General features: G+C 41.2%; 4 protein-coding genes and 1 non-coding gene across 5 annotated transcripts; 3 read left to right on the top strand and 2 right to left on the bottom strand.

Moving 5' to 3' along the window:
* Positions 1-19,001: 19,001 nt before the first annotated feature.
* On the bottom strand, positions 19,002-20,646 carry LOC119513365 (C-C motif chemokine 3-like). The gene is made up of 3 exons (XM_037808516.1): positions 20,518-20,646; positions 19,725-19,836; positions 19,002-19,269 (listed from the first exon to the last, which is right to left on the bottom strand). The coding sequence occupies exons 1-3, from the start codon at positions 20,594-20,596 to the stop codon at positions 19,179-19,181; spliced, it is 282 nt and encodes a 93-aa protein (XP_037664444.1). The 5' UTR covers positions 20,597-20,646; the 3' UTR covers positions 19,002-19,178.
* Positions 20,647-27,296: 6,650 nt separating this feature from the next.
* Positions 27,297-29,159, top strand: LOC119513364 (C-C motif chemokine 3-like). The gene is made up of 3 exons (XM_037808515.1): positions 27,297-27,515; positions 28,152-28,266; positions 28,666-29,159. Exons 1-3 carry the CDS (start codon positions 27,428-27,430, stop codon positions 28,754-28,756), a joined length of 294 nt encoding a protein of 97 aa, XP_037664443.1. The 5' UTR covers positions 27,297-27,427; the 3' UTR covers positions 28,757-29,159.
* A 19,226-nt stretch (positions 29,160-48,385) lies between these two features.
* Positions 48,386-50,608, bottom strand: LOC119513362 (C-C motif chemokine 3-like 1). Its single transcript, XM_037808514.1, has 3 exons — positions 50,341-50,608; positions 49,533-49,647; positions 48,386-49,174 (listed from the first exon to the last, which is right to left on the bottom strand). The coding sequence occupies exons 1-3, from the start codon at positions 50,414-50,416 to the stop codon at positions 49,054-49,056; spliced, it is 312 nt and encodes a 103-aa protein (XP_037664442.1). The 5' UTR covers positions 50,417-50,608; the 3' UTR covers positions 48,386-49,053.
* An 11,047-nt stretch (positions 50,609-61,655) lies between these two features.
* On the top strand, positions 61,656-63,638 carry LOC119513367 (C-C motif chemokine 4). Its single transcript, XM_037808519.1, has 3 exons — positions 61,656-61,983; positions 62,556-62,670; positions 63,228-63,638. The coding sequence occupies exons 1-3, from the start codon at positions 61,908-61,910 to the stop codon at positions 63,313-63,315; spliced, it is 279 nt and encodes a 92-aa protein (XP_037664447.1). The 5' UTR covers positions 61,656-61,907; the 3' UTR covers positions 63,316-63,638.
* Positions 63,639-64,496: 858 nt separating this feature from the next.
* On the top strand, positions 64,497-64,601 carry LOC119515065. Its single transcript, XR_005212960.1, has one exon. It is a non-coding gene; the product is annotated as a U6 spliceosomal RNA (small nuclear RNA).
* The last annotated feature ends 6,056 nt before the right edge of the window (positions 64,602-70,657 follow it).

A 70,657-nucleotide genomic window follows, 5' to 3' on the forward strand; every position in this document is an offset into this window, starting at 1 on the left:
GCTTTGAGGCGGTCTACCTCCGTGGTTGGCAGACCATCTGGCCCCATGACTAGTTTCCATTCTTGGGCACGGATTTTCTCTCTCTTCTGATGTGAAAAGGCTTTGCAGAAGTTATTGACAGTTGTCCCATGTGGGCTGATGGGTAAAGAAAATGGACTCTAACAGAAAGATTAGTTCTTGGGGGTTTTGACCCTCTTGTATTCCCAGCACCTAAAACAGTAGGTGCTCAATAAATATAAATTGAAGCAATTAATATAAAGTATATTTTCTGGGTTTTTGCCCAGAATAAATATCAAAAGTTTTAGCTGGAGCATGGTTGGATGGAGAGACCAGAAACTAAATTCTGGGTCCCTCCTTGAGGAGGGGGTTAGCAGCAGGGACCCCTGCTCAGCCCAGTGAGGTAGAGCAGCTGGGCCCCAGCATTAGGGGCCCGAACGAATAAAGGACTGAGTCTCTCCCCGAGGGGCATGGCACCTCAGGCCTGGCTTCAGGTGGGCCGCGGCGCTGGGAGTTCGGAGGGGGGCACATGTAAAAAACAGTAAGAACACTGGGTCAGAGTTTTATTTAATGAACCTCTGTGATAATTTTTCACTGGAAGGAGAGTACTTTTTTTAACACAAAGGCAAGGGATGAGGATCTGATCCAAATAGAATTTTGTTGGATTACTTATTCCAACATATTTGAATTTGAATGCAGCTTGCTAGGTTCACTATTAGTAACATTGCACAATTACTTTATGTCATTTAAGAACCATGGAAGAGCAATTTTATGGATTTTTAAACATGACATAAAAACATGACTGCATACTTACTATTTATTGCACATTTTACTTCCTTGATAGAGTAAAAAAATTCTAAGTTGATGGATTTTATAAAGTAGATGGCAACTTAACATTTTACTGTATTTTACATTCACTTTGCTAAACAAAAGCCTTTAAACAGGCCACAAAACACTGCAACAACACATTTACTTCCTAATAAAACAAACCTTTTTAATAACATTGAAATAAAATGGTTTCATTTTTGCATTAAATGATATACCATGAACTTCTGCAATATAGAACCACTTTAAAAATGAGTATTAAAAGATATTTACAAACTCCGGAGTGGGAACAAGGGGTCCTCCTGAACTTAGGGTAGGGGGGGATCCTGAACTATTTCCGGAAAGGGCCCCATGCTAGGGGCAGACGGTCCTATGGAATAAGGTGGGGGCCGTGATAAGGGGGGACTATCCTGTGGGGGGTCGAGGACTGGGGGCCTTTTGGGTGGCCCTTTAGAATGAGCACATCTTGCTTTTTGGACGGTTTAGGTGTTGAACAATTTTAGTCCCAGGGAGCCGAGTGGCAGCCCGTGCCTCCCTGCCCTCAGGTGGCCTGCCTCGCCCCCTGCCCAGGGAAGTGGCCTCTGGCCCCCAGCAGGGTTCCCATGAGGACATGCAGCACTTGTACCATTATGGTGCCTCAGACATAGACAGGTGGGCTCCAGCGGGACAGCTGTCACCTGGCAGGTCAGCTTCAGCACAGCTCAGTCACAGGGACGAGTGTGAGGCTTACTGTGCCCCATGGGGAGCCCCTGCTCCCACCCCCACCTCCTGGCTGAACGCAGAGAAGCCACTTGTCTTCACTAACCACCCCCCCCCCGACCTCGGCCTTTTCATGTGGCTGTTTCTGATGCCCAAATATGCTGTTCAGTGGGGCTCTGGCCGACACTCCCCAATAGTGGTCTGCCGTTTCTAGAAAGTACAAAAGGATTCTCTGAGGTCAGAGGCTGCAAGGCGAAAAGCAAGTGGTGTCACTAAGAAAAGATGAGCCACTTTTTAAGCACCAGGCCAGCAGTCAGCACCACCTCCCAGGGGGCTGGCATGTCTCCAGGATCTGGGAACACACTGGCTCCTGGACACCCCTGGATGTACAAGCAGACAGATGTCCTGTGACCCATGACGGAACAGAAATACCAAAAACAAAGGATGTTGGGGACCACTCCCTGGCTCGCATACTTAGGGACCCGTCTCTGCTCTCTCCAGTCAGTGTCCAGCTGGTGACTGCTGATCATTGACAAATAATTCACTGGTGGCCCGTTTCACAGGGGAAAGCCTGCGCCCTGGCCAGAGGCAGGTCCTGGCACCTGCTCACCACTCCAGTGCTTGTTTACCAGAGCTCAAACCATGGGGATAGGCTTGCCCGCCTGGCCCGGCAGCAGGAAGGCAACACTCAAGTCTGTAGCCACGTGCCGCTGCCTCCAGACAAAGGGCCTGTTCACCCCCACCCCAGCCCTCCTGGAGCCCGTGGACAGCAATATGCAGGAAAATGATTAAGCCATTTGGGGTGGTCAGTGAGGATGCCGATCCAGGTTTCAATATAGGGAATCTGATCCGGGTGTCTTGCACTCCTGTAAATGACTCTTCGAACCTGAAAGGTAATTAGCAAATTTAGAGTGCCCTTGTGGGGGGCCAGTTAGAATCTGGAAAGGTTGGCCATTTGAATTTGTAAAGGGTCCGGAGAGTTCCTGGGTTAACAGTGGCTCCCAACCCTGCAGCTTGTTGCTGGATGTCCTGGAAATTTTTTAAGAAACACTGCAACGGAGAGCAAGCGAAAGCAGACAGACACTGACCCATTGCGGGACTGACAGTTGACAAAACAGAAACAGAACAGAACAAAGACACTAACAACAAAACACAAAACAGAGACTAACCAAAACCTGAACCTGATGCCACTAGCCACCGTCGTGGTCCGAGGCCGGGTCTCGGAGTTACGGCTGCGTCCAGCCCTCCTAAAGACCCTAAAGGGGTACCCCACCAGACCAGATTAGAGATCTCTTACCGTAGTGGGCCCATGTCTAGATGGCTCCAGAGGCGGATTTTTGAATTTCGAGGCTTGACCACTCGGTTCTCTGCCGGGGCTGAGGAACGTCTCTCAGCGCGCGCCCCCTGGGGGAGGGCCGGTAGTCAGACCTTTGTCTCAACCTATGAGCCTCAGCAAACGCTGAGATAAATCTCGCTGGGGCCTCCAAATGTTACGGTGCCCGCGAGTTAAAGTACGAGACAACCAAACAGAATTTAAAGAGCCTTTTATTAGCCAGCTAGCAGGTGGCTGCTGTCTCTCACTCCGCGCAGGGAGTTCAGCAAGCAGCGCCCACCTGTGTGTGCTGGTGCCTTATATAGACAGAAACCGTATCCTAGAAACGCAAGCAAGCTAGTCTAACAGAAGCAGAGTTGGCAGTTTAGCTCTTGATCACAAAAAACAATTACACAAAGAGTTTCACTTGGGACTGGAGCAGCTATTGATTGTTAAAGGGTTACAAAAAGTTTCACTTGGACGTGGAGCAGTTATTCTTAAAAGGGTTACGCTTGGCTGATGCGTGCAACTGCAGCTTTGCCTCCCCTAAATGGTAAAGTTTTGATTTCTTTAACTGGTACAGGCCCAGTCTCACTCCCTCCTCGTCATGGCCTAATGCTGTTTACACAACACTGTTGCTTTGCAGATGTTTTGGGATTAAGGGAAAGGGACCCCACTTCACCTTCACTGGAGGATGGCCAATGGTGTCTGGAAAACCTCTGTTAGCTGGGAAGGCACGTGGCTGGCGTCTGCTCCAAAGTTCTGGTTTCAAAATGGCTTTCTCCCAGGACATTCCTCTCTAGGCTGCAGTTCCTCAAAAATGTCACTCTTAGTTGCACTTGGAATATTTGTCCTCTCTCAGCTTCTCCTGAGTAAGAGTCTGCTTTCAACAGCCATTTTCAAACCGTCTCTCATCTGCAGCTCCTGTGCTTTCTTCAAAGTGTCCCTCTTGGCTGTAGCTCCTCTTCAAAACATCACTCACAGCTGCACTGAGTTCCCTCTGCCTGTCAGCTCATTTATATAGCTCCACTGATCAAGGCCCACCCTGAATGGGTGTGGCCACACCTCCATGGAAATATCTAATCAGAGTTATCACCTACAGTTGGGTGGGGCACATTCCATGGAAACACTCAAAGAATTCCAATCTAATCAGCACTAAAATGTCTGCCCCACAAGATTGTATCAAAGATAATGGTATTTGGGGGACATAATACTTTCAAACTGGCACACTCCTTATCCCTCCCTATTATTTATATTTATTTTTGTCTTTATTTTATTTACACATCTGCCCATACACTGGATCCAGGGTGTTCCAGTTTGCTAATGATGCCATTAAGCAAAATACTAGAAACAGATTGATTTTTTTTTTTTTAATCATCATTTTATTGAGATATATTCACATACCACGCAGTCATACAAAACAAATTGTACTTTCGATTGTTTACAGTACCATTACATAGTTGTACATTCATCACCTAAATCAATCCCTGACACCTTCATTAGCACACACACAAAAATAACAAGAATAATAATTAGAGTGAAAAAGAGCAATTGAAGTAAAAAAGAACACTAGGTACCTTTGTCTGTTTGTTTTCTTCCCCTACTTTTCTACACATCCATCCATAAACTAGACAAAGTGGAGTTTGGTCCTTATGGCATTCCCAATCCCACTGTCACCCCTCATAAGCTACATTTTTATACAATTGTCTTCGAGATTCATGGGTTCTGGGTTGTAGTTTAATAGTTTCAGGTATCCACCACCAGCTACCCCAATTCTTTAGAACCTAAAAAGGGTTGTCTAAAGTGTGCGTAAGAGTGCCCACCAGAGTGATCTCTCGGCTCGTTTTGGAATCTCTCTGCCACTGAAGCTTATTTCATTTCCTTTCACATCCCCCTTTTGGTCAAGAAGATGTTCACCATCCCACGATGCCGGGTCTACATTCTTCCCCGGGAGTCATATTCCACGTTGCCAGGGAAATTCACTTCCCTGGGTGTCTGATCCCACGTAGGGGGGAGGGCAGTGATTTCACCTTTCAAGTTGGCTTAGCCAGAGAGAGAGGGCCACATCTGAGCAACAAAGAGGCATTCAGGAGGAGACTCTTAGGCACAAATACAGGGAGGCCTAGCCTCTCCTTTGCAGCAACCGTCTTCCCAAGGGTAAAACTTATGGTAGAGGGCTCAACCCATCAAACCACCAGTCCCCTATGTCTGTGGTCATGTTAGCAACCATGGAGGTGGGGTAGGCGAATACCCCTGCATTCTCCACAGGCTCCTCAAGGGGGCACTACATCTTTTTTTTTTTTTTTTTAACTTTCCCTTCTTTTTTCAAATCAACTGTATGAAAAAAAAAGTTAAAAAGAAAACAAACATACAATAAAAGAACATTTCAAAGAGACCATAGCAAGGGAATAAGAAAAAAACAACTAACCTAAGATAACTGCTTAACTTCCAACATGTTCCTACTTTACCCCAAGAAAGTTACATAATATAGCAACATTTCAGTGAACTTGTTCCTACTACATCCATCAGAAATTAACAGACCATAGTCATTTCTGGGCATCCCCAGAACGTTAAATAGCTTATCTGTTCTTCTTGGATTATTGTTCCCCCTTCCTTAATTGCTCTCTACTGCTAGTTCCCCTACATTCTACATTCTAAACCATTTGTTTTACATTTTTCAAAGTTCACATTAGTGGTAGCATATAATATTTCTCTTTTTGTGCCTGGCTTATTTCGCTCAGCATTATGTCTTCAAGGTTCATCCACGTTGTCATATGTTTCACCAGATCGTTCCTTCTTACTGCCGCGTAGTATTCCATCGTGTGTATATACCACATTTTATTCATCCACTCATCTGTTGAAGGACATTTGGGTTGTTTCCATCTCTTGGCAATTGTGAATAATGCTGCTATGAACATTGGCGTGCAGATATCTGTTCGTGTCACTGCTTTCCGATCTTCCGGGTATATACCGAGAAGTGCAATCGCTGGATCGAATGGTAGCTCTATATCTAGTTTTCTAAGGAACTGCCAGACTGACTTCCAGAGTGGCTGAACCATTATACAGTCCCACCAACAATGAATAAGAGTTCCAATTTCTCCACATCCCCTCCAGCATTTGTAGTTTCCTGTTTGTTTAATGGCAGCCATTCTAACCGGTGTTAGATGGTATCTCATTGTGGTCTTAATTTGCATCTCTCTAATAGCTAGTGAAGCTGAACATTTTTTCATGTGTTTCTTGGCCATTTGTATTTCCTCTTCAGAGAACTGTCTTTTCATATCTTTTGCCCATTTTATAATTGGGCTGTCTGTACTATTGTCATTGAGTTGTAGGATTTCTTTGTATATGCAAGATATCAGTCTTTTGTCAGATACATGGTTTCCAAAAATTTTTTCCCATTGAGTTGGCTGCCTCTTTACCTTTTTGAGAAATTCCTTTGAGGTGCAGAAACTTCTAAGCTTGAGGAGTTCCCATTTATCTATTTTCTCTTTTGTTGCTTGTGCTTTGGGTGTAAAGTCTAGGAAGTGGCCTCCTAATACAAGGTCTTGAAGATGTTTTCCTACATTATCTTCTAGGAGTTTTATGGTACTTTCTTTTATATTGAGATCTTTGGTCCATTTTGAGTTAATTTTTGTGTAGGGGGTGAGGTAGGGGTCCTCTTTCATTCTTTTGGATATGGATATCCAACTCTCCCAGCCCCATTTGTTGAAAAGACCATTATGGCTCAGTTCGGTGACTTTGGGGGCCTTATCAAAGATCAGTCGGCCATAGATCTGAGGGTCTATCTCTGAATTCTCAATTCGATTCCATTGATCTATATGTCTATCTTTGTGCCAGTACCATGCTGTTTTGGCAACTGTGGCTTTATAATAAGCTTCAAAGTCAGGGAGTGTAAGTCCTCCCACTTCGTTTTTCTTTTTTAGAGTGTCTTTAGCAATTCGAGGCATCTTCCCTTTCCAAATAAATTTGATAACTAGCTTTTCCAAGTCTGCAAAGTAGGTTGTTGGAATTTTGATTGGGATTGCATTGAATCTGTAGATGAGTTTGGGTAGAATTGACATCTTAATGACATTTAGCCTTCCTATCCATGAACATGGAATATTTTTCCATCTTTTAAGGTCCCCTTCTATTTCTTTTAGTAGAGTTATGTAGTTTTCTTTGTATAGGTCTTTTACATCTTTGGTTAAGTTGATTCCTAGGTACTTGATTTTTTTAGTTGCTATTGAAAATGGTATCTTTTTCTTGAGTGTCTCTTCAGTTTGTTCATTTCTAGCATATAGAAACATTACTGACTTATGTGCATTAATCTTGTATCCCGCTACTTTGCTAAATTTGTTTATTAGCTCTAGTAGGTGTATCGTCGATTTCTCAGGGTTTTCTAGATATAAGATCATATCATCTGCAAACAATGACAGTTTTACTTCTTCTTTTCCAATTTGGATGCCTTTTATTTCTTTGTCTTGCCGGATTGCCCTGGCTAGCACTTCCAGCACAATGTTGAATAACAGTGGTGACAGCGGGCATCCTTGTCTTGTTCCTGATCTTAGAGGGAAGGCTTTCAGTCTCTCACCATTGAGTACTATGCTGGCTGTGGGTTTTTCATATATGCTCTTTATCATGTTGAGGAAGTTTCCTTCAATTCCTACCTTTTGAAGTGTTTTTATCAAAAAGGGATGTTGGATTTTGTCAAATGCTTTTTCAGCATCTATTGAGATGATCAATTGATTTTTCCCTTTCGAGTTTTTAATGTGTTGTAATACATTGATTGTTTTTCTTATGTTGAACCATCCTTGCATGCCTGGAATGAACCCCACTTGGTCATGGTGTATGATTTTTTTAATGTGTCTTTGGATTCGATTTGCAAGTATTTTGTTGAGGATTTTTGCATCTATATTCATTAGGGAGATTGGCCGGTAGTTTTCCTTTTTTGTAGCATCTTTGCCTGGTTTTGGTATTAGATTGATGTTAGCTTCATAAAATGAGTTAGGTAGTGTTCCATTTTCTTCAATGTTTTGAAAGAGTTTGAGTAAGATTGGTGTCAGTTCTTTCTGGAAAGTTTGGTAGAATTCCCCTGTGAAGCCATCTGGCCCTGGGCATTTATTTGTGGGAAGATTTTTGATGACTGATTGGATCTCTTTGCTTGTGATGGGTTGGTTGAGGTCTTCTATTTCTTCTCTGTTCAGTCTAGGTTGTTCATATGTTTCCAGGAAATTGTCCATTTCTTCTACATTATCCAGTTTGTTGCCATACAGTTGTTCATAATATCCTCTTATAATTTTTTTAATTTCTTCAGGATCTGCAGTTATGTCACCTTTTTCATTCATTATTTTGTTTATATGGGTCTTCTCTCTTTTTGATTTTGTCAGTCTAGCTAGGGGCTTGTCAATCTTGTTGATCTTCTCAAAGAACCAACTTTTGGTGATATTTATCCTCTCTATTGTTTTTTTGTTCTCTATGTCATTTATTTCTGCTTTAATCCTTGTTATTTCTTTTCTTGTACTTGGTTTAGGATTGGTTTGCTGTTCATTTTCTAGCTTCTTCAGTTGATCCATTAGTTCTTTGATTTTGGCTCTTTCTTCCTTTTTAATATATGCGTTTAGTGCTATAAATTTCCCCCTTAGCACTGCTTTTGCTGCATCCCATAGGTTTTGGTATGTTGTGTTCTCATTTTCATTCGTCTCTATATATTTAGCAATTTCTCTTGCTATTTCTTCTTTAACCCACTGATTGTTTAGGAGTGTGTTGTTTAACCTCCAGGTATTTGTGAATTTTCTAAGTCTCTGATGGTTATTGACTTCTAATTGTATTCCATTGTGGTCAGAGAATGTGCTTTGAATAATTTCAATCTTTTTAAATTTATTGAGGCTTGTTTTATGTCCCAGCATATGATCTATTCTGGAGAAAGTTCCGTGAGCACTAGAAAAGTATGTGTATCCTGGTGATTTGGGATGTAATGTCCTGTAGATGTCTGTTAAATCTAATTCATTTATCAGATTGTTTAGGTTTTCAGTTTCCTTATTGGTCTTCTGTCTGGTTGATCTATCTATAGGAGAGAGTGATGTGTTGAAGTCTCCCACAATTATTGTGGAAACATCAATTGCTTCCTTTAGTTTTGCCAATGTTTCTCTCATGTATTTTGTGGCACCTTGATTGGGTGCATAGACATTTACGATTGTTATTTCTTCTTGCTGAATTGCCCCTTTTATTAGTATGTAGTGGCCTTCTTTGTCTCTCAAAACATCCCTGCATTTGAAGTCTATTTTATCTGAGATTAATATTGCTACACCTGCTTTCTTTTGGCTGTAGCTTGCATGAAATATTTTTTTCCATCCTTTCACTTTCAGTTTCTTTGTGTCCCTGTGTCTAAGATGAGTCTCTTGTATGCAACATATTGATGGTTCATTTTTTTTGATCCATTCTGCGAATCTATATCTTTTAATTGGGGAGTTTAATCCATTTACATTCAACGTTAAAACCGTGAAGGCATTTCTTGAATCGGCCATCTTATCCTTTGGATTATGTTTGCCATATTTTTCCCTCTCTCTATTAATATCCTTTATTGTACCCATACCGAATCTCTTTAGTACTGAACCTTTCTCCAAGTCTCTCTGTCCTGTCTTTGTTTCTCTGTCTGTAGGGCTCCCTTTAGTATCTCCAGTAGGGCAGGTCTCTTGAAACAGATTGATTTTTATAAAGGGGGTTTCTGTGGTTACAAAGCTACAGTCTTAAGGCTATAAAGTGTCCAAGGTAAGGCATCAACAATAGGGTACCTTCACTGGAGAAAGGCCACTGGTATCGGGAAAACCTCTGTTAGCTGGGAAGGCGTGTGGCTGGTGTCTGCTTGCTCCCAGGTTGTGTTTCAAAATGGTGTTCTCCAAAGTGTCAGCTTTCAATGGCCATCTTCAAAATGTCTGTCTAGGCTGCAGCTGCTCTGAAGTCCTTCTGTTTCTGAGCTTTTATAGGGCTCCAGTAATCAAATCAAGACCCAAGTTGAATGGGTGGGGCCATAACTCTATGGAAACAATCCTATCAGCAGGTCACACCCTAAAAAAAGGTGTTACTAGTGACATCTCCATGGAAACAATCAACAGATTCCAACCTAATCAACACTAATATGTCTGTCCCCACAAGATTGCATTAAAGAACACGGCATTTTGGGGGACATAATACATCCAAACCAGCATACAGAGAGTGTCAGTCCCAAGGTTTTCACTATCACATAGTTACACAATCATCATTGAGAATCAAGGCTACTGCATTACAGTTCAACAGTTTCAGGTATTTCCTTCTGGCTATTCTAATACACTAGAAACTAAAAAGGAATATCTATATAATGCATAAGAATAACCTCCAGAATGACCTCTTGACTCTATCTGAAATATCTTAGCCACTGAAACTGGTCAAAAGACATTCTCAATCCATGATGCCAGGGCCAGGCTCATCCCTGGGAGTCATGTTCCTCATTGCTAGGGAGACTTACACCCCTGGGAGTCATGTCCATGTAGCGGGGAGGGAAGTGAGTTAATTTGCAGAGTTGGCAAAAGAGGTTCTCTGGGGGTGACCCTTAGGCATAGTTGTAAGTAGGCTTAGCTTCACCATTGGAGAGATAAGTTTCATAAGGGCAATCCTCTAGATTGAGGGCTTGGCTTATTAAATTGGGAGCCCCCAGTGCTTAACAGAATATCAGAAATTCCCCAGGTTGGGAAGTTCAACATTTCCCCCCAGTACCTCAAAGGGGCTCTGCAAATACTTTTTATTTTCTGCCCAAAATATTCTGGGATATATTGGGGGTATTACATTAACCTGTACAGAATAATAAGAATTCATTCTCTATTCTAGGTTCCATATAATTACGTTGTTTTAATAAGCTGAGCAGACAGATTAAATTAGAGAGTGTGCTACAGAAAATATAAATTGTGTACCAAATAAGCCTCTTTTCCTTTAGTCTCACAGAGAAGTTGGAGTTTTAAAATACAGCCAATATCATCCTTTACCCTGTATTCTAATTTACCTTAGTCCTAAGCAAACCTATTTCACACGTATCTCTAATTCTAGTCTGATCTCTTTTTCAGCTTCTTTAAAGTTGCTGTATGGAGTAATGCTGACTTTCAGAGCTGCAGAACTCTAACTCTGAGTCTTAGGTGTCACACAGATACTCAAATTTCCAGGGAACTACCAGGTTATACACAAAGAGCTCAGCATCTCAGAATTTAGAAATAACAGAAACAACTCAGGAATAAATGTGACTGCTCTAAGAACTTACAATCTAGGAAACTTTACAATGAGCCTTATTGAACATTCTGTATTCCTTAAACACTGATTGCCCAATCTCTGCCCACCCCCCATTCTATCCCCAGGTAGCCTATGCTCTTGAATTCAATTCTCAGTGTTTGTTCATTATAGTTAGCTTATATCAGTGAGGCCTTATAAGAGCTGCTTTCAGTTCTTCCAAATATACACCAAATCATGGGGTTACAGGAGCATATGGCAGCCCTATACCCAGCCTCCTGTGGAACCACCACACTGCCCTCCAGAGGGGCTGCACCAATCTACTTCCCTACCAACAGTGAACAGGCACATCTCTATCTCCACATCTTCTCCAGCATTTGTATCTACCTGTTTATTTTTAAATGGTTTTATTCAAACACCATGAAAGCCATCCTGAGTGTACTATCAATGGTTCCTGCTATAATCACATAGTTATGCATTCACCACCACAATCTATATGAGAATATTTCTGTTTCTGATATTTATCTCTGTCTTCAATTTGGCATTTTTAAGGAACTTCTCCAGTCTATATCTTCCTCCAGAGTTCTGAAGAATTCAGAATTGTCCTTTTTATTTCATTGATTTTTCTGGGGAGAGATTTTCAGTAGCTGTTTACATCGCCAAGCTGATGATGTTCTCTATTTGTATTGAATGTCTTCATTAGGAGTGTGGTTGTTCATATTTTCCTAAATGTGATGTTTCTGACTTCCTTTGATTAAAATAATGTGTTGGAATTATTCTCTCTATTTTCTTATTATTTATTGGATTTATTCATATTCAATTTTGTTTTAAATAATTTATGAGTCTACATTTTTTTTTTAAAGGTTAAGAAGAAAATAAACCAGGGTGATGTGGTAGAGAAGGCTTGAGGGTTGGATGGTGGTTACTTAATAAGATGATCAGGGTACCCATTTGGAGGGGAGGCCATTTCATCTGGGACCTGCTTGTTAAGGAGCCAGACTTGCAAAGATCTGGGGAAAGTGTGTCCTGGGGAAGGGGAAGAGTGAGTTAAAGATCTTGAGGAGGGACTGGCTTGGAGCATTTGATGAATGGACAGAAGAGCAGGTGCTGGAGAGGAGGGGTGAGAGTGAGAGTGGTCAGAGATGAGATCCATTGTCCAGTTCCTTTGGGTCTGGCCATTCAACAGTTGGCACCCCATATCACCATCATTTCATGCACAGTGGCACTGCAGGCACTGACAAAGCAAGTCAGTGTGGCTTTCGTTCCTGTGGGTCCCTGGAGAGCTATATCCTGGAGAGCAGGCTGTCTTGGTGGGTGGATTTATTTATAGCTGATCTGTTGCTTTAAGGGAAATCAAGGAAGAAAGCCATGGATTCCTCCCCCTTGGACTTCAATTTCCCTCCTCTAGAAAGGGTCCAAGTTGTCTACTTTCTCTCAACAAATCAAGAGCGTAAGTGGAGAACAGTGTCTCAATCCATTCCACATAGGTTGAGAGAAACAGTTGAGAAAGAGAATGAGAGCGAGAGTGAGAGTGAGAGAGCGAGCGAGAGAGAGAGACTGAGAGAGAGAAGTGGAGGCCTCCCACTGGTTGCTTTCTCCTCCCTGCACACTGTAGGCCAGTGTGTGCACAGGAAGGGCAGAGGAGGACTAGATGGAGGAGTGTGGGGGGAATAATGGGTAGGAGGACTTGGAAGAAGCAGAATTTCACTATCACACTTTGGGCCTCTATGCCAACTCCTGGGCTCCTGAAGCTAAGTTACTGATGACAGTGAGTCATCTGCCTTCTCTGCTTTAGTAAGCAATATTCACCCCCCTCCCTGGGCTTCAGCCTAGCTTGGCTGACTCTACTTCCCTATTCAAAGGAGAAGGGCTGGAGTAGGGGTAGGGGGCCTTGGGGAGGATTAGGCTCAAGAGTTTTGTCTGGTTTTATTGTTGCACATTGGTCATACAACAATGCCTACATGAGACAATGTTCGTTTCCTTAATTTTACTTGTTTTCTGGATGATCTCAGGATAATTTTGGTACACACTGAAAACCACATCCTTGGTCTACAGTTCTCTCCAGCAAACCCTTTCCCAGATTCCATTGCTGCCAGAGAAGGAAGTGGGGGTCAATCTGGCCTGATTCACCCTAACTGCACCTCTGCTGACTTGCATTTCTAAAGAACACTTGTATAGGTGTTGGATCTGGCCCAGAAAAGAGGTAGCTGACCCTTCTGAGGTCATTGAATCCATCTTACTTGACCCTTCTTTTGTAGAAAAGCTAGTTGCTGTTTGCTTGTCTTTGGTATTCCATGACCTCTCTACTTCCGAGAAACCACAAAGATCAGCATTCTTTTATTATAAAGTTTTTATAACGCTTCTGAAATTTATCCATGTTGTATATATCAGTGGTTGGTTCCTCTTTGTTACTGAGTAATGTTAGATCATATGGATGCACACTCAGTTTTGCTATAATGCTTATTTTGAAAACATGAATTTCTTCCCATGCGATTGATGTGTTAGCAAACAATTTGAGAATAACATAAATTCCACCATTTGCTTATGTGTGATTTCATCCTTGAGAAACACTGGGTGAATAAGCTCTATCAGAATACACAAAATGCACACATGCACACACCTCAAACACCTACCAGCTACCTCAGTTCACTGTGTGTGGCATGAAACACACTCATCCACAACTAGATGCTATCTGATAGCATCCCACCAAGCTATCTTTTCGCCTGGACTCGAGTAGGCTGTATCTTCATTAAACCCACAATTCTCCCAACTACCTTTCACTACAGCTTCCACTGCTCTTCAGAGTGCCCTTAGGTTTGAAGTTCTTTACATCATTGCAAATGAAGCCACTTCCTTTCAGAAGAGGCAAAATCTATGAGCCAGGACTCCAGAATTGGGAGTGGGGTCAATTGAAAGCTTCTCTCTAAGTGACACCCAACTTCAGGAGATGAGTGCTTGGTGGATCGGGGACAGCAACCTGAGGTATTCTTGATTTGCCTCTCCTGGCATAGAACCACTGTCTCATGAGTTGGAGTAAGGGTGATTGGGGCTTCAGAGTTCTCAGTGCGTTGCTCCCAAAGTAGAGCCTTCATTCCACAAGTAGAACTTGGTAGAAGAAGGGAGCCCCACCTCTCAATTGCCGTTAACTAGGACTTCACCTTATCAAAAGGTAGCTGGGGGCAGGATGGGAAATGTTGAAGTCCTTCTTCTCCTGAGAAGAAAGTCCTCTAAATGAGAGCTGGGGGGAAGGAAAGCCCTATGTTCTTGGCTGCAGAGGTCTGGTGTAAAATCTCCATGTTGCTAAGCGGGGAGTGGGGAGGGAGGAACCAGCCACAGACTTTTGCTTTTCTTGCTGAATTTTCATAGATGTACTTGAAAAGATGTTTCTTCCTTTGCTGTTTGTCTTTTGGGCCATTTCCAGAGGCATTAACTGTATTTTTTTTTTTTTTTTTTTTTTTACAAAATAATTTTCATGAGTTTAATTGGGGAGTGGATCAGCAGAACCCAGAGGTTGTTCTCTAATTTAAAGGTCATCTGCTTTTACCCACTTCTGTATACTTGAAAGATTTTCTATTTTTCTTTGGTGAAATGTAGTTTTCAACCACATGTCTAGGTGTGGAGTTCTTTTCACTTATCCTCCTTAGTATTTTGGGGCTTATTGAATCTTTGAATTGATGTCTTTCATCAGTTTTGTAAAACTGTTAGCCATTATCTCTTCAGATATATTTGCTGTCTCATTCTCTCTCTTCTCTCATTTTGGGATTCCAATTAATCAGATATATATTCTCTTCTCTTTTATTTTGTATTTTTCATCCCTCTGTTTCTTCTTACTTCATTTTGGCCTGTCTTTGCTTGATCAACATTTCTTCAGCCTTTAATCTGCTCTTTTTAATTTCAGTTATTGCATTTTTAAGTTCTAGAATTTCTTTCCCAAATAGGAAATTATATTCATTAGAGTTTCCAGTTCTTTGCCCAAAATTCCAAGTTTCCCCAAATTCCAAGCATTCACTGCATTAGCAATCTGGGATCATGTTAAAATTTTTATGAAATGTATGATATTCTGGACCACCCAGCTGTCTGAAGCTGGCTCCTGTCTATTCAAGGCTGGTTCACTTCTAATTTACTTTTATCCCTAAGATATTTGCTGAAAGCAGAGGATGGTATCTTCTTTTTTTAATTCAATTTTATTGAGATATATTCACATACCATGCAGTCACACAAAGTGTACATTCCATTGTTCACAGTACCATTATATAGTTGTGCGTTCATCACTCAAATTAGTTTTTGAACATTTTCATTACCACACAGACAAAAATAATAAGAATAAAAATTAACGTGAAAAAGAACAATTAAAGTAAAAAAGAACACTGAGTGCCTTTTTTTTTTTGCCCCCATTTTTCTACTCATTCATCCATACACTGGACAAAGGGGAGTGTGGTCCATATGGCTTTCCCCATCACATTGTCACCCCTCATAAGCTACAATTTTATACGATTGTCTTCAAGATTCAAGGGTTCTGGGTTGTAGTTTGATAGTTTCAAGTATTTACTGCTAGCTATTCCAGTTCATTAGAACCTACAGAGGGTTATCTATATCGTGCATAAGAGTGCCCAACAGAGTGACCCCTTGGCTCATTTTGGAATCTCTCTGCCACTGAAGCTTATTTCATTTCCTTTCATTTCCCCCTTTTGGTCAAGGAGATGTTCTCCATCCCACGATGCCGGGCCTAGAGTCCTCCTCGGGAGTCATATTGCACGTTGCCAGGGAGATTCACTCCCCTGGGTGTCAGATCCTACATAGGAGGAGGGCAGTGATTTCACCTTTCAAGTTGGCTTAGCTAGAGAGAGAGGGCCACATTTGAGCAACAAAGAGGCATTTGGGAGAAGGCTCTCAGGCACAGTTATAGGCAGGGCTAGCCTCTCCTTTCCAGCAACAGTCTCCCCAAGGGCAAGTCCTGTGGTAGAGGGCTCAGCCCATCAAACCACCAGTCCCCTATGTCTGTGAGCACATCAGCAACCATCGAGGTGGGGAGGCCCAATACCCCTGCATTCTCCACCAGCTCCTCAAGGGGGCTCTGCATATTTTTTTCATTGCTTTTTTTTTTTAATTAACTTTTTTTTTTTTAAAATTAACTATATTGAAAAAAAGTTAAAAAAAAACAAACAATAGAAAACATTTCAACCAAACCATAACAAGGGAGTAAGAAAAAGACAACTAACCTAAAATAACTACTTTACTTCCAACATGTTCCTACTCTATCCCAAGAAAATGACCTAATATAGCAACATTTCTGTGAACTTGTTCCTACTATACCCATCAGAAATTAACAAACCATAGTCATTCCTGGGCATTCCCAGAACGTTGAATTTACCCATGATAGCTTATCTGTTCTTATTGGGTTATCTTTCTCCCTTCATTAATTGCTCTCTATTACTAATTCCCCTACATTCTACATTATAAACCATTTATTTTACATTTTTCAATGTTCACATTAGTGGTAGCATATAATATTTCTCTGTTTGTGCCTGGCTTATTTTGCTCAGCATTATGTCTTCAACGTTCATCCATGTTGTCATATGTTTCACATCGTTCCTTCTTACTGCCGTGTAGTATTCCACCATGTGTATATACCACACTTTATTTATCCACTCATCTGTTGAAGGACATTTGGGTTGTTTCCATCTTTTGGCAATTGTGAATAATGCTGCTGTGAACATTGGCGTGCAGATATCTGTTCATGTCACTGCTTTCAGATCTTCCGGGTATATATCGAGAAGTGCAATTGCTGGATCGAAGGGTATCTCTATATCTAGTTTTCTAAGGAACTGCCAGACTGACTTCCAGAGTGGCTGAACCATTATACAGTCCCACCAACAATGAATAAGTGTTCCAATTTCTCCACATCCCCTCCAGCATTTGCAGTTTCCTGTTTGTTTAATGGCAGCCATTCTAATTGGTGTGAGATGGGATCTCGTTGTGGTCTTAATTTGTACCTCTCTAACAGCTAGTGAAGCTGAACATTTTTTCATGTGTTTCTTGGCCATTTGTATTTCCTCTTCAGAGAACTGTCTTTTCATATCTTTTGCCCATTTTATAATTGGGCTGTCTGTACTATTGTCATTGAGTTGTAGGATTTCTTTATGTGTGCAAGATATCAGTCTTTTGTCAGATACGTGGTTTCCAAAAATGTGTTCCCATTGAGTTGGCTGCCTCTTTACCTTTTTGACAAATTCTTTTGAGGTACAGAAACTTCTAAGCTTGAAGAGTTCCCATTTATCTATTTTTTCTTTTGTTGCTTGTTCTTTGGGTATAAGGTCTAGGAAGTGGCCGCCTAATACAAGGTCTTGAAAATGTTTCCCTACATTATTTTCTAGGAGTTTTATGGTGCTGTCTCTTATATTGAGGTCTTTGATCCACTTTGAGTTAATTTTTGTTTAGGGTGTGAGATAGGGTAGAGCATGGTACCCTGAGGTCTATACACTTGTGCAGCCCTGTACTCTTATTTTCCCTCTAGTCTATTCAGGCTATCAAAGGTTCAGCTCACTCTCTCAGCCTACTATTCTGATTTGCAGCCATCCCCAATCTAGAAGAAACCTAGAATGCCAGGTTAAAGTCCATGGATTTCTGTCTTATCTGGGATATCCAACCAACAATTACTTATTAATTTTTTGCTTTTGGGTGCTTTTATGCAATATTTTATGCAAGATTTTGAGAGGACTTTCCTTGTTGCAAACATTCTAAAGAGATAGTCCAAGAGTTGGGGATGGATATATGTTCTAGGATGAATGGCCCCTGAATGGCAGGACAGATCTCTCCATATCCAACGCTGACCCCTTAATCCCTCCAGTCTGTAAGCACAGAGTGGGAGTGTGGGAAGGAGAGATAACTGGCCCCAACACAGACTGTCACCATGTACCCACTAAGTCAAAAGAAGGGATCTTTCTTGGAAAAAGAATTACGGTTAACAATTCATCTGCAAGAAGGGAAGGCTCTCTACTCATTCTCAAGTTGGGACCTCTTCATGGGCAGCAGACGTCACTGTGCCGACAGCCTCTTGAGACGGTGGAAATGGCTGGGTAGAGAGACCATCACATGGGCTTAATACGAAGGAATAAATTTCCTTTGCATCGGGTGAGGAGCTGGGAGATGGTAGGGCCATCTTGCCTCATCCATGAAGATGGTCTTTTCTTACCCAGAGGCTCTCTCTTTTCAGGAAACTGCATTACTGGTCAATCTTTTCCAGATGGAGCACAACCACATCGAGACACACTTTCCTAGTGGCTGAGTAAGAGTTCAGGACCTGATCTGGTCTGTAGGTTTGATCTCAGCACTATTAGCAGTGTGACTTCAGGCTAGTTTCTTAACCATGTTGAAACTTTGTTTTCTCCTATGTCAAATGGAGCCAGTAAGAGTACATACAACCCAGTGGTGCTTTGAAGACTCGTCAGTGAATGCAATGCTATTGGCACAGACTGGCTCATAGTAAATTGTCAAAAAAAAAAAAAAGTTACTCTTTGTACTTGAGAGCTTAATTTGAAAACACATAAAGGTGCATGACAGAATGTCTTGCTTTGGTGCTCATTTAAATGGTGGATATTCTTGGTACATATGCATTTTCATTTGTTTTTAATACTTTGCTTCTTTTTTAGCTTATAAGGAATGTGTCACTAGCCCTAAGCCTGGTGTCATTGGAATGACATTCATCCTCTTTCTCTTGTCCTCCCTTCCGACACACATGCCTCTAGTTATCCCTATTATTCATGCAAACCAATGAACCTGATTTGTCAGGAAAACAAAACAAATAATAGCCAGAAGTCCAAGGTTTACTAAAAAATGAATGTTATCTTTATTATTCTGACATTTTTTTTTTTAAACAGAGTAAAGGGCTCAGAAAAACTCAATAATCATTTGTTGATGGATTTGGTCCATTGTTTGCCTAGAGAGAGGAGCAGAATCAATCAATATCACCCTGAATATTGAAATAAGGGTGTCATACAGTTTCTGAGAAAACATCCAATGAGGGATCATAGGAGAGGGGTTCCCAGGTTGCACGGACCCCTGGTTCAGGTTCCTGCTCCCTGATCTACCCACACCTCTGACTTGTTCCTTGGACCACTCAGGCATTCTGATCCAGGTCTCTGATGTATTCCTGGACCCAGGCATCGCTAGGTTTGGCACAGATCAGACGCTGCTTTATGGTGAGAAAGCTGTGGAGGACAGAAGTACTACATACAGGAATGAATAAGGACATCCTCGACAAACTGGCTCCTTCGTTCTCCTCTCAGTCCTGGGCAGCTCAGGGCTAGTTCACTTCATCAAGGAATCATTCCCCCAATCCCAAGGGTCCTCAGAACTTCCCTGAGTAATTTATGGAGATTCCCTCAGGCTGCCTGTTTTCTGCTACCTCTTCCTCTCCTCTCTTCCCTCTACTTCTGGACAGGTCCTTCTTCAGGCCCCCAGCCCATGTCAGGAGACAGCCCAGTGGCCTCTCTCCTTGTCCTGCACCCATGATAGGCTTCCAGAGGGCTGGGCCTTCCTAGGATATCTCCTTCTCCACCAGCTGGTGCACTGGTGAGCTGCTCCCCACTCTGACTCTTGTGGGCATTCTCTCCCTAACACATTCTTTCTCTCCTCAGAAGTGGGCAAGAGGACCGATACTTACATGATATCAGGGTGGGGGCACTGGCTGGTCTTAAAATAGGCAGTCACAAGGTTGCGGGGTATTGGCTGGGAGATAAAGGTGAAGCAGCAGGTAGGTGGGCTGTGAACCCTGTCTGTGAGGAAACAAGGACAACTGGAGTCATTGCTCAGAACAGGCAAGGCTGAGAGGGTCAGGAAGAAGTGGAGAGGGACAGCACAGCTGCGCTGAGCTTTGGAAGAAAAGGAAGCTGGAAATAGTTTCTTTTTTTCCTCCCATTAATTTTCCTAGCCTTGCCTTTTGCTTTGTCTCTCCATTTGGGTCTTGCTCTTATTCTACAGGAGACCCAGCCCTCTTGATAGTCTGTTTCTTTCTCCTAGCTCTCTTCAGGGAGTTTTTCCTATCCATTAAATTGTAAGATAGGTGAGTGAAAGTAGGGGCAGATCTTATAAGTCATCCAAAGGGTGGAGCTCTTAGGAATCTTGGAGGTAGTTCTATAACATTACCAGCACTAATGGAAACTAAATAGACCTAGGTTGTACTTCCTGTTGATAACCCCATAAGTTGGATTTCAATGATTTCATCTAAAAAAGTCAGATAAAACCTCTCTAAACACCTATCCTGCAGCCCAGATAGTAGACTCCTTTGAAAAAAAGAACCCTCTGGAAGCAAATGACCATGAACATGTCATTTGGAAACCCTATTGGAAGATCTCTAATTCCATGGGGGTTCTCAGGTCATAGCACTTGGAAGATTTGGTTGGACTTCTGGCCAGAGTGGAGAACTACTATTAAAGGAAAACAGACAACAGACTCACCTTGACCACAACAGGAGTCTGGGGAGCAGAGGGCTGTGGTGCAGAGGAGGACAAAAAGGACAGCCACGAGGACCTTCATGGTGCTGGGCAGGCAGAGCTGAGATGGGGCCTGGGAACATATAACTGCTGACCTTCCTCCAGGGTCTGAGCTATCTCCCCTCCTTTTATAGGCAGCCCTGGGCCATGGGAACATGGAAATTGGAGTTGCCTAGGCAAGAAATTGTAAGCATAGTGGTGTCATGTGAGTTGCACTACCCAGGGTTGCCTGTGGTTACTAGGAGGGTTTAAGTACACACAAGGATGGCTCATTTGCCCACTTGATTGGGGTACTTATGAGGAAGTCATTCCTCCAGATGGGTGACCAGGAGCTAGAATCATGCTTAGCTGTTTCCTCCCCAGATGACAGATCTCTCTCTGAATTCAGTGGCCCCAGCCTCCTTCCAGAGAGTAGAATGTTCCAGTAGATGCCCACAATTGTTCTGATAATACAAATGTGACATGTGCAATGATTCCACCGAGCCTCAAGCAGCCTAAACCCAACTTAACCATACCCCAGGTAGACAGAACAGAATTGGGAAGTCTGGAGGTATAAGAATGGTAAAAGTTGGGTTTGCTTTCTAGCAATTGCTCCGCTTATCATATATTCATTAGTTTCAGCACTGAATGAGGGTCGACAGCTTAAAATACTCATACTCCTTGAACCCGAAACTGCGCTTCTCAGAATCTATCGTATGGAAATGAAGCCACAAAAGGAGAAAATTTTAAGGACAATGATGTTTGGTGCAGCTTATTTAGGATCATATAATTGATACCAAAGTACGTACAATACAAAGTTGAAATGATAAAGTAAATCCACTCAGTGACCATTAACCACCCTCTTATACAAATATAATGACATGCAAATACTTGATTTGGTATTAAATATTAATGAGTAAGACAGAAAATTTCACAGTAATTTTTTATGAATCTTTTTATACATTTTATTTTTAGAGCAGCTTTAGGTTTGCAGAAAAATTGCACAAGAAGTACAGAGTTCCCATATTACTTCCCCACCCTCACATAATTTCACCTTTTATTAACATCTTGCATTAGTGTGGTACATTTTTTATATTCAATGAACCCGTGTTGATACATTGTTGGTAACTAAAGTCCATGGTTTACATTAGGGTTAGCTCTTTGTATATACAGTTCTATGGGTTTTGACAAATATGTAATGTCATGTATCTACATGAAGGTATTAAATACAGAATAGTTTCTCTGCCCTAAAAATGCCCCATACTGCACGTATTCATCCCTTACCTCGACCCCACCACCCCAACCCATGGAAACAACTGATCGTTCACTGTCTCCATAGTTTTGCCTTTCTCAGAATGTCATATACTTGGGATCATACAGTACATAGCCATTTTAGACTGATTATTTATTTAAGAACTTGTATTTAAGTTTCCACTATGTTTTTTTTTTTTCATGGCTTGATAGCTCATTTGCTCATTTCTTTTATCATTTGTTTATTCACTCACCCATGGAAAGGCATCTTAAGTCCCTCCAGTTTTGGCAATTATGAATAAAACTGCTATACACATTCATGTGAATTTTTTTTTTTTTTTTTTTTTTTTTTTTTTTTTTTTTTTTTTTTTGTGGACATAAGTTTTCAACTCCTTTGGGTAAATACTTAGGAATGCAATTGCTGGATTATATGGTAAGCCTATGTTTAGCTCTGTAAGAAACTGCCAAACTACCATTTTGCAGTCCCATCAGCAATGAATGAGAGCTCTTGTTGCTCCAGATCCTTGCCAGAATTTGGTGTTGTCAGTGTTTTGAATTTTAGATGTTCTAATTGGGGTACAGTAATACATCATTGTTGTTTTAATTTGCAATTCCCTAGTGATTTATGATGCTGAGTATCTTTGCATATGCTTATTTGCCATGTGTATCTCTCCTTTGGTGAGGTATCTGTTCAGCTCTTTTGCCCATTTTTAAATCGGGTTATTTAGTTTCTTATTATTGAGGTTTAAGAGTTCTCTGGGTATTTTGGATTCAAGTCCTTTTTCCGATACGTGTTCTACAAATATTCTCTCATAGTCTGTGTCTTGTATTTCATTCTCAACAGCGTCCTTCACAGAGCAGAAGCTTTTAATTTTAATGAAGTCCAACTTACCAATTTCTTCTTTCTTGGATAGTGCTCTAGGGGTTGTATCTAAGAAGTCATTGCCAAACCCAAGGTCACCTAGATTTTCTCCTGTTTTCTTCTAAAAGTTTTATAGTTCTGCATTTTACATTTAGGTCTATGATCCCTTTTGAGTTGATTTTTGTGAAAAGTATAAAAATCACACTAGACTTTTTTTGGTGTAGAAATTGAAATCTGATTCTAAGATTCATGAGGAAGTACGAAAAATCTAGAATAGTCAAAACAATTTTGAAAAGGCAGAATAAAGATGGAGGGCTATTGCTCCCCATTTTAAGACTTATTACAAAGCTACAGTAATCAAGACAGTCTGATACTGATGTTGAGATAGACACATGGATCAATGGAACAGAACTAAGAGTCTAGATATAGACTGACACATGGACAGCTGGTTTTCAAAAAATTTTTTTTGAAAAAATTGGATGGCCAAATGCAAAAACATAAAATTATACAAAAATTATCTCAAAGTGGGTCATAGACCTAATTATAAATGCTAAAACTGTATATCATCTAGAAGAAAATGTAGGAGGAAACCCTGTGAGCTTGGTTTGGGAAAAGATTTCTTAAATAGGCACCAAAGCATGGTCCATAAGTAAAAAAAAAAAAAAATGATAAAATTAACTTCATCAAAGTTAAAAATTTTACTCTTTATGTGGCCCTTTTGAGAGAATGAAAGGACAGTTCCTGAACTGGGAGAAAATGTTTGGAAAATGTTTGTACATTATATATATGTGAAAGGACTTGTTCTTGTTTGCTAATGCTGCCGTTCTGCAAAACACCAGAACTGGATTGGCTTTTTAAAAGGGGTTTTATTTGGTTACAAAGTTATAGTCTTAAGGCCATAAAGTGTCCAAGGCAAGGCTTCAACAATAGGATGCCTTCACTGAAGTATGGCCAGTGGCATCTGAAAACCTCTGTTAGCTGGGAAGGCATGTGGCTGGCATCTGCTCTGGAGTTCTGTTTTCAAAATGGCTTTCTCCCGGGACATTCCTCTCTAGGTGTCTGCTTGCTCCTAGATTGCGTTCTCCAAAATATCTCTGTAAGCTGCAGCAGCGAGCTCCTTCTGTCTGAGCTCTTATAGGGCTCAATAAACTAATCAAGACCCATGCCAAATGGTGGGTCCATACCTCCATGAAAACATTCAATCAGAGGTCACACCGTAACCGAAGGTGTCACTCACAGTTGGGTGGGTCACATCTCCATGGAAACAACCTAATCTCAATACCCAAGAGACTGAATTAAAAGATCATGGCTTTTTTCTTGGGGGACATAATATATCCAAACTGGCACAGGGCTCAAATTTGCAGTGGATCTGGAGAGACTTAAGAGGAGCAGCTGGCAGTAGGGCATCTGCCCTGACCATGAGCGTGGGCATCAGGAGCCTCAGCAAATCCTCTGAGAGGGCGAGCAAGATACCAGTGTTCAAGGCTGCCAAGTGGAGCACAAGGAGAAGCCACCGGAAGCCATACATTTCTTCTTTAACTTGAATTTTTGTTTTTAATTTCTACTTGTGTCTTATTTTCAATCTCTAACTCCCTCTTCAGGGAATATAGCTAGTGGAACCATTGGCCCTTTCTTGTTCCATCTGTTTTGGGGGTACTTCCCAAGGTCTACAAAAACATTCTCCATCAAGAGACCATCTCCTGTAAGTCACCCAAATGATGGAGCAACTGGGGAGAATTGATGTGAACCTGCCATTTGGTTCACTCTGGCTTCTGCATCTTGTTAATAACTGTTAGGCCTCAATTTCCAAAATAAAATAGGTCCTACCCGTCCCCCCCCCACCCTTTAGATATAGAACCCGGGATAGATAAAACTCCTTTGCAAACAGCCCAGGACATTTTGAAAACTTCTATGACATTCTTTGTTTTCACTTAGGAAATCTCAAGTCATAAAACTTAAGTGATAGAGTTGGTTGATGGGACAGCCATGGAGACCTCTACAATATTGAGTGGGCAGAGAAGTGTGGGCAAAGCCAAGATGGTACTGGACACCCGCTGTGTCCTGTGTACTTCTGGGGTCCAAGTCGTGCCCATGTCCCTTTATACGCCACTCTAGGCCATGAGGAGCTGGAGGCTGGGGATGACCAGAGGGGAGGTTTTTAAGTGCAGTGGTGTCATGCTGTGAATTGCTCATGCCAAGTTTCCTTGGGTCACACAGGGTGTACAAAAATAGCTCAGTTGCTCATTTTTGGGGGCTGACTGTGTGGGAACACTCTCCACAGTCAGAGGAGGTGAGATGTTAGCACTGGAGCTATACATCTGTAGGTCCGTAGAGAGATCTACAGATAAACTAATCTTCACATAGAGCAGAACTGCTAATGCTTTGCTACAGCACTTCTGACCACATAGTGACGTATATGGTGATGTTATGGCCTCCTGAACATCACAAGTCACACTTAGACCACACCCTGTGTGAAAAGGACCATGATATCACATTACTGGGGTGCTTTTAAGGGAATGATTAACCAGTGAGGGGGAAGCCAGCAGTTGGTGTCAGCGAGAGGCCAAGTTTAACTGGTTCCTTCCATTAAAGAACAAACCTATCTATGAATTGCACCATCCTCTTTTCCCTCCCAGAGAGCAGAAATTTCTAGTGTTCTTCATGGGTGCATAGATGTGACATTTATGATGATGCCACAGAATCTTAAGTAGCCCAAGTCATGTTTAATCCAGATCCAGACGGACAGAATGGAACTGGGGAAGTCTGGTCTACTGGCATGACAAGAGCAGTGAGGTCAGCCTTTTAAACTCTGTTTCATTCACCAAACATTCACAAGTCCCTACAATATGCCATCACTGGGTTCGATCCTGGGCAACAGGCATGAACACACATTGGATACTGGGACCCTATATGGATCAAAAGCCTTAGGTATCTTTGTATTTTAACCCAAAAAGTCTACAGGTAGGAAAGTTGTGTGGTACAGTTTATCTAATAACATTTAAAAATCGGAACCAATCCAAATGTACTGCAATAGTGAATGATAATATTAATACTTCAGGGGGATAGTTGAATAAATTAGGCAGCTCTTAAACATATTGGAATGACTTGGAAAAATATTATAGTATTAAGTGTACAAAATTATATAGAAAACAATATATAAGAATAAGAATACAAAACAAGAATACAAAATTACATTTATATCATGATTACAATAATGCCCTTACCCCAACACACATACAATAAAAAAGAAGGGAAAAAAGCAAATAAACAAATGGAACTATCACAAACCTAGAGAAACCTGTATTTGAAAGAAATAAAATGTTAAAAGTGGTTAGGTTTGGGTAATAGAATTTTTCCTACTTTCAAGGAAAGAAATTTTACTCAGATTATGCCTCTGAATTCCCTAGCCCCAGTAGGATAGAAAGAATGTAGAGGAAAACTCCCACATCCTTACCTGTGTTTGTTTTGCTGCCTACCCAGCTTCTAGATACTAAATCAGTTTTATTATTTTCTGTATTTTACACATTTTAAAAATTAGCCTTTAATACTTTTTGGGTAGTAAACCACAGTTCATATTACAAATTGTGTAAAAAACAATATGAGTTAAAACCAGTAGCAGCATTGCTCTTTCTCTCCCACTGTGAATCCCCCTCCTTATTCCTGTGGAGGAAATCCTGAGGAGATGTGATGCCTGAGTGGCAGCAGCCATCTTATGACCACAAGGTAACAAGTCCAACGATGAAAAGCCACTAAAGTGTTGATGGGGAAGAGAGTTGTTTAAAAAGCCTGACTATATTATTGAGTTGACAGACAAACCCTGGGAATGTCCATTTCTAAACTTCATGATAAGGAAACAGTAAACATTTGGTAGTTAATTTTGGATTGTCATGGAAATGGGATTTTTGAGGAATGAGGACTTCTTTTTTTTATTTCTTTACTTTTTCAGTTTTAAAGGGCTAATCATTATTATAAGAGATGAATATATCATAATTTATTTAATTGTAGGCCATCTTTTAGTTGTTACAAATAAGCAGTGACAAAAGCCTTTGGGCATATAACTCTTCATCTTTGTGTCTATAGCCATAGAACAGATTCCTGGCAGAGAGCTTTGCTGGTAAGGATAAGAAAGTTTAAGGCTCTTCATTCATATCAGCCCTCATATTTAGGTTCCTCACCAGGGGCTAATCCAGGGACCAGCATTTTGTAGAGGTTCCACAAATGTTTGATGAATGAGCCAGTGTCTGAAAGGCCAACCTCAATCTTGTCCCCCTTTTGGCTAAGGCTCCCGCTATTCTACTCTCTTCATTTGGGTATGGTCTCAGCTTGGGTTGTGTTTCTCAAGACTCTGTGGCATTTTCATCTGTCTCATCTGTGCCGTTGGAACAGCTGGGGAGACTGTCAGAAGGTTCAGCTCTGTAGAGGAAGGTTTTATCTACAGATCTGCTCTAGAAAGAAGGAACCAGCTAACATGATCTCATGGTGACACCAATATCTCACCTCCTTTTACTGTGGAAACCATTTCCCCATCAAGTGAGCAACCGAGCTGTTCTAGCAAACAGCCTGCACCCTTGTGGTGACCCAAAGCTCTCCTGGCACATGCAGCTCACATTATGACACCTACACCATGTATAAAAATTTCCCCTCTGTCTCCCCAAGTTTCCGTCTTCTCATGCCCCAAGGCTGCCTATAAAGAGAAGAGATGGCTTAGACCCCAGAAAGAGGTAGCAGCTGCAAGTCCCACGTCCCAACTCTACTTGGCCACCACGTCAGCTCACACTCTGCATGCCCAGCATCATGGAGTTTCCCACTGCTGCCCTTGCTGTCCTGCTCCTCACTGCAGCCCTCTGCTCCCAGACCTGCTCTGCCTTATGTAAGTCTGTCCTGCTCCCTTCCTTTTGCTCTCATCACCCCACTTCTGGCCCTGACTTGGGCACAATGCCAAAGTCTGTGACCTCAGACCCTCCAAGTAGAGAATGTCACAGGGATTTCAGAGGCTATTTCCTGAGGAGGCTTTTCCTTCTTAAGGGTTGTAGGAATCTTATTCTTTAGCTCTTGGAGGCAGAGCGGGGGTAACTTCCACTTTATGGCTGGGTAAATGGAGGCCCAAGTGGGATTTTGACAAGAGGTAGAATCTAGCTGCAATTGGCTCCTGGTGGTGTGGCCAATGATAGACCTTGTCTCTCCTCCTGGATTGCAGACGCAGCTCCCCAAGGAGGGATAGTACAAGAAATGCTTTGTTCAGAAATGAAATTCCTGTAGAGAGACCCCAAAACAAGACAGACAGGGAATGAGAAACAGAGAAAGAGAGAAAGACACAGAAATTAACATTTCAAGGAAAAGAAGAAATGCCGACTTCCTTCTGGATCCCTTTGCTCCGATGTCTCCCCCAACAACAGTTCTGTCTCCTCCCAGTTCTTCCTAACCCTTGAGGCAGGGGACCAGGAGCAGCTGGCTTGCCTTTTCTTCTGAATGATGACTTAGAATCTTTCTGCCTTGTCTCTCACAGTTGGTGCCAACACCCCAACTTCCTGCTGCTTCTCCTATATATCCCGGCAGATTCCGCGCAAGTTTGTGGATGACTATTATGAGACCAGCAGCCAGTGCTCCAAGCCCGGTGTCATGTAAGGGCCGGATCTCCTGCCCATTCCTGGGGAGGGAGACTGAGGGTCCAGGGTGGGGAGCAGCTCCTTCAGAGCACTCATTTTCCTGGGTCCCTTGGAGTGCAGGGCCCAGGAGAGGCTCCTGTGGTGCTGTCTGACCTGGTCTGGGGCCTGCAGAGGGTGTTGAGGACTTCCTGCTGGGCAGAGGGCAGAGAGGGGAGGGAAGTTGGCTTTCTGAGGGACCTCCTATAAAAGACACTCAGGAAAGGTCTGTGAACCCCGAGGTTAAGGGAGAATTCTATGAGCATGTGGATTGGCCCTGAGATGTCTGGGGCAGGGAAAGCTGGAGGGACCACAGTGGGCCCACGGCTTCTCCTGCTGGATTCGTCAGTGTTTGATTCTTTCTGGCCCCTTCCGCAGCTTCCAAACCAAAAGAGGCCGGCAGGTCTGTGCGAATCCCGATGATGTGTGGGTCCAGAAATACATCACCGACCTGGAGCTGAATGCCTGAGTGCCCTGGAAGCAGCAAGGAAGGTGTTACCTGTGTGGGCGGATTGGGGAGCAGGGGCCTGGGCCAGGCAATGATTCCGGAAGCCACCTCTTCTATAGATCACTGCCCAACCCACTCTGGGGACCTCCTTAACTTTAATTTTACTTTATGTATCTCATTTAATTTTTGTAATTTATTTCACTGTTGCACTTTGTTCTGTGATGAATTTTTGGCACTGTCCTCACTCTCCCCTTTCCTCTTGAATTCTTCTCACATTCAATAGGTGGGTCAATGAGTGTGATTATAGTTTTCTCTTGGAGAAATTGTACCATATGTATCAAACAACAAATATTTGCTAGCATTGCCTAGCATTGTGTTTTAAAATATTGACGACATACAAAAGATAAACCTTGTGTGTATTTTCCTTGTGGTCATTCTGTTGATTTTGTTTTCCCAACTAATCAGAATCCCAGGTTGAGAGGAATCCTGGGGGGCAAAGTAAGGAAATGTGAAGAGGGATAGAAACTACAAGAAAGGGATGGAGTCCTGCTGGAGTGATACTACATTTTTTCTTGGAGATAGTTTCTGGCAAGTTGGAACTGATGCATTTTATAAACCCAGTCATAGCTAATATGATCTAGGAAATTTTTCCACTTACATGAATACCAAGGGGAAGAAAACTGTGATGCCTATTTGTGCAGATAAATTCATTTTCATCCAAGGAAGCTTTTCTCAGAACGAGGGCTAACATTTGTTGCTCTGAGTGATTGTGTTAGTTAAGGTCCAACAAACCGTGCCCACGATTCTAGCAAAGACTCCTTAGCTACCATTTGACTGAACTCTTGGTCAGCTTCTCTGTTGCTCTTGACATTTTTTTTTTTTTTTTTCTAGGAGAATGAGTCTTTAGGGCTAAGGTGGCCAGGGTTAACAAATAAAAATATAAGATAAATATTTTTTACTATAAGCATGTCACATGCAGAACTTGGGATATACTTATACTAAAAACTTATTCATTGCTTATCTGAAATTTGAATTTAACTAGATGCCTGTATTTTATCTAGTAACCCTACTTGGGGAAAATACCTTTTGTAGAAGTTGTCTGTTTCCTGCTAGAGATGGGTGCCTAAGGATGGGCTTAAGTGTATAGCAGTGTTTCTTAATGTTGGATTCATATTAGATTTCCTTGGAGAGCTTTTGAAAACTCCAATGCCAGGGCCTCACTTCCAAAGTTACGAATTTAATTATACTTAGGTGAGGCCTGGGCATCAGCTATTTAAAAACTCCTAGATGATGTTAATGTGTAGCCAAAGTTGAGAACCACTTTGAAGTGCAGTCTTGGGTTGCTTTTGGCTGGCCTTGGGGTTTCAGAAGCAATACAATGCCCTTTCCATTTTTGAAGGCTTTTGATCTGATGGCTTTTGTTCTGGTGGCTTTTGGTCAATTCCATTGTTGGGTGGTTAATCAGAAGCAGAAAATCTGCCAACCATAAAGTTGCTTCTAGAACTGGGTTTGGGAACTTCAACCTCCCAGCACAGGGCTGGGAGCTCTGGTGACCCCCTTCGCTGCCACCTCTCTGTGCCACCACACCCCTACCCCCATCTCACTGACTTCAATTCCACATTGCTCTCCGCTGGAGAAACAATGTCTCAGGTATAAAAGTCACCATAATTAGCTTACTGCCTCTGACTGCATCCCAGCTGCACCCTCATAAAGAACATGATTGTTCATTTTGTCAACAAGATAATAATTAATAGGAGGGGCCTGAAGCAGGGGTAGCCTGCTTCTGGACCCCACTATTATGTCCTGTATCTGCTTACGTTAACCTTAGTTTGGAGTGGAGAATTCTGCTTTTACAAGCCTGCAAGCTCCAGATTACTGGCTTCTCAATCAGCTTGGTTTGCAGGCAGCAAGCAGAAAGGGCTTCTTAAGAAAACTAAAATGAGCCAGTGTCAAAATAACTGAATCTCTTTCTCAGTGGGCCTTATGAGTCAATAAGACTAATAATGTAAGAAGTGGTCTGTCTCCAAGGTCCTGAATTTTCCTTTCTGAGGCAACCTTCCTAGGTAGATGGCCTTGGTAAAAATATTTAACAGGCTGTGGGGGCAACAACTGTTGGGCTAGCTAGTGGCGTCCCACTTAGCTCCTGTATTCTACCAGTTCCACTTTTGGGGATCTGTTACTTGCAACGCTGTAGGCTATATCAACTATATCCTCCAAAAATGGAAAGAGCATTGTATTGCTTCTGAAACCCCAAGGCCAGCCAAAATATCAGAAAAGCTGACTCAATCTGGTTTAAGCAATAAGGAAAATTTGACAGTTCACATAACTGAAGCTTTGAGAGGTAGAATTAGCTTCTTAAGTATCACCATAGACCGTGTTTCTGAATTTCTGATCTCATTCCAATTTGAGAGCTTTATCCTAGGGCTAAGATACACAGCTGCCAGAAACTTCAGAACAGTGTGGGTCATTGTTTATTTCTACTAGAGAAGAGAAAGTCTATATCCCCATACCTAGAGCAAAGAGCTTGAAGTCACTTTTTTTTTTTTTTTTAAGGCAAAGAAATTTATTGGCTGTAACACGCCAGGCACATTTGGATTCTGGAGCAGCTGGAGCCAGGGGCTCAAAAAGTGATGGCAGGATGTGTTTTTCTTCAACTTTCAACTCTGCTCTTCTCTAGGTTGGCTTTGTTCTTAGGCTTCTTGTGGTGGCAAGATAGCAGCCAACAGCTCTTTGACTTACTTTAAAGTCCACTTTTATTGGCTTAGCTTAGGTTAGGAGCCCATTGTTTCACACAGGGTTCTGCAAACTATGGCTTGTGCGCCAAATTTGACTTGCCACCTACCTATTTTAGTATGGCCCAAAGCTAAGAATAATTTTACATTTTGAAGTGATTAAAAAAAGAAATCAAAAGAGGAATATTTTGAGACACATGAAAATTGGATGCCATTCAAACTCTGGTGTGTTTGAAAAAAAGTTTTATTAGAACATAACCAGGCTCATTTATTCTTGTATCTGTGGCTGTTGTCACACTACAAAGCAGAGCTGAGTACTTACACCAGTGACTGTATGACACACAAAACCTAAAATGGTTACTATTTGCCCCATTATAGAACAAGTTTGCCAACCTCTGTCTTAACCAATCATTCTGGCCAGGGCAATGGATTCGTGGATTGCTTTGAGCTAATCTATGTCTATATAAGCACTGATGATGGGCTCAAAGCTGTACAAACTACGAGATCATTTAAAGCTCTTTTAACTGGGAAAGTGAGAGAATAGATGTTGAAGACCAAAAGAGTATTTACCAAGCGTGTCTGTCTGTTTTATGTTAGTTTTTCTTTACTTATGAAGAATGCTCATTTGTTTGTGATTTACATTGTACCATATATACTTTTTTTCCAAAATTTGGGGAGGAATCTGGGCTCTTCTCTTAACGTGTCAGTGTCTTAGAGATTTCCTTACTTTAGTCAACACTTCTTTGCCACTTTTTCCAGTAATAGACCCTGTTGCCATGAATTACTTTATTGACTGTAAAAGGATTTTGATTTGTTTATATCCTGTTGCCTGGTAAATGCTAACAATTTCTTGAATCTGAGGCTAAATTGCCTTTAAGGACCTTACATCCTAATTAAATTAGCAACAACTGGAGCCAGACAATCCTTCCAGGGCATTCTATATATAGGCGGAGGAAAGAGAGGGTATTGTCAGCATAATGAGCAGTCAGCTGAGTGGGATCCACTTTTGTAGAGGAGGGGGCTTGACTTCTCCTCCCCTAGAAGCCCAATGAAAGAATCTTAAGAAAACTTGTGAAGACTCGTTGTTCCTGTAAGCCAGAAGAGTAGTTTTCCAGTTGTCTATGCAGCAAACTTGTTCATTTGCCTGAGCCAACCTGAGCAGGGGAGAAGAAAGCAGGAGCTAAGAAGCAGGGCAGAAAAGGGGGGCAGATGCACTCCCCCCCACATTGAGTGAGTTTGCCATTGATCGAGTGACCCTGTGGAAGAGAGCTGAGCTGGAGTCCATATAAACTGAGTTATCATATGTCCCAGTTTGTCTGGGGCAGACCCAGTTTATGACTGTTTTTTCAGCTCAGTTATTAATAGTATCCCCTTGGATTTTCAAAATGCTCACCCTACCCATAGGAGATAACTGCTTGAAGGCACCCTGACAACAGGAGCTAGTGTTTTCAAGCTGCTGTCCACGAAGGTCTCTGGCTGTGTGGGCAAGAGGGCAATGAAATCCAATGTGCATTTCCTCTATAAAGTTTTGCATCTAGCACAGGGCTGGGTGAACCCCAAGACGGTTTTCTACACATGTTCAAAGGTGCCTTCTAGGCTAGGAAAGGCCCAGGGTGTGCTGCCAGTGGTGTGAGCTGAGGGGACAGCTGAAAGATGTTGGACAAGAGTGGGATCTCTCACATCATGGAACTATATAGAGAGAGGACCCACCGGAACCTCCTCTGTTCAAAGAAATAATACGCTGTGCCACTGGAGAGAGCACCAGTGCTCTGCCAGCACGAAAAAGAGAAGCACAGAGAACCAGCCAATGAGGAGCTACATCTGTGGGCAGTTAAGAAAATTTGCTCTTTGCTCTCTATTACCCATGCACGCTCCCTCTCCCCATGTCAGGAGAGCTGGGTCTTGAAAATAGAAGCAGGGATGTGGGGGGTGGGGGTGTGGTAGGGGAGGGAAAGGTATCCCAGAACCAAAATAAACTCTCATCATACTCCAACTTCCTTGAGCCTTTTTTGTATTGGTGGTATTGGTGGTGGTGGTGGTGGGATGTGGGGGAGAAGAATAAATGACACTTAAATCAAATTTGAGATTGGAGTTTTAAACTGAAAGAATTTTAATGACTGAATGTGACCAGAAAATTATGGGATCTGCCCGAGATGTTGCTATGGTGAAGCCAATGGTGGGAGAAAAGTGAACTATTTTATGATTGTACTCTTTAGTAGTCAGGAGAGGATAGGCTATATCTAGCTAAGAAACAAACCCTAATGGTTCAACAAAATAAATTTTCTCACACACAAACTTTGATGTGAGTTAGGCCATTGGTTCTTAAAATTTAGTATGCATCAGAGTCACCTGGAAGGCTTGTTGAAGCACGGATTTTTGTACCCTGCCCAAGAGACTGAGTCAGTAGTGTGGGATATGGTTCAAGAGTCTGCTTTTCTAATGAGCTTTCAGGTGATACTGATGCTGCTGGTCAATGAACCACACTCTGAGTAGTACTGGGTTGGGTGATGCCAGAGCAAGTCTCTTCCAACTGATGACTCAGGAATCCAGGTTGCTTGCATCTTGTAGCTATAGATTCTGGAATGAGGGGGAACAGAAAAGGCATACTTAGCTCTTAACTCTTTTGACCTGGATGTGACACACATCACTTGGGCTCACAGTCCATTGGCCAGAATTAGTCACATGAACCAACCCAACCTCAAGGTAGGAGAATACATGGACTATAGAGTGAACACTAACTTCTCTGCCACTTCCTCCCCCAAAAGAGTTAACCAATGAAAGAGGCTCAATCAATGTTAGCTTGTAGTCTATGAGAATCTTTTGCTTTTGCTTTTACTTTCCTTCTAGTGTGATAGAATGAATGTCATTTTAACGTTCATTCTACATATGAAGGATTCAAGCAGTACTCATGCTGTCGAGATGTAGACTAAAACCTAGATCCATTTGGAAACGTTTCAAAGCTCATGGGCCAACGGTGTAAGTCATCAGGTGTTGAGAGCCCATAAAGGAAGAAAGAATGAGACTCTCTGACTTCACCCAGGGCACAGATTGGTCCTATCATTTCTCCTGACAATGCCTCCACACTTGTCAGGTGGTTAGTTGGGGTGTTGGGCAGGAAGGTGAGATCTCAAAATGGGAAGGGATTGTAAAATTTTGCATTGGGAGAAGCTGTGTATGTGTGTGCGTGTGTGTGTGTGTGTGTGTGTGTGTGTGTGTGTGTGAGAGAGAGAGAGAGAGAGAGAGAGAGAGAAAGAGAAAGAGAGAGAGGGAAAGGAGAGAGAGAGACTGGGTCAAAATGTACCTCTTAGAGATAGAATATGTTTGCTGTCTTGATCTCTTGATACAATGGGAAACATGACATCAGTAAATGTTCCTGAAGTTCTCTGAGCCAGACTGAAACTTAAAAACCTGAATTTAATAGGCGATCCAGGTCCTGGGCAAGTGGTTCAAAATATCTGGAGTACCACACATCATAGTCGGGGGTAGGTTATGGAGAGATGAGATGGGGTCAGTTTTTAGAGTAATCATCCAACTTTTTGAACCTTGTATTTTTAATTTAAAAACACATACACATGCTTATAAAGTCAAAGGACAAAGAATGGAAAAGGAAAAGTGAAGGTCCCCATTTTTTAAAAATCCTATTTGCCAGAGGCAATCACATTTAACAGGTGGGACTGTATCACATTAGATCTTCTTCTTGTGTTTATGTAAATATATATAGCTTTTAATAAAGCAAATTTTAATTTTATATGTAGTTCTATAACATATATGAGGTAGTATAGATATTTGTACAGTTCTAGGTACACTTATGGAATGTATAGTCCATATACATACTTACATTAATATCATAGGTAACTTTCCTCTTATTACATCTATATCTACTTCATTCTTTTCAAGGACTTCATGTTTATCATGTGTCTATTACATGACATTTTAAACTATTGTTCTGTTGATGAGTTTGTTTGTATTTGGTTGCTTTTACAAACCAGGCTGTAAAGAACATCCATGTGTCTATACATTTGTATCTTTCTTGAAAAAAAGTCCTAAAAGTAAGATAGCTAGATTGAAGAGTATATTCATTTTAAACTTTGCTAGAAACTGTCATTCTCTGTGAAAACTCTGGATGCCAAAATTCCACTTTTTGATAATAGATTGCTTAAAACAAAACAAAGTAATTAAAGCTTAAAAAAAAAGCTAATACATATTTGCATTTCACCCAAGTATGCTGCATTTCTCCTTCTTGCATTCTACAACAGGGACCCTGGCTCAGTCTACCTTTCTTATACTTACAATCATAATCTAAGCCAGGGGTCAGCAAACTTTTTCTTCAAAGGGTCAGTTGCTAAATATTTTTGGCTTTGCCATCCATATTCTCTCTGTTGCAGCTACTCAACTCTGCTGTTGTGATGGGAAAGCAGCCATAGACAAGCTGTAAAAGCATGTGCCTGGCTCTGTGCTAATAAAACCTTATTCATGAAAACGGGCAGTGGTTTGGATTTGTCCATAATTTGCTAACCCTTGATCTAGGTAATTGGTCTAATAAATAACTCAGCCTTCACAATAAAAGGCTGTTGCATTTATTGGCTGATTGTCTTTTCCTTCTCTAATGCTAGCCAATGATTTTGTAGAGTATGGGTTCTAGGGAAGTAATATTCAGGTAACATGTCCATTTCCATATGCAGTTTATTAAGAAAAACCCTAATGACTAACTCAGTGGTTTTTGGTCAGTCTACCTGTAAATCACTTGAGGGTTTGGTAAAAATCTGGATTCCCAGATCCAAATCCAAAAGATTTTTTTTTTGTGTTTTAAACAAGCATCCCAAGTGGGTCTGGAATGCTCTGAGAAATGCTGTCATAGATTTGAATCTTAACTACACTATTTGCTAGGTATATGACCACGGCAAGTTGTTTTAACTCTCAGAGCCAACGTTTCCTCTTCTGTCAACTGGGGATATTAATGGTACTCGACCCTTGGTGAAATTATTAGGTCTAAAAGGACAAGGCATAATTCTTAAGAAGGCCTGATTTATGAAAAAAAAAACACCTTAAAATGCATGACTATTTATCAAGAATGTTTTACCTTGGTATTCATTTAAGTCATGGATTTACCTAGTGCATATATATTATACATTAGGTACATACATTTTATAAAATAAATCTTGTTTTACAAAATAATGTTTCATTTTTAACTTTCAGGAATATATAAAGATATTATGTTCATTTCCTTTCTGCTGATTACCTTTCTTTAGATTTTCCTACTCTTTGCCCCTGTCATTTTTTCCAACCAGAGATCCTGACTTTATCACAAAACCAAACCAAAGGAAACACCACAATTTCAAAGCTGGTTTACTTAAACACACACACATACACACACACACACACCAAAAAACTTCACTATTTCACTTAGCTGAACCCAGAAATGTTAAATAGCATCTATAAATATTTGCTGATAGCTGGTTTTGGTACAATGTCCCTAGAAAAAGCTAAATGCAATCACCTACATGCTGAATATATGACAGCCATGGAGTTATTTTAGAGACAGAAGGAGGGGTGGTGAGGAAAGTGACGTGGGCTCTTCCAGAGCAACCAGTCAACGATACATGGAAATACATGACAAAAATTAAATACTATAAATACATTAAAATTTAGGTTAAGAAGGGTCCCAGGCTGTGGTTGCTGGGCAACTAGCCATAAAAGAGGTGACTTTAGGAGCTACAGGAATGTTTCCCTGGCTCAGTTCCCAGCTCCCCAATCTGCCCAGAGATGTAACTGGTTTTTTGTTGCTTTCAGGACACTCAGGGCTTCACCTCTGAAGTGAATGATGTACAACTTGATCTAGGACTTGGTGGGGTTAGCACAGCCTTGCCAGCCTTTTTGGTTTGGAAACTGTGGAAAGAGACCACATTATACAAATCGTGGAATCAGCAGGGTATTTCCATTTATTTCCCCACCACTTACTCCCCCTCTGCCTTGGGAAGCTCAAGGTCTGTCCACTTTCTAAGGAATATTTCCTTAACCTCAGAGCCCCTGCCCTTTCCTCAGTGACTTAGGGGGTGAGTTCAGGTAGTCTCCCCCTACCATAACTTCCTGCTCTCTTCCCTCTGCACTTGGGCAGCTCCTCCCTGGCTCCCTGCAGGCCTCCCACCGGTTCAGAAAACACCACGTGGCCTCTCCTTGTGTTCTGCTGCCTGATGGGACCTCAGAGGTCTGAGTTTCCTAGGATGACCCCCATCCACATGCTGGTGCTCCTGGAGGCTGCTCCCTACTCGAAGTCCTGCCAGCTCTGTCCCCACATGTCCCGTCTCCAGAGATGTGCAGGATGACTGGCCCTTACACGGCTCTGGCTGCTGGTCTCGTCCACCCTTTTGCCAAGGATCTGCCGGGGGACTGTTGTCAGCTGTGAGGAAGGGGCAACATGGGCTTGAGTCATTTTTCAGTGGGACAAGTGAGCCAGTGCCTTCTGCCCCCTGGTAAATCAGGAGGACAGAGGCAGAGAAAGCATTGTTCAGGGGCAGGGATCTGGGGGTCAGGAGGATTAGAAGGAAGTTGGGGATTTCTTGTTTCATAGTATTTTTCCCCCCTCTCTGTTTCTTTTTCTGCTTTAGTCTTAGGTTTGGTCTCTATCTCCCTCTGCAGGAATGCAGCTAATTGAACAGTCTGTCTCTTATTCTAGTTCTATTTGGAGAACTTATCCTGGTCTAAGAACAGATTTTCCAGCAAGAAACCATCTCTGTAAATTAACTATGGGGTGGAGCTGAGGTGGTTTTTTTTTACTGACCACTGGGAACCAATTGAGCCTGGATTCTGCTTCTTGTTGAAAACCCACTCAATGTTCCCATTCTCCAAATAGGACAAGCCCCTAACCTAACTTCCAGGCATATAGAATAGAAAGCTAAAACCCTTTTGGAAAAAAGAGTCTCCTGAGCACATAGCTCAGGGAATTTTGAAACCCCTTGCAAGGTTCTCTGTTTGCTTGGGATACATCTTTCTATAGGACTTTGGTGATGTTGTCTGACTCCATCCAGAAAGTGGAGGAATGACGGCAAAAGGAACGAGGGAGGACAGCCTTGTCAGAGAAGGCCTGGGAACAGGGACCATGGTGAGGAAGACAGCAAGGTGCAAAGAATGTGGGTAGAGCAAGAGGGGTCTCGGGCACTCACTGCTGTCAGGCTCCTTCTGGGGTCCAAACCATGCCCCTGTCTTTAACAGGTAAGGCCTGGACTATGGAAACTGGGGGTGAAGAGAGAGGAAGTTTTTAAGCACAGTGGTGTCTTGTTGATCTGCACATGCAAGGAGGGTCTTGGGTAACCACAGTGTTCAGGATATTTGCAAGAATTGTTCAACTGCTCATTTGATTGGGGCTGTTTATGGGTAAGTGGTTTCCACAGTGAGAGGAGGTGAGATGATGGTGTCACCCCAAGACCACGCTTAGCTGGTTCCATCTCACTAGAGCTCTGTAGTCATAATTTCCCCCTGGCAGAGCAGAAACTTCTGAGGCAATGTCACAGCTGTTTTAACCACACAGATGTGACATATGTGATGGTGCCATGAGTCCTGAGTGGCATGGCCCAACTTAAACCACACCCAGATGGACAGAGCTGCGTTGGCAAAGCTAGGGCTAGAGGAGTAATGAGAGTACAGCCAACCTTTCAGAATGAGACTCATTCAAGAGAGACTCATGAAGAGCCCCTAATGTGCATTAAGTAAAGGACACATAGATACTGTCACAAATTACAACTTTATACATTACATGTCCTTCAACATAGATTTATAATTATCGTTTTAGGCATTCTTTTTAAAATCATGTGGGAAAAAGGAGTTACAAGCAAAAATACATTAATACTGATGTTATATTTACTGACATAGTTAACTTTGCCAGGGTTATTTATTTTTTCTTGTGGACAAGATTTACTCTCTAGTGTCCCCCTTTAGCATTTCTTGAAAGGGACAACTACTAGTGACAAACTCTCTTAGTTTTTGTGTATCTGGGAATGTCCTAATTTTTCCTTCGTTTTTTTTTTTTTTGTCTTTGTTTTTTTTTAAGTGCAATTTTATTGAGATATATTCACATAACATACAATCATCCAAAGTGTACAATCAGTTGTTCAGAGTATCGTCATGTAGTTGTACATTCATCACCACAATCTTTGAACATTTTCATTACTCCAAAATATAAAAATAAAAATTAAAATGAAAAAGAACATCCAAAACATCCCATTCCCCTCCTCCCCCCATTGTTCATTTACTTTTTTAAATATAGTTTTATTGAGATATATTCACATACCCTACAGTCATCCACAGTATACAATCAGTTATTCACAACACTAGCATATATTTGTGTGTTCATCACCAGAATCAATTTTTGAAACTTTTCCTTACTCCAAAATAAAATAAAAGCAAAAAAGAACACCCCAAACTTCCTCTCACCTCCATCTCACCCTATTCTTCATCTAATTTTTGTCCCCATTTTCCCACTCATCTGCCCAGACACTGGAGAAATGGAGTGTGAACCACAAGGTTTTCACAATCACACAGTCACACTATGCAAGCTACATAGTTATACAATCATCTCCAAGAATCAAGGTTGCAGTTCGACAGCTTCAGGTATTTCCCTCTAGCCATTCCAACACACTAAAAATTAAAAGGTGATGTCTATACAGTTCATAAGAATACCTTCCAGAGTGACCGCTCAACTCCATTTGAAATCTCTCAGCCACTGGAACCTTATTTTGTTTCATCTCTCCTCCCCCTTTTGGTCAAGAAGATCATGTCTATGCAGTTCATAAGAATACCCTCCAGAGTGACCGCTCAACTCCATTTGAAATCTCTCAGCCACTGGAACCTTATTTTGTTTCATCTCTCCTCCCCCTTTTGGTCAAGAAGATCCTCTCAATCCCACAGTCCTGGGTCCAGGCTCATCCCCAGGAGTCATTTTCCGTGTTGCCAGGGGGATTTACCCCCTTGGTGTCATGTCCCATGTAGGGGGAGGGTAGTGAGTTCATCTGTTGGGTGGGCTTAGAGAGGCAACATCTGAGCAACACTGAGGCTCTATAGGGGAACTCTTAGGCACAATTATAAATGGGTTAGCCTCTTCCTTGCAGCAACTACCCTCATAAAATTGAGGGCTTGGCCCACTAAATTGGCAGTCCTCAATGTTTGTGGGAAAGTCAGCAATAACCCAGGTGGGGAAGTCCGACATTTCTGCATTTCTCCCCAGTTCCTCAGGGCACCCTGCAAAGACACTCTTACTCTCTGCCCATATAATTCTGGCATGTATCGGGATTTCACCCCAGCCTGTACAAACTCACCAAATCGCGCTTCCCATTAACAGCTCCCTGCACCTCTGGTGCTCAAACGAACTGATCGTACAAGTTAAATTATCTAGTATGCTACAGGAAATACAGATACTGCACCAAATAAACATTTCCTTCCTTGGTCTTGTACAAAAGTTGTAGTTTTAAAACCCAGTCAGTATCGTCCTTTACCCTTGGGCCTGATTTACCTTAGTCCTAACCCTACCCATTTCATTCATATCTCTAACTGAAGTCTGAATTCTTTTTCAGCTCTTTCAACAGTTGCCTTATGTGGTAATGCTGATGTTCACAGCTGCCAAGCTCTAGCTCTGAGTCTTGGGTGTCACACAGATATCCAAAGTTCCAGAGACCAACCAGGTTATAAACAAGGAGCTCAGCAACTCAGGATTTAGAGATAATCACTACAACTCAGGAGTAGATGTGGCTGCTATGAGAGCTTAAAATCTAGGGACCATTACAACAAGCATTCCTCTAATAAGCTGTGCCCTAAGATTCAGTTCTCAGAGTTTACACATTATAGTTAGTCCATATTAGTGAGGCATTATAATGTTTGTCCCCTCATTTCTGGCATGTTTCACTAAAAAAGCTGTACTGAAGATCCGTTCACCTAGTTGCCTGTCTCACAGCTTCATTCCTTCTTGTAGCTGCTCAATATTCTATTGTATGCATTCACCACAGTTCACCATTCTATTTATCAGTCAGTGTACTCTTAGGCCACCTCCAACCATTGCAAATCATGAATACTGCTACCATATATAGCAGTGCATAAATGTCCTTTCATGTTCCTGCTCTCTGATCTTCCAAGTATATACCCCATAATGAGGCTGCAGAACCTTGTGACACCTGGTTGTCTTTGAGTTTATCCCAGTGGAGTTCATGGAGCTTCTTGGATGTGTAGATTAATTGTTTCAAAAAGTTTGGGAAGTTTTCATTTTTTCAAATATCCTATCTCTTTCTCTCTCGCCTCTATTTCTGGGACTTCCATATGCATATGTTGGTATGCTTGACGTGTCCCATACGTCTCCTTTTGCTCTGTTTATTTTTTTCTTCATTCTTTTTTTCCCTCATCCTTAGACTGGATGATCTCAACTGACCTGCTTCAAGTTTTCTGATTCTTTCTTCTATTTTTGCTTGAATCTGCTGCCAAGCACCTCTAGTGAATTTTTCATTTCAGTTATTGTACTCTACTGCTACAGAATTTCTATTGGTTTCTTTTTATAATTTCTATCTTTATATTGATATTTTGTGAGACCTCATTCTCATGGTTTCCTTTAGCTTTTTTAACATATTTAAAATAACTCTTCTAAAGTCTTTTTCTACTAAGTCCAATGTCTGGGTCTCCTCAAGGACAGTTTCTATCAATTGCTCCTTTCCTGTGTATAGGTCATACTTTCTTGTTTCTTTGTATGCCTCAAAATTAAAAAAAAAAAATTTTTTTAAACCAAGCATTTCAAATGTAGCAACTCCACAAATCAGATTCCAGCAGCTCCCCAGGGTTTGCTGTTGTTGATGTTTGTTGTAGTTGTTTATTTAGTCACTTTTCTGAACTAATTCTTTCAAGCCTGTATTCTTTGTCATGTGTGGCCACTGAAGTTTTTGTTCCATTATCTTAATGGTCAGCTAGTAATTGGACAGAGATTTCCTTAAATTCCTGGAACTATCGAAAAACTTCTGTCTTTGCTGACATACTTCCTGCTTGCACAGAACCTCAAGATCAACCAGAGATGAGAGCTTAGGGCCTTCTTGGATCTTTCCTGAGCATGCACACAGCCCTGGGTCTGCTCATGGACTTCTATATTCCCAGGAATATGTCAGAGCTTTTCAAAGCCCTTATGGACATTTCAGGCCCCAGTCTTCCTCCCAAGCTTTTTGGTTAGTCTGTTGTTTGCCTCTTTTGTTATCCACTGCCTCAGCACAGCAACTAAACCATTTGCCTGCAAATTTTTTTGACAAATACCCCTTTGGGTAGCAGCTTTAGCCCTGGGTGAGTTCTGAGTTAGGTGAAATGAAGACAAACTGTTTTATTTTTCAGAGCTGCTATAAGACATCCACAGACTGGTTGGCTTAAACAGTAGAAATTTATTGTCTCACAGTTTTGGAGGCTGGAAGTACATACAAAGAGAGGCATGGGCAGAATCTGGCTTTCTCTGAAGCCTGTAGTGTAGCAGTGGTGGCTTGTTGGCAATCCATAACTCAGTCTCTGCCTCCATCATATGACTGTCTCATCTGTCTCCTACTATTGTGCCCAGTTTCCTCTGCTTATAAGGTCTCCAGTCATATTGGATTAAGGCCTACTTTGATTCAGTGGCCTCATTTTAATTGGATCTCCAAAAATCCTATATAGAAATTAGTTCAAAACCACAGGACAAGGGGTTAGGACTCAGACATGTCTTGTAGGGGACAGGATTCAATCTACAGCATAAGTTTTGAGTAAATGGGTCTTCCAGGGAGTCAACAGACAACTCAAATAATGAGAATTCTTTGCAAATGAGGTCCATTTTGCTCCCTCCAGTACTGGGAATGCAAGACTACTGCTGCACTGGGGAATGGGGGGTGGGACAAAGGTAAGTTAAAATGCTACAAAACTCACTGTTCTTACTGAGATTTAGCTACTTTTCTTAAATAAGTGCTCCCATGTTGCTGCAAGCCTTTGGTTAATTTCCAAATTCTGGAAAGTTGTTCTTGACAGTTTTTTTTTTAATACCAGTTTTTTCATTGGTTTTATGGAGTTTCTCACTCTGTTATTTTCATTGCTATCACCCAGGACATAAAAATGTGCTAGATTTGGGTGTTAATATGGATAAGAAACCATAAAATGTTCATACTCTTGGACAGAGAAAGTAGGCAATAGGACTATATTCCTATGTGAATAAATCCATGTGTGAAAATCTGTTTATGTAGAAGAACATTTGACCCTCAGCATATTTATAACATTGTACATTAGACCCAACTTAAATATCCTACAATATGGGAATGACTAAGAAAATTACTATATAGTCACCTGCCTATTGGCCAATTTTTCTAAACAATGCAAAGACATAGGAAATGCCTATGTTATAATGATAAGTTTTTTTTAAAAATCCAAATTTTATATTTGGGTTATTCTAATCAGGATCCAGCTCAGTACCCTGGGATGTGATCAACCCCACATAACAGGATAGCTCAATTTTGGATACTGTTCCTAGGAGAGGGGAGGAATAAAAGCAGCAAGTAGGAGGTATCCACTATTGTCCACCCCTTTGTCCATCCTATATCAGAGGGCTTCTCTCTCTTTCCCAGTAGGGACAATCTCTACTGTGACTCAGTATTCTCAGATTTCTCATATTTTCCCCTTCCCCAGCCTGTGGCTTTTATGAAGGAGGGTGGGAGGTTGTGGTCGGGATAGCTGTACCACCTCTTAGTATGTTCTTTAGTGGGTGTGTAACCTCATTTTTCTCATGGTTACCTTTACACCATGAAGAGCTTAATGTCTCATTAGCCTCAGATTTTGTCAATAGTCATTTATAGGGCAACAGGAAATACACAAGTCAGCATCTTCTTAGAAATAAAGTAATTCAGGAAGATGGAGGACCAACAATTTCTAATGTTAGATAGCAAAGGACAAGAAATGCTCATCACATAGAAAGCATTAGTGCCCTTCATATATCCAAAAAAAAAAAAAAAAAAAAAAAAAGATGGGAAAATGACAAGCACATTATAGTGAAAACATGTTTTTCCTGCCCAGTATCTGTTTCATATTCTTCCTGATATCAGGGCCCCAAATGTCTTTTGGGAAGCCACTCTTGCCCATAATTCTCAGATTTTGTGAAATTAATCTAAACCACAGATGCCTGTCTGAGCCTTGGTTGACTTAAGCAAATCAGTGCAACCCATACCCATAGCCACAATGACTGCTTAGGATTTGTGTTCCTGACCCAAGTTAGTCAAATCCCAAAGAAACTATTGTCTTTTATAATGGGACAGGCTCACTCTTCCCTGCAGAAAATGAGCAAAGATTCATGAGGCACTGGGAGTCTGGGCAGCCTTCCTGGGACTTTCCCACATGGGAAGGAAATCAGAAGGAAAAAACGAGACAGAGCCTGAGGGGATATCGTGGGGCTGCTTTGTCCAGCCTTGTCATACTCAGAGATACAGAGATCTGTATCTTTACAGAGATTCAGGGTCTGTAACAAGTAAGAGACCCCGCAGTGTGAAATTGGCTGCGCTTAAAAAGTAGAGTGGAATCTGGTGGGGTCCTTGTTAAATGGTGGTGGTTCTTAAACAATAGCGTGCAATGGAATTATCTGGGGGCTTTTTAACACACTGATTCGGTAGGTCTGCAGGGGTGTCAAGAGAGGCTTATAATTTGCATTTCCAACAGGTTCTCAGGTGACGCAGCTGTGGCTGCTGTGTAGGGGCTACCTTTGAGAACTGCCGTTATGCGGTATCCCAGCTGCCGATTGAACTGTGCTACATTGAATGCTGGTGCTAAGGCCTGTGCCAAATACTAAGGTTGAAGCACTAAAGGATTTGATGGGAAAAGTTCTGAATGTTGGAATTAGTTACTTCTTCCTGCATCCACCAGTAAGGTCCTTTAAGAAAGAGTTTAGGTTAATTTGAAATAGTCTCATTTAAAATGAGAAAGGGAAAAAATGCAGCTTTGCTAAGAAAGTCCTTTTTAATCTGCTGACTGATAGCGCAGCAATCTGGAGTGTTGCAGAGATGTAAATGCAGAATTTTCTACTCCAGGGTAAAGTTGGTGCAGGCAGAGAAAGGGAGTTGAGAGACTTCACAGGAGACAAACCTGAGGTCCAACTGCAGTTATCACCCCTCCTCTCCATCCTCTCAAATGAGTTATTCATCTTCCTTACTTTAAGTGGACAGTCAAGCTCTTTGTGAAGGTGCGGTGGAGATGTAGCCTTGGGCCAAGGATCAAAGTATGAGCACCTCCACACCCGAGGCTAATGTTTCCCCAGCAGGGGCCCTGATGGAGGCAGAGGTCTCTCCGCAGAGGGCTGGCAGGTAGCGGTGACTACAGTGTTGAAGCCCGTGTTAGGAAGAACACATTCTCAACCCAGTTAAAATGCGAAGTATTTGACTTGACAAGCTCTCTGCTTCTGGCTATTTAGCCCATGGAATTGATCAGAAGCCTACTGTTATTAGAAGGGAGTTACATTGTCAAAGAAACCTCAAGATGGACCAAAAACAGGCGTTGTGTGCTCCACACCTACGGCAAACCCCAGGCTCCCAACTCACACCAACCGGAAGTAGGTGGCCCCGGAAAAGGGGTTCTCTTCACTGCACACCTCAGGTGTGTCCACAGAAGACACTGCCCCAGGGAGGAGAGCTGGGAGCTACCAGAGAGGCTGACCAGGGTCTCGGTCAACTCACAGACTCTGAAATGCCCTATGAACTGCTAAACAATGGGATTACCATTCTCCCTTTTCCCAGAAAAGTGTCTTTGTTCTATTTATCTGTCTGTTTACACCACTTGTATTTAGGGAATGAGAGGCGTGGTTAAGCTTATAGTTTAGCTTCGGGTTGCTGGACCTTGAGAAACAGTTCAGTGCTTACAGGCAGATTTTGTATGTACTGAGATGCTGAAAGCCTATAAATAAAAAATAAGAGGCCAGATCTAAGTCGGAGCAGAACTTGGCTGAAGAAAAGGGCAGCAGGGCTTTTAAAAGCAGGGTGGGCTAGTGGAGAAGTACTGGAGGATGTTAAGAGGGCTTGATCACTAGGTGGGTGAGTGATTTACTGAGTTTGCAATTAGGGCTGTTTATTTGGAATGTTTTTATTTTTTTGCTGTGATTAAGCCACATGGATCTAAGAGCTGTGGGAGGTGAGTGAGATAACGGACTCCCTGGATAGTGTAGGGGCCTGGGTGAGAGGGAGGTCAGGGGCCTGGAATCAGGGAGAAGCATGTCTGAATTTCAGTCAAGCTCAGGGGAAATTAAAGGGCATTTTGGTCTCATTTTTCCTGAAAGTCCCTCTACACTTATCCTGTGGGTAGGTAGTAATGGCATCAGAGGGGGAGACCCCTCATATGGAGTAGGATTGTAAAATGTTGCAAGGGAGAAGCTGTGTGTGTGTGTATGATATGAAAGCCTTGGTAAAAAGGAGGTGTTCATTGTCTTACCCTCATTAAATAAAGGCCGTTAAGGCATTTGCGAGTCAGACTGAGTGCTTTATTCTCTGTGTCAATTCAGAATCCCAACCAGAAAGTGGTTCCAATGGATAGAATGTCACACATCAAAGAGTGGAGTAAGATGAAACTGGAGGAGAGTTAAGCAATTGATGCTTATTGGAAAATAAATTCAGTTAAAAAGTGCAGAAAATAAAAAGGGAAAAGTCCTTTGTCCTAAAAAATATTCCATTTTCTCAAAGAAACCATGGTTGGCTATTTGAGCATCCTTCCAAATATCTGTCTATGTAAATATATATGTATATATGGCTTTTAAAGTAATTTTATACATGTAGTTCTGTACCATGTATGTTTATAATACATCTATGAGAGTATATGTATGCATATACTATATGTAAACATGCTTTCTTATTAATATTAATACTATGGCCATATTACTATTATGGACACTTTCCATGCCGATAGATATAGATGTGTGTGGTTCTTTTTACTGGCTGCAGAGTATCCTGTTGATGCACATGTCAATCCTCTACTGATTTAATCCTTTAATGATGGTTGTTTCCATTTGTTTGCTTTTACAAACCATGCTGCAAAGAATATCCTGGTGCCTACTTTTCCTATTCTTTGGTAGTGTTTCTGTAAAATAGATTCCTAGGAATGGGATATCCAGGTCAAATAGGATGTATGTTAGCGTTTGCTAAATAGTTACGTTTAATTGCACTCCAAAGAGCTGCATCACTACAATTCCAAACTTATTTGGACATCAAAATTAAATTATTTTAAACAAAATGAAATAATCATGGCTAACAGAAAGTTAATACATGTTTGGTTTTCACACAGTGTGTTTGAATTTCTCCTTCTTCTGCAAAAGAGACCCTGGCTCGGGCTACATTTCTTGTAGTTATAATCATAACTCCAAGAATCTGTCTATTAAATGACTCAGCTTTCATAGTAAACTTATAATCCTGCTCCACATACTGACTGGTTGTCTTTTCCTTCTCTAACATTAGCCACTTATTTTGTGTAGCATGGGTTCTAGGAAAATAGCATGTGTAGATATGAACCACATTTGGAAAGGGTGATGAATCCTATTGACTAGTTCAGTGGTTCTTGGTCATTAACATGCATGTGAAACACCTGATAAACTAATAAAAATACCAATTTCTGTGTCCAAACCTAAAGATTCTGATGTGTTTTAAACAATTATCTCATGTGATTCATGTACAGGTGGATAATGTTTTGGGAAATAACTAGGCTAGTGGTTAAGAGAATAGTTTGTAAAGTCTGTGGTTTTGAACTCAGTTGTAACATTTGTTTGCTGTGTGATCTTGCCCAAGTTGCTTAACCTCTCTGGGCCCCAGTTTACTCTTCTAATGAGGATATTAATAGTTCCTAACCTGCACTATATTCATTGTGAGGATGAAATGGGCAATGTATATAAAGCACTCAGCCTAGAGTAAGCCTCAAAAATATTAACAATTGTTATTAAGAAAGCTTGATTTAGCATAAATATAAATATTTAGCATCAATATCCACTCGAATAGTGAATTTTCCTAGAGCCTGTACATTATGACGTAATTTCTAAAACAGCCATCAGTTTCAACGTTCTGGGAATGTGTCTCCAGGGTAAAATGGAATATCCCTGTAGTAGCTTCCTTTCCATCTCTCCCGACTTCCCTCCATTTCACACCTTCCTACTCTTTGCCCATTATTCCTCTCAAGCAGTGATCTTGATTTGCCAGAAAAGCAAAGCCAAACTCAATGCCAGTTTACTTTTTAAAAGAGCATCTTTATTGTTTCACTCGGCTGAACACAGTGCTGAACAAAAGCACCCAGTGCATACTTGTCAGTCTGTCTTTGGTACAATGTCTGCCTGGAACAAGCAGAGGACAATTACTGAACCTCACCCATCTCAGAGTGAATGAAGGCGGAGGGCAGACATGGTCACGAGTGTGCCGTAAGAGCTCTTGGAGCAAACAAGGACAAACATAATTTGACATTGAAAATAAGTTATAAAAATGAAATAACATAAATAAATTAACAGTTAAGTTACTAAGAGTCCCAGAGTGTGGTTGTTTGGCAACCAGCCCATAGGAGAGGTAGCTTTGGAGGTTACAGGGTTGTTTCCGAGGCTCAGGACTGTGGAGGTCACTGGGTTCCTTGCAGCTTCCGAGTAACTGAGGCATTCAGCTCCAGGTGGGTGATGTATTCCTCAACCCAGGCTTCACTGGGGTTAGCACAGATCTGCCGATTTCTTTTGGTTAGGAAGCTGTGGAGAGTGGCAGAAGAAATAAACACTGAGGAATCTGGCAGTGGGATCCCAGGTCCACAGTGGACCTCTTCCCCCCTTTCTCTATCCTGGGTAACTTAGGGCCTCCCTACTTTCTGAGGAATCATCTGCCTATCTCAGGCCAGAGAGCTTTTCTCACTGACTCATGGGGACCCCCGGAGGCTCCTGCTGCTGCAACTGACCCTGTAAGCCCCTGGCCAGGTCAGGACACTTCAGACAGCTGGGCCTTTCCAGGATAGATCCTCTGAACTGCCTGTGCCCTTGGAGTCTGCCCCTTCCTCCTTCTCCCCCACACCGCCCCACCTCCCCAGAGATGGGCAGGAGGTCCCGCCCTTACATGACACCGGGCTTGGAGCACTGGCTGCTGGTCTCAAAATAGTCGGCTACAAATTTACTGGGAATCTGCCGGGAGGTGTAGGAGAAGCAGCAGGCGGTCGGTGTGTCGGCACCATCTGAAGAGGAAGGAACAGAATGAGCCTGAGTCACAGTTTAGAAGGAAAGGCAAGCCAGCGGCTCTTCGTCCCTGAGAGGGGGAGGAAGGTGCAGAGGAGGACAGCCTTGCTGGGGGCTGGGGCTGGGGCTGGGGGACGTGGGAACTGGAAGGCATTGGGGCATTTCTTTGTTTCTGTCCGTATCCTTCTTTCTCTTTGACTCTTCATTTTGGGCTCGCTCCTTCTCTATGGGATTCAGATGTTCAAGCAGAATGTTCTCCTATCTCCTCTCCCTTCTGGGAATTCTATCTGGTTCAAGAAGTCATACCCAGGCAAAAGAGAAACCTTGGACATCTCTCCTAAGAGACCCAAGAGACCAGAGCTCTTGGAGGGACCTACAGTGAATTAGGGGATGAAAGACCCCACTAGGAAGTAACCAGAATTGGATCCTGCCTCTTGCAGACCTCATTTGTTTGGACCCCTGTTTTGCTCTCTGTAAAATGTGACTGTAACTCCACTAACTGCACCTTGACTCAGACCTGGGAGGTGCCTTTATAAAGATGGATAAAAAAGCCTCAAAGAGACAGACCAAGACGTTTTGCGGCCCTTTAAGAAGATCTCTATTTTCTCTTGGGGCTCTCAGGCCACAAGAAAAGTTTGATGTGGTGTGACCACGGTCAGAGAGTGGGGACAGCTGCAGTAACATAGACTTACATGGTGCCGAGAAGACCCGGGAGCAGAGGACTGCAGTGCAGAGGAGCGTGGCCAGGACAGCCCCGGGGAGCTGCATGATGCTCGGCAGGTGGAGGAGTGTGGGTCCCGGTGGCAGTGGAGGTGAGATGGGCCTGGCGGCTCACTGGGGCCAGCGTCCTCTGGAGTCTGAAGCCATCTCCTTCTCTTTTTATAGGCAGCCCTGGCTGATGGGGAAATGGAACCCAAAGGGGAAGGGGAAATTTTTAAGCATAATGGGACTGTCACACTGAGAGTTGCACAACCCAAGGTCCCTGGTGACCACAGGGGCTCAGGATATCCAAGAATAGCTTCTTTTGGGGCTAAGTCTCAGCCTGCAGCACATGACTTGTTCTGGTTTATTGTGGGGAACTGGTTTTCCCAGCGAGTGGGAGGAGGGGGTGTGTGTCAACCCAGGGCTGTTCTTAGCTGGGTCCGTCTCATAAGAACTAATCTATACATCCCACCGAGCTGAAACTTCTCTGCTTCCTCAGTGGCTCTCATTGCATGGATAGTGCGGATGTGGTGATGCTGTGAAGCTTCCCCCAATGGAAGGAGCTGCATTAAGGAATCCCCGGCTGGAGGACTAAAAAGCATGAGGTCACATTTCGGTGATTCACTCATTCATCACTCAGTGAATGGGGCACTGGGTTAAGCACTAATTGAGCATCATAGAGATAGAGTAGATGTGGGTGTTAATGTATCAGGAGCCTAAAAATATTTATACCCATTAACCTAGAAAAAACATTTCTAGGAAGGAGTTCTAAGGAAACAAACCCTAATATGGCAGCATCTTCAAACACAAAGATATCTGACACAGCATCAGTTATAACTCTAAAGTACAGAAACCTAAATTTTCCTGTCTAAGGGAATGATAAAATAAAATTATGGTATCTCCACTGGTTTGTTTCTTATTCAGCCCTTAAAATGAATGGAATGAAATGGCATAATCAAACTCAAAATACTGGTTGTAAAAAAGCAAGATGGAAAATTGTACAAATTGTTCAACATGGAGAATTAAACAAATTTATGTGCATACATATATATTATAAATACTGTACCCATATATATTAACTACATGGAAAAAATTAAAATTATAGGAAATACATGTCCTAAAACATTAATAATCCTTATATTTGTGTCATAGGTCCATGGATGATTAGTTTCTTGTTTTACTCATTTTCTGGATTTTTCTCATTTTATTTAATGAGAATGTATTAGGTTTTTGGTCAATCCAAATTTACAGACAAATTTTGTTTGAAAACATAACATGGTTGAAAATAGGTTGTTGTCAGTTGTTTACTTTGAGAGAAAGTTAGGATAAATATACTAAAATTTCTATCCAATGCCCTTTGCTAAAATGAAGTTTTGATTTCCAATTTATCTGAACAATTGTAAGAATACTATATGGCATTAACAAAAATGATGCCAAACTCGAAGCAGTTTTCTTGTTCTTTTCAATTCCTATTTCAGTGGTGCAAAGGGTTCTACTTCCTCAGCTGAATCTATATGTTTTTTTCTTTTCCATCCTCTATTACTTTGATATCACATAATTAATAAGCATACCTCACATCTAGAGGCTCCCAGTCTGGTAGGGGCAGATAGACTATGCGAACCAGTAACTACAGCACAAAGCAGGAAGTGCTAAGACTCCTAAGCGAGGAACAAATCCAAGCTCAGAGCACCAGGAGAAGGGAGAAACGGCCTCTGGATGGAACTTTGAAGTTACACAGGATCTGAACACTTATAGATAGGGTGGGAGGTGGCCGTCCTGCTGGGGCAGAGTCACAGAGGTGTGAAATTGCGGGCTCCAATGGAAGGGTGAGCGGTTCAGTGTAGCTGCAGAGTGGTAGGGGAAATGTGGGTGAAGAAGAAAAACTGGGGCCAAACCAGAGAGGGCCTTGAATTCCCCCAAGAGGCTGGAGTTGATATGTTAGCACAATGGAGGAAATGAGGCATAAGCAAAGCAAGACCATGCTTTAGGAATGCTTGTGCTTCCTGCGTCTGTCGAGTTACTTGTCTTTAAACACCTGGGTTCTGTCTCCACCCCATCCCTGATTGCTAATGTTGGTTGTGAGGGGAAGCAAAGGGAAGATCAGAGGCAATGCTGGGTTTCACTGGTTTAGCATCCTCCTTATTGTTCATTCCAAATAAAGAGGTCTCTATCGCTTGTGTTGTTGAAAACTCTGTATCACAGACGATGCTTCCTTCCCCTCACCCCTCCCCTCTCCGCGGACGCTTGAGGGACGCCATGAGCGAACATTCCCTCACTCCTTGGGGAACCCCCTGCCTACTCACGGTTCAGTTTCAGGGAGCTGGCTTATGAGTAGGGGAAGACGAGAAGAAGGAAATGGAAACTGCTGAATCAATCGCATTTTTTGATAACGGACCTTATTATCTACCTCTGTGATTACAACACTTACCACATTGTGTTATAATTGGTTATTTCTGTATTTTTTTTCTTTAAAAATGGTGACTAACATGACAAACTTTCCGATTTCTTATAATTTTCTTATGGTTCTGTTCTTTTTAATAAAGTCAATTTATTGAATATATAATTCTTAGTGTTTATATATTTGTAAGACTTTCCATATCAATCCCCAAAGCAGGAAATAGCCCTTTGTCTTATGTGTTTTTTCTTGGATTGGAAAATAACACAATTGCATGCATAGTATATACTTAATATATATATGTTGAATGAATAATATAAAGGAGCCTTAAAATGGCTGAGTTGGAAGGGACTTAGAGATTTCCTAGCTGGTAAACTGCTGTTCCCAAGGTGAACTTTCCCAGAGTCACACAGACGGAATTTGAACCCGGAGAACTCTCAGTAGAATTCGTCAGCTTTATATATCTTCTGTCTGTATCTCCAATGATAACCATGGTGTATGACAGAGAGAGGTACCTAATCACATTTGGTGAATGAATGAATCATTGATTTGCCTAACAGTGTGTGTTATGCTCAAAGTCCCATTATGGCCTTGTGATACTAAAGGGAAGAAAAGGATAAGAAAGGCCATGGTGTCAAGGCCTTCGTAGTGGTGACAGAAAGTGGCCAGCAGTCAGTGCTGTGGACCCTTCCGCATGGAGGGGCTCCAGTTTGCATCCTAGCTGTGTGGTTCATTCCAGCCTCGTTAAGGCCCCATCTCAGTCCAGCAGAGCACCCCAGCCCTGGGTTCAGGGAACTCAGGCTGAACAATTCACGTTCTCTGACATCCTCCTTGTACTGCTCTGCTCACCTCCTCACTGTGTTCTCTCCTTCCTATGCCCTGGATATGATGAATTGATTTCCTCCCAGTTTCTGACCCTTCAGCTCCACTTCCCCAGGTGTCACTCTCAGCTCTCTCCTTTTGGCAGCAGTAGTCCATGGATGGATTTACTCATCATGATGCCTTTGTTAGGCTCAGCCTCAACCTCTTTGCAGCAGGCAGAGGCAGCATCCTGGGGACCCCTTGCTAGTATCCTAGAGAGACCTAGAGAGACAGTGTCTTACTGATGTAAATCTTCTTTCTGCAGCCAGGCCCTCATTGTTTGACATCAGGCCTGTCTTGAGTTCTTCATGTCATTTTCCAGCCATTTTTTTGTGGGCAGTCTATCAGGGCATACATCTTGGTGTTGGATCAAATCCTTTCCCTCCATTTGCTCCTCCTTGTGTATTCTCTATCTGTTCAAAAGCATACCCTTCTACCAAGTTTCCAAGCCAGAAACCTGGTAATCACCTTTGACTCCTCCTTACTCCCACATCTATTCAATCACCAAATCTATTCTATATTTAAAATGTCTCTTGGGTGTCTCCATGTTTCCCATTCACAGAGCCACTGTCTTGGATCAGACCCTAGTCATTTCTCACCATGACCAGAGTGTTCCCTCAACTATTTTTTCTTCTATTTTGCCTCTCTTCAATCTGTCCGGCCACACAGCAACTACAGTGACTTTGTTAAAGTTCAAATCAGTCTATATCTCTGTCTGTTTAAAATTCTTCAAATACTCCACATGGTTTCCAGCATTAGATGGAAGCTTCTTCTATATGGCCTGACCCCTGCTTACATCCTTGTCCTCATCTCTTGCCAGTTCAGACTTCCTAGGAACCAAAAACTAGTCCTGTTGAACTGTTTTTCCCTATATATAGAGGTTCCTTATTCTTTGCCCAACTAATCATCCTTTAAGTCTCAGCTCAATTTATAATAGACAAAAGTTGAATGTACCAATCTAAATAACAGAATGGTCAAATGAAAATTCTGGTATAAAATTTTTGGTATATCCAGGTAATGAAATATTATATATTCATTAATGCTATTTTTGAATTATTTTTTAGTTTTCAATGACATGGAGTCTATTAGATAAGGTAATGATAGTAATATATGCTATTTCAAGAGAGAATATTTAGTAACAGTAGGAAAGTACAAAACCATGTTCAGAATGACACAACACTATTTTCTTATTTATGCCTTTCTATATTTTCTAAATTTTGTATAGTGAGCATGTATATTTTCTATAAAAGAAAAGTAAGCTAAAATAATTTTTTAAAATTCAAGCATCATACTTTTTGGTCACCCTTTCTTGACTCTTCACTCTACTACCACCTTCCAAAGCTTGTATCTCCAGTGCCTTACTCAGTGCCTATCACATAGTAAGCACTCAATAAAATTGTGCTGAATGAATTTCTTCTCTTTCTTCTATTTCTATTTCTTCTATTTCTGCATGGAAGTAGGCCAGAAATAGGTATAAAAGCACAGTTTGATGAAGGGAAGATGCTTCATTAAGAATACTGAATTTTTTCTTGAATTCACCAAATATTGATGAGACCTCACCCTGTTTTAGAAATTTAACAACCTTTGAAGTTGCTGCCCTCCATCCTGAAAACCAAAGAGCAGGTTGTAGCAGGTGACTAATGTCCACTTCCACTTTCAGAAGAGGGGGGCGGCTGGCTGAGGGTGGAGTGTGGCAGTCACTGATGAGCTGTTTCAACCAGCTCACTGTCGTGTGGACTCCATTCAGAACCCTGCACTTTGGACAATTGTGTACTTTTTTCTTCAGTCCATGATCCAATTTCTGTTCCCATTTCCCCAAGTGATTTGGCTACCATATTGCAAAACCACAGGATTTAACTCTCTGTTTATTATCTTGCAAAACAACCACATGTCCTAACTCATCTTGGCTATCCAGTCTCAGCATTTGCTCTCGAGGAACTCTTTAGTTCCAGGCATTCTGTCTCCTAGAGGCTAGTGCTCCTGCCCCTGACACTCAGTGCTCTCCCCAGCACTCATGAATCTCAACCCAAGTTCTTCTAGGACAGGCCAGGATGTCCTGAATTGACCACTTCTGTTTCTTGCTCCTCAACGGTTTCACAATCTCTTCTGAAAACTCTGCTATGTTCAGAAATTCCCTAGATATGTGGTTTCAGAGGTTCACATCTGTAAAATAACTCTGGTCTTTTTGAATCAGGAGATGGAAGCTTGGCACACTGTCATGCTTGGCATCCTGTGTGATTCTGGTCATATCTTTTAACTTCCCTAGGTTTTGCTTTCCTAATCCATCAAATGGCAAAATGGATTGGAATCAGATAAAACCTTGGATGTGGATACACTGGAGGAAATCAATCAAGAGTACCAGGACCTCTGAAAAGTCTTGTTACTGCTGTGGCTGTTTAGTCTTCTCCCTGAAGGGAATTGGGAGGAAAAAAATGACCAAATATAGATGCGAAAGTACCCAGAATAAAGTTATGAGCACAGTGCCAGTAAAGGGTGTGGGAAGGGGGAAAGCATTTAATTATTTTTAATTATGGTAAAATATACATAACATAAAAATAAATTTAAACACTTTAAGTGGACAATTCTTTGATATCAAGTACATTGACAATATTATATTAATTTCACCACTATCTATTTCCAGACAATTTTCATGATCCTAAACCAAAACTCGTACCCATTTAGCAATAACTCCCCATTTTTCCCTTCCCTGACTCCTGGTAACCTCTGTTCTGCCTTCTGTCTCTAAGAATTTACTTTTCTAATTATTTCAAATGAGAGAAAAGTTCTCCAACTTTGCTCTTTTTCAAAATTGTTTTGATTTTGGGGCCCCCTTGCAATTCCATAGAAATTTGGGGATCAATTCCATTTCTGCCAAAAAAAAAAAAAAAAAAAGCTGCTGGAATTCTGATAGGGATTGCATTGAATTTGTAGATTGCTTTAGGCAATATTAACAGCTTAACAATATTAAGTCTTCCAATCCATGAACATGGGATATCTTTCCATTTATTTAGTTCTTTTTAAATTTCTTTTCATAGTTTTCAGTGTGCATGTCTTTCACTTCCATGGTTAAATTATTTCCTAGCTATTTTATTATTTAGATGCTATTGTAAATAAAGCTGTTTTCTTGATTTCCTCTTCATATTGTTCATTACTGGTGTATAGAAACCACTTCTACATGTATATCTTATAGCCTACAATTTTGCTGAATTTGTTTATTAGTTCTAGTCACTTTCTTGTGGATTCTTTGGGATTTTTCTATATTTAGGATCATGTCATATGTGAATAGGGATAATTTGATTTCTTCCTCTCCAACTTGGATGCCTTTTATTTCTTTCCCTTACCTGATTGCTCTGCCTAGAACTTCCAGTACAACATTGAATAGTAGTGGTGAGAGCAGGCAACCTTATCTTCATCCTGCCTTTAGTGGGAAAACTTTCAGTCTTTTATGATTCAATATAAAATTTGCTGTATATTTTTTCATAAATGTCCTTTATTATGTTGAGAAATTTCCCTTCTTTTCCTAGTTTTCTGAGTGTTTTTATCAGGAAAGGGTGTTGGATTTTGTCAGATGTTTCTGATGCAGAAAAAGCATGGGGTTCTCTCCTTCATTCTAAAAATATGGTATATTATGATTGATTTTCTTATGTTGAACCATCCTTGCATTCATGGAATAAATCCAACTTGATCATAATGTATAAACCTATAATATACTGTTTAATTTGGTTTGCCAGTAATTTGTTGAGGATTTTTGCATTTGTATGTATAAAGGGGAATTTATGGTCTGTAATTTTCTTTTGTGCTATCTTTATCTGGCTTTGGTATCAGGGTAACGTTGGCTTCATAGGATGAGCTAGGAAGTAATCCCTCCTTTTCTATGTTTTTAGAAGAGTTTGAGAAGGATTGGCATTAAATCTTCTTTAAACATTTGGTATAATTCAGAAGTGAAATCATCTAGTCCTGGACCTTTCCTTTTAGGGAAGTTTTAATTAATGATCAATATCTTTACTTGTTATAGTTCTGTTGAGATTTTCTGTTTCTTCTTGTGTCAGATTAGGTAATTTATATGTTTCTAGGAATTTGCTCATTTATGTAAGTTTTCTAATTTGTTGGCAAATAATTGTTCAGAGTACCCTCTTATAATTCTTTTTATTTCTGTAAGGTTGGCAGTAATGTCCCCACTTTCATTCCTGATTTTAGTTATTTTGTCCTCTCTTTTTCTTTGTCAGTCTGGCTAAAGTTTTGTCAATTTTATTGATCTTGTCAGAAAATCAACTTTTGGTTTTGTTGATTCTATTTTTGTTTCCTCTTCTCTATTTCAGTTATCTCTGCTCTACTCTTTACTATTTTCTTCATTTTCCTAACTTTGGGTTTAGTTTGTTCTTCTTTTTCTAGTTTCTTTAGGTGTGAAGTTAGGTTATTGATTTGTGATCTTTCTTCTTCTTAAAGGAATTTAGAGCTATAAATTTTCCTCTGAGAAATGCCTTCACTGCCTTCTATAAGTTTTGGTATGTTGTGTTTTCATTTTCATTTGTCTCCAGATATATCCTAATTTCCCTTGTGATTTCTTCTTTGACCCATTGGTTAATAGTTTGTTGCTTAATTTCCATGTATTTCTTAATTTTCCAATTTTCCTTCTGTTACTGATTTCTAGCTTTATTCCATATTGGCCCAAGAAGGTACTTTGTATGATTCCAATATTTTTAAATTTATTAAGATTTGATTTGTGGTCTAACATTTGGTCTGTCCTAGAAAATGTTCCATGTGTACTTGAGAAGAATGTGTATCTGCTGTCATTGGGTGGAGTGTTCTATATATTTCCATCAGGTATAATTGGTTAATAGTGTGGTCCAAGTCCTCTATTCCCTTATTGAACTTCTGCTTAGATGTTCTATCAATTATTGAAAGTGATGTATTGAAGTCTCTAATCACTATTGTAGAACTGTCTATTTCTCTCTTCAATTCTGTCAATTTTGCTTCACATATTTTGAGGCTCTGTCATGCACTGCATATATATTTAAAATTATTATATTGTATTGCTGGACTGAATCTTCTATCAATATATAATATTCTTCTTTGTCTCCTGTAATATTTTTTGACTTAAAGTCTATTTTATCTGACAGTAATATAACCACTCTGGCTCTCTTTTGATTACTGTTTGTATGGACTATCTTTTCCCACCCTTTTACTTTCAACCTCTTTTTTCTTTGTACCTAAAATAAGTCTCTTTCTCTTGTTTACAGTATTTAGATGGGTCATGCTTTTCCACCCAATCTGCTGGTGGAATCACATTTTGGAAAGAGTAACAGAATACCCAATTATTCATTCTTGCTTTGTTTGGCTAAATGGGGTTCACATCCTGACTCCAAATTACTTATCGCACCCCCTTGCTTTAAACTGGTGATTTGGGATGCCTCTGGATGTTTATTAAACAAGTATTTATTAAGTACCTACTGTGTTTAAAGAGACAAGCATAACATGGTTGTGCCTCAAGGAGCTCAGTTCCTAGGTGGGGAGACAATTGAATAAATAGACATATAGGTGATATGATGGAGAGAGCTGAGTGCAAAGCTCTGCACAGCTTCTCCTCCCCAGGATGATGTCATCATGGAGAAAAGAGGAGGAAGGTGGAGCAGAGAAGTGGCTGCACCCTAGAGGGAAGTGGTATACCAGGGGCAGTAACCGAGACTGGGGAGAGAATTGTAAGAGAATTGCAAACTGAGAGGAAAGATGAAACTTTCACACCTTCTAGAAGAAGCTTGTAGACAAGAGCTGTGCTACCTCCTGTGGTTGGTACATAATTCAGTTAGAAGAGAAATTGGAGAAGGATTACTAGAGAAGATGAGCACTTTTTATCATCTATTAAAGAAGAATTTGTTATAATTCCATACTGACTATTACTTAGAAATGGCCTCAATGGATAAATCTTGGAGGCAATTGATTTGGCTAAACATATTGACACAAGTCTTTTGTACTCTTGGTTTGTAATTTCACTTGCGTGCACATTGCATGAACAAAACATTTTAACTCCATATGCCAAAGGTCTAGGCTAGGAAGCAAAAGCTAACTGTCAAACTCATTATGTGGATCCATGCAGACTAAGCACCTATTCTTATCCATCAACATTCTCCTGATGCCCCATAGCAGATATTTTCATATTCCCTCCACAAGCTGAAAATGAGAACACCCTGCTTATTTAGACAGAATTCTCCAAGTTAGTCTCCTCCTTGGAGTACACTGTGGGATTTAGACTTGACTTACAATACCCACCTGCAGCCGAGGCATCTTCTTCTCTGTCCTTTGAGCTCCTCAACACTTTGTTTCTACCGCTGATGTTTATTTCACTCTGTGGGATAATGGTTTCTGTCACTGCCTGCACCTTGGCTGCATTAAGAACTCTGAGTGCAGGGGCAGAGTGTCATTCATCTCCATCTCCATGGCAAAGGGCAGGTGAGTAATGAATTGGGTTGAATCGAAACACCATGGATAGTGAAGTCTGTGTAGGTCAAGGGAACAGATGTCACCATTCTTCCCATAAACCAAGGTCCTTAATGCATGAAGATAAAATTATATCAACCAGGTGAGACCATGGAGATATTACCTTACGTGAGGTAAAGGATCATTGAAAGTTAGAGCTGAGGTGAATATCAGAACATTTTAAGCAAGAAGTGGGCGAGGACAGAAAGAATGGAGGGGAGAAGTTAGGACAGTTTTTGTGTTTGTGTGGAGGGTGATGAGAAAGGACAATATTGTACTTTATTTAGTGACCCCAAAACACCCCAGGGTGCTGCTCTGACCCTTCATATCCCATCTCCCTGTGGCAACCAGCTGGCCTGGCTCCCTTTTTTCACTCTTCTCTTCCTTCTCAGAGCCTGAACAGGTAGCACTGTGGATAGGGGTGAGTGGGTGGGTCAGATTAGTTTAGCTGAAAGTAGATAAAGATCTTGACCCTCTTCATGCACCACTATATTCCTGGTCTTTATAAGCTTTGTCTAGAATGCAGATCACCAGCAGCTGTTAAACCAGGCAGGGCTTTAAATTAATGCAAGGAATTCTCTGTGGACTGACTGAGAAGCATCCACATACTCTAGGTTTCACATTTTGTCTGTATAAACTCCTAACTATGTTTCAAATGCCTTGTTTATAATAGAAGAACATTCTTTGTCTTTTTTTATTCTTTATCAAGTCATCCATATTTGATTCTTATGGATTTCTTTGTCTGATTTTCTTACTTGTCCAAGAGAATATCCAGAAATCTTTATTTCTCTTCTATTCCCTCCTTTTTTTCTAGGACAGACTGAATTAAATCTTTCCTGAATTAAAACCAATCACAAAACGTTGGGTCTTTGTATTTGTCATAGCCCCTGGTGATCAATGACTTGTCTCTTTGTGGTCACACTTTATATTTGTTCTGGAGACTGCAGGATGGAAAGAAAATGGACATTAGAGTTAGATGCGTCTTGGTTTAAATCTTGGCACCACCACTTACCAGCTGTGTTGCCTTGAACTCAGAGAGCTGCTCTCTGATCCTCAATTGCCTCATCCACAAAAAGGGAATCACACCCCTGCTCAGGGTTATTGTAGAAAGAGAGAAAATGTATTGCAGGAAGAGAGATAATGCCCTGTGTCTGGCAGGGTGAATGCTCATAAGTAGAAACTATACATGTTCCTGAGTTGCCCTGTGGGGTCCTTCTGCATGTCTGATGCCAAAATCTTTTTTGTCCTAGGAAATGCACAGGCTATTAATTTATTTGGCTCAGCAAAAGAGGCACAGGAATGGGATTCAAAAGTCCTGGCTCTCCCTTCCTTTTAGGGGCCAGGCTTCTGGCAAGCCTGGAAAGACTGACATCAAGTCTCTAGCTTCTGGAGGTACCAACCACAGGAGGTAGCACAGTTCTCGTCTACAAGCTTCTTCTAGAAGGTGTGAAAGTTTCATCCTTTCTCTCAGTTTGCAATTCTCTCCCCAGTCTCGGTTACTGCCCCTGGTATACCACTTCCCTCTAGGGTGCAGCCACTTCTCTGCTCCACCTCCCTCCTCTTTCCTCAATGATGACATCTTCCTGGGGAGGAGAAGCTGAGTAGAGCTTTGCACTCAGCGAACTTCAGTTTCCTTATCGGCCCCGTGACATCATCTCTACCCTGGAAATTCCACTCATCCTCCTGCGTCCCCACCTCTTCTCCAGGCCCCATTGTCCCTATAAAGAGAGGTTCCCAACTCCATACCAGCACAGAACACAGTCTGGGTTCTGAAGCTTCTGGGTTCTGCAGTCTCAGCTCCAGGAAAGCCTCTCCTCTGCCAAGACCATGAAGCTCTGTGTGACCGTCCTTTCTCTCCTCATGCTAGTGGCTGCCTTCTGCTCTCCAGCTCTCTCGGCACCAAGTAAGTTCAACCTTTCATCTGCTGCTTCTAGAGTCAGGTGATGCAGAATCCACTTTGCTACTTGGGGCTGGTCCAACAGTAGAATGTGAGGATAGGATGAAAGGGAGCTGGGAAGATTTCCAAATAGTCTACTGTTAAATGTAGGTTGTAGTAGATGCTCAATGATATTCAAGTTCCTCCTGTCTTAAGAACAATTAGCAACCAGCAGAGGAAAAAGGGAAGAGTCTAGATGTCAGGCTGTGGAATTGGCTCTGCTTCTAACTACCTGTGTAGCTCTTAGCAAGCCCCTATCCCTCTCTGTGCCTTGGTTTCCCCATCTGTAAAATGATGGGAGTTGGATATGTCATCTGAGACTTAATCCAGCTCCAATCTTCTAGAATTCTTCCATGATCTTTTCTCTGGATCATCTATTCAGACTAATACTTCCACTCAAGTTAAGTGGGATTGGAGACAAAGGACGATATTTGAGGTTCTGGTACTCCACAGGAATGCTCGTCAAATATACTTAAGTAGAAGCCAAAATGAACAGCTTCTATACAGAGCCTTGATCTCACCTCATCTTTTCCTTACAGTGGGTTCAGACCCTCCCACAGCCTGCTGCTTCTCCTATACCCTGCGGAAGATTCCTCGCAACTTCGTGGAAGATTACTATGAGACCAGCAGCCTCTGCTCCCAGCCAGCCGTGGTGTGAGTATCAATCCCTGGTCCCCTCTAGGAGGCAAGGGTGAGGGCAGGGAAGGAGGAAAGGGGCCTGTTCTGGGGGAGTAGGGGGTCAAGCAGCAGGGAGGCAGTTCTCAGGGCTGAAGCCCTGTCTGTATGGATCACTGGGGAAATTGAGGAAACAGGTCATGAGGTTGCTGAGCGAGAAGAAGGGGGTTCCTGGTTGGAAGTTAGCCAGGCCAGGAAACCAGGAAAAATATAAAAAAAGGTCACATAACATGTGGGCCAATTTCTTAAACCATGCTAGAAAAACATGTGAAAAAGTCATTGCTCAGAGCAGTAGGGAATGGAGAGATACATCCATACTGATTTCAAAACTCTTTGGTTCCTAATCTGGCAATCCATGAGGCCATAGCTGAATCTGATGGGTGTCTGATTCCAATGCCACCCCCAGGAAGGATCTTTCTATCCACTAGAGCTGATGGTGCTCAAGCTGAGGGAGATACCTACTATAGGCAAAGCACAGTACCACGTGTCCTCAAAACTCCCATGGGGTTCTAATATGTCCACTTCTGATTCCACAGATTCCAAACAAAAAAGGGCAGACAGATCTGTGCCAACCCCAGTGATCCCTGGGTCCAGGAGTACATGGATGACCTGGAGCTGAACTGAGCCACTCCAGGTACCGGAGCAGGAAGTCTCTCGGGAAGGTCACCTAAGCCCAGACACTTCTCAGAGAAATGCACCTTCTCCACGTACAAGACTCCTCCCAGTATTCCCTGCTTCTTCTCTTAATTTAGTCTCTATTATCTGCTGTGTTACTGTACTGGTATTATTTCTATTATTTATGTTTGTTTTGGTGAAGGACATATATCCCCCATGGGGATGATGTATCACCATTGTTTCTCTGCTATTGTGGATCCATGGATGATGTATTTGATTCCATGTGTTTATTTTGAAACAAAGTTTTCATAATAAAACTTTTTAAAAATGTAGACAGTTTCTTTGTGGTTTTAATTTCATTTGGGGTCAAAGGAATTGCTTGGTATTATTAATGCAAACTACAGTTTCCAAAAACAATAAGAACTAGCAATTATTGAGTACTCACTGTGTGCTCTCGGCTAAATACCCTAAACACATTTAATTCACTTTAATAGTTTCAACAAGGATTGTAACACCCCCATGAAGTAGGGACTGCTGCTCTGGAGAAACGGAGGCCCCAAAAGGTGAAGTGACTTGTTGAGACTTGCAGGTCTCCTTGGGGAGTGCCGTGAAAAGCTGATATGAAAGGGAAAGAGAGCCGTAGTGCTGAGGGTTATCATTTCAAATAACGTCTGTGGGGAAGTTGTAAATAATGACAGCAGCATGATATAGAGTTCATGTTGGAGCAGGACTTCAGCAATGCCAACTCTCAGGTTGGTGTCCTTTCCTGTGCACCTTCCCCAGTGACACACCTCTGTGGTCCCCAAAAGGACCCATAGTGCAAGGAGGGTAAGGAGGGGATAGCTTGGAAATCATTTGTCATCTTAGTCACATGCAAAAGCAGAACTGGGGGCCCTAAATTTTCTTAGGGCCAACAGACATGATTCTCTTCCTCTCCCCCCGCCCCCAAGTATTCCCATTATACCAGAGCCCCAGTAGAAACCACCTTCTGATTCATCAGGGACAGAGAAAATGTGAAAGAGGAAAGAGCTGATTCAAAACAGATGTGAAGAGAGGCTAGCAGCAAAGAACCCACCTGGTCTTAGCTTCTGTTTTCATTTGCTTAGAGCTGAGCTGTCTAATATGTTAGCTGCTAGCCACATGTGGCAATTTAAATTTGAATTAAATTTAATTAAAATTAAATAAAGTTAGTGCACGCTTCAGCAGCACATATCCTAAATTGGAATGATACAGAGAAGATCAGCATGGCCCCTGCGCAAGGATGACATGCAAATTTGTGAGCATTCCATATTTTTCCAAGTTCTTTCATTTGTACCATTCCTTCAAATAAAGTAATTTGGTATGCCCTCCCCCAAATTAAATAAAGTAAAAAATCCAGTTCTTCGGTTGTGCTGGTAACATTACAAGTGCTCAACATTTACACGTGGCTAAGGCTACCATATTGGGCAGCATGTGTTGAGAACATTTCCACTGCCGTAGAAAGTTCTGTTGGACAGCGCTGTCCTAGAATATCCCCAGGGACTAAAGGGAGTGAAAGGAGGGGGAGTTGGGGTGGCCTGGAAGGTTAGAGTGTGGTTTTAGGAGAAAGATACACAACCCTATTCTGAGGGAGAAGATGGGAGCGAGTCTGGATGAAACCTGAGACTAGATACAGATCACCTTGATAGGATGAGTAATGGCCCCCAAATCTTCACATCCTAATCCCTGTAATCTTATATGGCAAAATGGACTTTTTAAAAGTGATCAATTTAAGGATCTTGAGATGAGGAAATTGTCCTGGTTTATCCAGGTAGGGCCTCAATTTAATCACAAGTGTCCTTACATGAGGGAAGCAGAAGGAGATTTTACTATAAAAGAGAAGGCAGCAATGTGACAACTGAAGTAAGATGCTATGCTGCTGGTTTTGAAGAGGGAGGAAGGGGCAATGAAACAAGAAATACAGGGAATTCAGCTCCAGAAGCTGGAAAAGGCAAGGAGATGGATTCTTTCCAAGGAGCCTCCTGATGGGATGCAGCCCTGCTGACACCTTGATTTTGGCTCAGGGAAACTGATTTCTAACTTCTAACTTTCAGAACTGTAAGAGATAAATGTATGTTGCTTTAAGCCATCAAATTTATGGTAATTTGTTACAGTAACAGTAGGAAACTACTACAATGACCCAAATGAAGAGTCACTGACAGTGATCCCCTCTGCCCATCCCTTCCAGCTCAGGCAGAAAGGAGCATTCTAGAGAGAGAGCAGAACTTGACTGCAGGAGAAACCTAGAGTAAGATGGACACATTTCAAGGTTATGGGCTATAATGAGATGGGATCCTGTCAAGAGGAGGATCTGTAAAGTGGGTTGAATAGTGTCCCCTCAAAATTCATGTCGACTTAGAACCTCAGAATGACCTTATTTGAAAATAAGAATCTACACAGATGTAATTAGTTAAGGATCTTGAGACGAAATCATCCTGGATTGGGTTTAGGTTGGGCCTTAAATCCAATGACTTGTGACTTTATTAGAAGAGGAGAAGACACAGAGAGGAGAAGGTGGATGCAAAGATTGAATGATGGGTCTACAAACCAAGGAATGCCAAGATTTATGACAACCACCAGACGTCAGGAGAGGCATGGAACCATTTCTTGTTCAGAACCTCCAGAAGGAACCAACCCTACCAACCTTGATTTTGACTTCTGGCCTCCTGGATTGTGAGAGAACAAATTTCTGTTGTTTGAAGCCATCTAGTTTGTGGTCCCTTGTTGTGGCAGCCACAGGAAACTAATTAGTCTCCTTCTGCAACTGAGTACAAGGGCTGAGTGCTTACTAAGGGTACAGAAATCACCAGCAAGGTTAAGAAGGAGCTTGCCTCTTCTTTTTTTCTCATTAGGGCAGTTGTAGGTTTACAGAAACATCATGCAGAAAGTAAAGAGTTCCCAAATACCCTCCTCTCAAACATGGAATTTTCCTTATTATTAACATTTTGCTTTAGTATGGTATTTTTGTTACCAAGCCATGAAACAACATAATTATTCTATTAACTTTAGCCCACATTAAGCTAACCCCTTTTACATTAGGTTTCACTCTTTGTGTTGTACAGGTCTGTGGGTTTTTGTGTGCGTGTATGTGTGTGTGTTAAATTATATACAACTTAAAATTTCCCTTTTTATTCATTTTTGAATATACCGTTTATTGGTGTTAATTATATACACAAAGTTGTACCTCCACCCCATCATCCATTGTCAAAACTTTTCCATCACCCAAACAGAAGAACCACACCAATTAAACATCATCTCCCTATTCTCCTCTCCACACTTGGCTGCTGGTAACCTGTATTCTAGTTTTTTTTCTTTACTTTATGAATATGCATTTTCTACTTATTTCATGTAAATGAGATCATACAGCATTTGTCCTTTTGTGTCTGGCTCACTCAACTTGGTGCCTTCAAATCTCATCCATGTTGTAGCATGCATCAGAACTTCAGAGCATCATTCCTTATTATACCTGAATAATATTCCATTGTGTATATATATACATATATACCAGATTTTGATTATCCATTCATCTGTTGATGGACAATTGGGTGCTTTCACCTTTTGGCAATTGTGAATAATGCCAATATGAACATTGGTATGCAAATGTCTGTTTGAGTCACTGCTGTCAATTCTTTTGGGTGTATAACTACTCCTTTGCTGGATTATATTTCCTTAGGAGAAATGTCTATTCAAGTTGTTTCCCCATTTTTAAATTGGGTCATATGTCTTTCTGTGGTTGAACTGTAGAATTTCTTCATATATTTTGGCTATTGTATTGGCTATGTAGTTTCCAAGTATTTTCTCCCATTCTGTAGGTTATCTTTTTTACTTTCTTGATAGAGTCCTTTGTTACACAAAAGTTTCTAATTGTGACGTAATCCCATTTATCTATTTTTTTGTTTTTTTGCTTGTGTTTTTGGTGTCAAATCTAAGAAATCATTGCCTAATACCTGGTACTGAAGATAATTCTCTGTGTTTTCTTCTAGGAGTTTTATAGTTTTGGTTCTTTTATTTAGCTCTTTGATCCATTCTGAGTTAATTTTAGTGTATGGTGTGAGGTATGCCTACCATTATTCTTTTGCATATGACTATCCAGTTCTTCCAGCACCATTTGTTGAACAGACTATTCATTCCCCACTGAGTAGACTTGGCTCTTTTGTCAAAAATCAGTTGGGCAAAAGTATGAGGGTTTATTTCTGAACTCTCAATTCAATTCCATTGGTTTATATGTCTGTGCTTGTGCCAGTACCACAGTGTTTTGATTACTGTAGTTTGCAATAAGTTTTAAAATTAGGAAGTGTGAGACCAACACTTTGTTCTTCCTTTTCAAGATATTTTTGGCTATTCGGGGCTGCTTACTCTTCCATATGAATTTGATGATTGGTGTTTCCATTTCTGTTAAGAAGTCTATTGGGATTTTGATTGGAATTGTTTTGAATCTGTATATTGCTTTGGGTAGAATTGTCATATTAACAGTGTTTAGTCTTCCATTCCACGAAAATGGAACGGCCTTCCATTTGTTTAAGTCTTCTTTCATTTCTTTCAGCCATGTTTTGTACTTTTCCATGCAAAAGTCCTTTACATCCTTGGTTAAATTTATTTGTAGATATTTAATTCTTTTAGTTGCTATTATAAATGTTTTTTTTTCTTGATTTCCTTTTTGGATTGTTCATTATTAGTGTACGGAAACACCACTGATTTTGGCATGATGATCTTAGACCCCACCACTTTGCTTGCTGAATTTGTTTATTAGCTCTTGTAGCTTTGTTGTGGCTTTTTCATGAGTCTCTATGTATGGGAGTATGTCATTTGCAAGGAGGGAGAATTTTACTTCATTTCCAATTTAGATGCCTTTTATTTCTTTTTCTTATCTGACTGCCCTGGTGAGAACTTCCCATACAATGTTGAATAGCAGTGGTGAGAGTGAGCACCCTTGTCTTGATCTTAGAGGGAGAGCTTTCCGTCTTTCACCATTGAGTACGACTTTAGCAATGGGTTTTTCATATGTGCCCCCTATGAATGATATTTACTTCTATTTCTAGTTTTCTGAGTGTTTTTATCAGTAAGGAATGCTGAATTTTGTCAAGTGCCTCTTCTGTGTCAATTGAGATGATCATGTGTTTTTTCCCTTCGTTTTATTAAAGTGGCATATTATGTTAATCGATTTTCTTATGTTGAATCACCTTGCATTCCTGGAATAAATCCCGCTTGATCAAGGTTTATAATTCTTCTAATGTTCGATACAGTTTACTGGTATTTTGTTGAAATTTTTGCATCTACATCCAATGAGGGATATTGGTCTATAATTTTCTCTTTTTGTGGTATCTTTATTTGGTTTTGGTATTAGGGTGATGCTGGCCTGATAGAATGAGCTGGGAAGTGTTCCCTCCTCTTCAATTTTTTTGGAAGAGTTTGAGCAGTATTGGTGTTACTTCCTTGAATGTTTGATAAATTCCCCAGTTAAGCCATCTGGTCCTGGACTTTTCTTTGTTGGGAGGTTTTGATTACTAATTCAATCTTTTTACTATTATTGGTCTATTGAGATCTTCTATTTCTACTAGAGTCAGTGTAGGTAGTTTGTGTGCTTCTAGGAATTTGTCCATTTCATCTAGGTTATCTAAGTTGTTGGCGTATAGTTGCTCACAGTATCCTCTTATGAACCATTTTCTTTCTGTAGGGTCAGTAGTAATGTCCCCCCTTTCACTCCTGATTTTAGTTATTTGTATCTTCTCTCATTTTTTCTTTGTCAGTATAACTAAAAGTTTGTTGATTTTATTCATATTTTCAAGGAACCAACTTTTGGTTTTGTTGATTCTATTTTAAAAAAATTCTCTATTTCATTTATCTCTTCTGTAATCTATTTCCTTCTCTCTGGTTGCTTTGGGTTTGGGTTTGATGTTCTTTTTCTAGTTCTACCAGATGGGCAGTTAGGTCTCTGTTTTGAGCTCTTTTTCCTTTTTTAGTGTAAGCATTTAGGGCTATAAATTTCCTGCTGAGCACTGCCTTTGCTGCATCCCATAGTTTTGATATGTTGTGTTTTCATTTTCATTCACCTCAAGATACTTCCAGATTTCCCTTGTGATTTCTTCTTTGAGCCATTGATTGTTTAAAAGTGTGTCATTTAACTTCCATATATTTATGAAATTTCCAGTTCTCCCTCTGTTATTGATTTCTAACTTCATTCCATTGTGGTCAGAGAAGATGCTTTGTATAATTTCAATCTTTTACAATTTATTGAGACTTGTTTTGTGATCTAACGTGCTCCATTCTGGAAAGTGATCCACGTGCACTTGAGAAGAATATGTATTCTGCTGTTCTTGAGTGCAGTGTTCTGTATTTGTCTATTAAGTCTAGTTCATTTATAGTACTGTTCAAATTCTCCATTTTCTTATTGAGCCTCTGGCTAGATGTTCCATCCATTTATGAAAGTGGTGTATTAAAGACTCCAACTATTATTGTAGAGGTGTTTATTTCTCCCTTCAGTCTTGTCATTGTTTGCATCATGTATTTTGAGGTGTTATGGTTAAGTACATACATTTAATGATTATTTCTTCTTGGTGTATTGACCCTTTTATTAATATATAGTGTCCTTATTTTCCTCTTGTAACAGTTTTTGACTTAAAGTCTACTTTGTATGATATTAGTATAGGTACCCCAGCTCTCTTTTGGTTAGCATTTGCATGGAATATTTTTTCCAACCTTTCACTTTCAACCTATTTATTTCTTTGGGTCTAATGTGAGTCTCTTGTAAACAAAAAATAGTTGAATCATGCTTTTTTAACCAGTCTGCCAATCTGTGTCTTTTGATTGGGGACTTTAATCCATTTCATTCAGCTTAATTTCTCATAAGGCAGAACTTATGCCATTTTGTCTTTTGTTTCTATACCCTTGTTTTAGTTTGCTAAAGCTGACAAAATGTAAGATACCAGAAATGGGTTGGCTTTTACAGTGGGGATTTATTGACTAACAAGTTTGCAGTTCTGAGGCTGTGAAAAATGTCCAAATTAAGGCATCAATGGGATGATACTTTCTCCCTGAAGACTAGCTACCAGTGAACCTCGGTTCCTCTGGCCAGGCACAAGATGATGTCTGTTGGTCTCTCCCTTTTTGTCTGGGTTTCATTGCTTCCACCTTCTGGCCTCAGTGGCTTTCTTCCTCAGATTCTGTGTGAGTCATTCTCTCTCAGCTTCTTATAAAGAACACCAGTAAGAGGATTAAGACCCTCCTGGAGCATGCCTTGACTGAAATAACCTAATCAAAGGATCCCATCCACAATAGGTCTACACACAATACATCCCAATACAAATGGATTAGCTGATCTTTTCTGAACTTGGCC

The sequence above is a fragment of the Choloepus didactylus genome, chromosome 18, assembly GCF_015220235.1.
Source record: "Choloepus didactylus isolate mChoDid1 chromosome 18, mChoDid1.pri, whole genome shotgun sequence".
NCBI lineage: Eukaryota > Metazoa > Chordata > Mammalia > Pilosa > Megalonychidae > Choloepus > Choloepus didactylus.

Excerpts from the sequence above, each read along its gene's own strand:
- LOC119513362 (XM_037808514.1), bottom strand. The coding sequence starts at position 50,416 with ATGCAGCTCCCCGGGGCTGTCCTGGCCACGCTCCTCTGCACTGCAGTC. Across the intron at positions 49,648-50,340 it reads CCGGGTCTTCTCGGCACCAT|ATGGTGCCGACACACCGACC; the intron begins GTAAGTCTATGT and ends CTTCCTCTTCAG. Across the intron at positions 49,175-49,532 it reads TGCTCCAAGCCCGGTGTCAT|CTTCCTAACCAAAAGAAATC; the intron begins GTAAGGGCGGGA and ends CACTCTCCACAG.
- LOC119513364 (XM_037808515.1), top strand. The coding sequence starts at position 27,428 with ATGCCCAGCATCATGGAGTTTCCCACTGCTGCCCTTGCTGTCCTGCTC. Across the intron at positions 27,516-28,151 it reads CCAGACCTGCTCTGCCTTAT|TTGGTGCCAACACCCCAACT; the intron begins GTAAGTCTGTCC and ends TGTCTCTCACAG. Across the intron at positions 28,267-28,665 it reads TGCTCCAAGCCCGGTGTCAT|CTTCCAAACCAAAAGAGGCC; the intron begins GTAAGGGCCGGA and ends CCCCTTCCGCAG.
- LOC119513365 (XM_037808516.1), bottom strand. The coding sequence starts at position 20,596 with ATGAAGGTCCTCGTGGCTGTCCTTTTTGTCCTCCTCTGCACCACAGCC. Across the intron at positions 19,837-20,517 it reads AGACTCCTGTTGTGGTCAAG|ACAGGGTTCACAGCCCACCT; the intron begins GTGAGTCTGTTG and ends GTTTCCTCACAG. Across the intron at positions 19,270-19,724 it reads TGCCCCCACCCTGATATCAT|CTTTCTCACCATAAAGCAGC; the intron begins GTAAGTATCGGT and ends TGTCCTCCACAG.
- LOC119513367 (XM_037808519.1), top strand. The coding sequence starts at position 61,908 with ATGAAGCTCTGTGTGACCGTCCTTTCTCTCCTCATGCTAGTGGCTGCC. Across the intron at positions 61,984-62,555 it reads TCCAGCTCTCTCGGCACCAA|TGGGTTCAGACCCTCCCACA; the intron begins GTAAGTTCAACC and ends TTTTCCTTACAG. Across the intron at positions 62,671-63,227 it reads TGCTCCCAGCCAGCCGTGGT|ATTCCAAACAAAAAAGGGCA; the intron begins GTGAGTATCAAT and ends CTGATTCCACAG.